The 72,089-nt window shown below is 45.9% G+C and overlaps 6 non-coding genes across 6 annotated transcripts; 5 read left to right on the forward strand and 1 right to left on the reverse strand.

Annotated features, from left to right (window-relative positions):
* Window positions 1-10,389: 10,389 nt before the first annotated feature.
* trnaf-gaa (transfer RNA phenylalanine (anticodon GAA)) lies at window positions 10,390-10,462 on the forward strand. The gene has a single exon. It is a non-coding gene; the product is annotated as a tRNA-Phe (tRNA).
* An 11,175-nt stretch (window positions 10,463-21,637) lies between these two features.
* trnaf-gaa (transfer RNA phenylalanine (anticodon GAA)) lies at window positions 21,638-21,710 on the reverse strand. The gene has a single exon. It is a non-coding gene; the product is annotated as a tRNA-Phe (tRNA).
* Window positions 21,711-28,052: 6,342 nt separating this feature from the next.
* On the forward strand, window positions 28,053-28,143 carry trnar-ucu (transfer RNA arginine (anticodon UCU)). The gene is given in 2 exon segments: window positions 28,053-28,089; window positions 28,109-28,143. It is a non-coding gene; the product is annotated as a tRNA-Arg (tRNA).
* Window positions 28,144-37,279: 9,136 nt separating this feature from the next.
* trnaw-cca (transfer RNA tryptophan (anticodon CCA)) lies at window positions 37,280-37,351 on the forward strand. Its single transcript has one exon. It is a non-coding gene; the product is annotated as a tRNA-Trp (tRNA).
* A 16,562-nt stretch (window positions 37,352-53,913) lies between these two features.
* Window positions 53,914-53,996, forward strand: trnal-uaa (transfer RNA leucine (anticodon UAA)). Its single transcript has one exon. It is a non-coding gene; the product is annotated as a tRNA-Leu (tRNA).
* Window positions 53,997-58,098: 4,102 nt separating this feature from the next.
* On the forward strand, window positions 58,099-58,181 carry trnal-cag (transfer RNA leucine (anticodon CAG)). The gene has a single exon. It is a non-coding gene; the product is annotated as a tRNA-Leu (tRNA).
* The last annotated feature ends 13,908 nt before the right edge of the window (window positions 58,182-72,089 follow it).

Raw genomic sequence — 72,089 nt, forward strand, 5'->3', positions numbered from 1 at the left:
AACTTAGACTATCTTTCTAACAGGTACTGCAACAGCTTAAGACCTACTTTTCTGCAAAAGCTGGTGAATTACCTTCCGGGAGCGAAGAGGAGCGGAGCGGAGCGGAGCAGACCTATATGGACCGATATGAGGAGAACGTTGAGAGCGGAGCCTATAAATCCAATCCGAGGATCGAGGCCCAGTCTCTTACCTTCCAGGAGTGGAGTGGAGATCTTCCAGTGTGCTGGAGTTTTGAAAAAAAAGAAGCCAACTGTGATGTCAGAGGAGAGCTGCAAGGTGATTGGTTGGTGAGTCACTGCTGTTAGTGTATTTAAATATCTTAAAGAAAAGGGCAAAGTTTTTTACCTGAAAAAAAAACCTCTGCTGATAAGATGAGTACTACTAAAGTGTTTTTTTTATTCAGTGTAGCTTATGAAGGACTTTAGATTGTAGTGGGTAGAACAAGGCCCCTAGTGTCATTAGTATTTTTTAAATAAGGGAGTAACTAATTAATCTAAGGGTAAGTCATGGCAGGAGAGCTCAGCCCCGTGATATGCTCCTCCTGCGCTATGTGGGGATTCAGGAACCCTCCCAGTCTCCATGACGACCATGTGTGCAGGAAGTGTATCCAGCTGCAGCTACTGGCTACTCGCATTATGGAGCTGGACCTGCGGGTGGTTTCACTGTGGAGCGTCCACGAAGCTGAGGGCGTCATGGATAGCATGTTTAGTGAGGTGGTCGCACCGCAGGTAATGGATGCACAGGCAGAAAAGGGATGGGTGACCACCAGATGGAATAGTAGGAGCAGGCAGGTAGTGCAGGAGTCCCCTGTGGCCATCCCCCTCTCAAACAGATACACCGCTTTGGTTCCTGTTGGGGGGAAGACCTCCCAGGGGAAAAGAGCAACAGCGCGGTCCGTGGCACCACGGAGGGCTCTGCTGCACAGCAGGGGAGGAAAAGGGGTGGAAGAGCTATTGTGATAGGGGATTCTATCATAAGGGGTGCAGATAGGCGTTTCTGTGGCCGCAAACGAGACTCCAGGATGGTATGTTGCCTCCCTAATACTAGGGTCAAGGATGTTTCGGAGCAGCTGCCGGAAATTCTGAAAGGGGAGGGTGTGCAGCCAGAGATCATGGTCCATATTGGTACGAACGACATAGGCAGGAAGAGAGATGAGGTTCTGCAAAGTGAATATAGGGAGTTAGGCAGAAGGTTAAAGAGCAGGACCTCTAGGGTTGTAATCTCAGGATTACTCCCTGTGACACGTGCTAGTGCGGGTAGGAATAGGAGGATTAGGCAAATGAATGCGTTGCTGAAGACTGGAGAAGGCAGGAGGGCTTCAGGTACTTGGATCATTGGGATCTCTTCTGGTGCAGAGGTGACCTGTACAAGAGGGACGGGTTGCATCTGAACTGGAAGGGGACCAATATCCTTGTCGGGAGATTTTATAGTAATACACGGGGGGGTTTAAACTAGTCTTGCAGCGGGGGTGGGACCCAAAGTAGTAGTCTCTCCGATGAGATAGTTGAGGCAAATGGAGAGGTTAAAGCAAGCAAGTCCAGTAGGCAGGCCAGGCAGGGGCAGGACAGGGAGCGTGGAAGGTCTGGTGGGCTAAACTGCATTTACTTTAATGCAAGTATCCTTACAGGTAAGGCAGATGAACTCAGAGCATGGATCGGTACATGGGATTGTGATATTGTAGCTATTACGGAAATGTGGTTGAGGGATGGGCAGGACTGGCAGCTCAATGTTCCGCGGTACCGATCCTTCCGGCGTGACAGAGGTGGAGGTAAGAGAGGAGGGGGAGTTGCACTATTGATGAGGGAGGACATCACGGCAGTACTTAGAGAGGATATCCCGGGGTGAATGTCCAGTGAGGCCATACTGGTAGAACTTAGAAATAATAAAAGGGTGATCCCTTTGATGGGATTATACTATAGGCCCCCCAATAGTCAGAGGAAAGTGGAGGAGCATATATGTAGGGAAATCACAGATAGGTATAGGAATTGTAGGGTTGTAATAGTAGGTGATTTTAACTTCCCTAATATTGACTGGGACTGCCTTAGTGCTAAGGGATCAGATGGGGAATAATTTGTTAAGTGAATCCAGGATAGTTTTCTGAAGCAGTACGTGGATGGCCCGACTAGAGAAGGGGCTACACTCGATCTCCTCTTCGGAAATGAGGATGGGCAGGTGGTTGGTGTGTCAGTGGGGGAGCACTTTGGGACCAGTGACCATAACTCTATTAGCTTCAAGATAGTTATGAAAAAGAATAGGACTGGTCCTCAGGTTGAAGTCCTAAATTGGGGGAAGGCTAATTTCCATGGCATCAGACAGGAACTCTCAAAAGTTGAATGGGAGAGGCTGTTTACAGGTAAAGGGACGTCTGGCAAGTGGGAGGCTTTTAAAAGTGAGATAGGAAGAGTTCAGGGCCAGCATGTTCCTGTTAGATGGAAGGGCAAGGCTGGCAAGTTTAGGGAACCTTGGTTGACGAGGGATATTGAGTGTCTGGTCAGGACAAAGAAGGAGGCATACGTCAGGTATAGGCAGCTGGGATCGAGCGAGTCCCTCGAGAAGTATAGGGGATGTAGGAGTACACTTAAGAAGGAAATTAGGAGGGCGAAAAGGGGCCATGAGATTTCCCTGGCAGATAAGATAAAGGAGAATCCTAAAAGATTCTATAAGTATATTAAGAGTAAAAGGGTAGCTCGGGAGAGAGTAGGTCCCCTTAAGGATCAGTGTGGCAATCTATGTGTGAGGCCACGCGAAATGGGCGAGGTCTTAAATGAATATTTCTCGTCTGTATTTACCGTGGAGAAGGTCATGGAAGCTAGTGAGTTCAAGGGAGGGAACAGCGATATCCTGCAGCATATCAACATTACAAAGGAGGAGGTGTTGGAGGTTTTGAAGCGCATTAAGGTGGATAAATCCCCAGGGCCTGATCAGATGTATCCTAGGATGCTATGGGAAGCAAGGGAGGAGATTGCTGGGGCGCTGGCAGAGATTTTTGTATCATCGTTAGCCACGGGTGAGGTACCGGAAGACTGGAGGATAGCTAATTTGTTAATTAATAAATTAAATAACAAATCATGTTGCCTCTTTCTCTTCTAAACTCTGGCGGAGACAAGCCTAGCTTGTCCAACCTTTCCTCGTAAGACAGCCCACCCATTCCATGTATTAGTCTCGTAAACTTTCTCTGTACTACCTCCAATGCATTTACATCCTTCCGCAAATAAGGAGACCAGTACTGTACTCAGTACTGCAGAAGAGGTCTCACCAATGTCCTGTATAGCTGAAGCATAACCTCCCTACTATTGTATTCAATTCCCATGGTGATAAATGATAACATTCGATTAGCTTTCCTAATTACGTGCTGGACCTGCATACTAACCTTTTGCAATTCATGCCCTCGGACACCCAGATCCCTCTGCATCTCAGAGCTCTGCAATCTCTCACCATTTAGATAATATGCTTTTTTATTCTTCCTGCCATAGTGGACAATTTCCGACTTTCCCACATTATACTCCATTTGACAGGTCTTTGCCCAATCACTTAACCTATCTATATCCCTTTGTAGCCCCCTTAAGTCCTCTTCACAACCTACTTTCCTACCTATCTTTGTGATCAGCAAATTTAGCAACAATACCTTCGGTCCCTTCATCTAAGTCATTTATATAAATTGTAAAAAGTTGAGGCCCCAGCACAGATCCCTGTGGCACACCACTCGTTACTTCTTGCCAACCAGAAAATGACCCATTTATGCTGACTCTGTTTCCTGTCAGCTAGCCAATCTTCTATCCATGCCAATATGTTACCCCCGACACCATGAGCTTTTATTTTCTGCAATAACCTTTGATATGGCACCTTATCCTTCTGGAAATCGAAATACAATACATCCACTTGTTCCCCTTTATCCACAGCACATGTAACTCCCTCAAAGAACTCCAATAAATTGGTTAAACATGATTTCCCTTTCAAAAAACCATGTTGACTCTGCCTGATTACCTTAATTTTTTCTAAATGCCCTGCTATAACATCCTCTGTAATAGCTCCAAACACTTTCCCTAAGACAAATGTTAAGCTAACTGGCCTGTCGTTTCCTGCTTTCTGTCTCCCTCCCTTTTTGAATAAATGAGTTACATTCACTCTTTTCCAATCTAACGGAACCTTCCCGAATCTAGGGAATTTTGGAATATTAAAACCAGCGCATCAACTATCTCACTAGCCAATTCAGGACCTGGCGACTTGTCAACCCGCAGCTCCAACAATTTGTTTAGTACCACTTCCCCGGTGATTGTAATTTTCTTGAGTTCCTCCATCCCTTCAATTTCCTGATATACGGCTAATACTGGGATGTTATTTGTATACTCAATAGTGAAGACCGATGCAAAGTATCTGTTCAGTTCATCTGCCATCTCTTAATTATCCATTATTAATTCCCCAGACACACTTTCTATAGGACCAACAGTCGCTTTGTTAACTCTTTTCTTTTTAAAATATCTATCGAAACTCTTACTAGTTGTCTTGAAATTTCTTGCGAGCTTTCTCTCATACTCTAACTTTACCTTCCTTATCAATCTTTTAGTAATTCTTTGCTGTTTTTTTTATATTCTGTCCAATCTTCTGACCTGCCTCCCATCTTTGCACAATTATAGGCTTTTTCTTTAAGTTTGATAGTATCTTTAACTGTTTTCGTGAACCATGGATGGTGAGTCCCACCTTTGGAACTTTTCTTTCTCGTTGAAATGTATCTATTCTGTGTAGTCTGAAATATCCCCTTAAATGTCTGCCACTGCATCTCTATTGACTTATCCCTTAACCTAATTTGCCAGTTCACTTTAGCTAGCTCTGCTTTCATGACCTTATAATTGCCCTTATTTAAATTTAAAATACTAGTCTGGGACCCACTCTCCTCACCCTCAAACTAAATGTAAAATTCAATCATATTATAATCGCTACTACCTAGGGGCACCTTAACTATGAGGTCATTAATTAATCCTATCTCGTTGCACAATGCCAGGTCTAGTATAGCCTGCTCTCTGGTTGGCTCCAGAATGTATTGTTCCAAGAAATTATCCCCAAAACATTCTATGTACTCCTCATCTAGGCTACCTCTGCCCATCTGAATTTTCCAGTCTATATGTAGATTAAAATCCCCCATAATTATCACAGTACCTTTCTGACAAGCTGCCATTATTTCTTCCTTTATATCCCATCCGACAGTGTGGTTAATGTTAGGTGTCCTGTACACCACTCCCACAAGTGACTCCTTGCCTTCATGATTTCTCATTTGTACCCAAACTGCTTCTGCATCCTGATCTCCAGAACTCAGGTCATCCCTCTCTATTACGCTAATACCATCATTAATTAACAGAGCTACCCCGCCACCTTTTCCAAGCTTCCTGTCCTTCCAAAATGCCATGTCACCTCCAATATTCACATCCCAATCTATGTCGCCCTGCAGCCATGTCTCTGTAAAGACTATCAGATCGTACTTATTTATTCTATTTGTGCTCTCAGTTCATCTGTTTTGTTTTGAATGCATCATGCAGTCAGATACAGAGCATTTAGTTTTGTCCTTTTATTTATTTTTGTCACCTCTATGCCAATTTGTCCTATGCCAATTTGCACATGGCTCAGGTAATAATCCAGAGATGATTAACTTTGAGGTTCTGCTTCTTAATTTGGTGCCTAGTTCCTCATACTGACTTTGCAGAACCTCTATCCTTGTCCTGCCTATGCCGTTGGTACCGACATGAACCACGCGACTGGATCCTCCCCCTCCCATTGTATGTTTCGCTCCAGCCCTGAGCAGACGTCCTGAATCCTGGCACCGGCAGGCAACACAGCCGTCTGGACTCTTGCTCTTTGCTGCAGAGAACAGAGTCAATCCACCTTCCTATACTGTCCCCTACTACCACTACATTCCTTTTTTCTCCCTCTTTGAGCCGCAAACACTTACTGCAGACGTGTTTGCCCTGGATCACACTGGCATCCAGGAGCTCCCACATGCTGCAGCTGTGACACATCACCTGTCCTGTCATCCTTAACGTGTTTCAATTAACTACTTAATTATTTTATTCAATTGTTTATTTTATTGTATATTTTATTAAGCTTACCACTAGTTTGTTTACTATTTTAAACGTTAGGACTAAAATGGACCTTAATCACTTACCAGATAGTCATCAAACATGCAGCTTCTTCCAAATCAATGAACTACCAGCTTGCCTGTGATGTCACAGCTTACCAGATCCTCACCAAACAGCTCCTTCCACTGCACCGAAGAAAGAACCAAATCCTGTGCGCTCACCCCAGCGGCTCTCTGTTTCCCTGCTCTCACTTCTCCATTGTGACGTCACTCCTCGATTTTATTCCCCTGCTCTGCTCCTCTCTCTCTCGCTCTGTCTCCGAGTCTGTGCTTTTGGCGCATTTCTTCATTTGTTGTTCCGTTGTGCTCCTCTGTTTCTGGTCCAAAATCTGACTCCGGTGGGACTTGAACCCACAACCTTTGAATAGCTTCTTAGTCATCATTTTGAAGCCCAACACGCTATCCATTGCGCCACAGAGCCTCACACAATTTTATCAACATCACTAAGGCCTTTGATCTTGTCAGCAGAGACGGCCTCTTCAAACTGCGATGGAACATAGGCTGCCCTCCTGACCTCTTGGGCATCATCTCTTCTTTCCACGAGAACATGCACAGTTCCATCAGTTACAATGGAGCAACATCAGACGCTTTCAAGATCAGCAGTGGGGTAAAGCAGGGCTGCACGCTGGCGCCATCTCTCTTAGGAACAGAGGAACATCGGAGTAAGCCATTCAGCCCATCGAGCCTGCTCTGCCATTCAATTCGATCATGGCTGATCATCTACCTCAAAGCCCCTTTCCTGTGCTATCCCCATATCCCTTGATGTCATGAGTATCAAGATTTCTATCAATTTCTGTCTTGAACATGCTCAATGATTGAGCTGCCACAGCCCTCTGGGGCACAGTATTCCAATGATTCACCACCGTCTGAGTGAAGAAATTCCACCCATCTCAGTTTTAAATGGCCTACTCCTTATTCTGAGACGATGTCCTTTGGTTTTAGACTCACCAACCAGGGCAAACATCCTGTCTGCATCCACACTGTCACGCCCTGTAAGAATTTTGTCAGTTTCAATCAGATCACCTCTCATTCTTCGAAACTTTAAGGAATACAGGCCCAGTTTCCTCATAAGACAATCCCACCATCCTAGGGATTAGTCTGGTGACACAAAAACAAGAAATGCTGGAACCACTCAGCAGGTCTGGCAGCATCTGTGAAAAGAGAAGCAGAGTTAACGTTTCAGGTCAGTGACCCTTCTTCGGAACTGACATATATTAGAAAAGTCACAGGTTATAAGCAAGTGAGGTGGGGGTGGGGCAAGAGATAACAAAGGAGAAGGTGTAGATTGGACAAGGCCACATAGCTGACCAAAAGGTCATGCAGCAAAGGCAAACAATATGTTTATGGTGTGTTGAAAGACAAAGCATTAGTACAGATTAGGTAATAACGGACTGAATATTGAACAGCAGCAAGTACAAACCTGAAAAAAAACAGTAGGTAAGCAAACTGAACAAACTGAGATGAAATGAAATAAATGCAAAAAAAAGATTAGTCTGTTGACCCTCTGTTTCACCCCCTCTATGGCAAGTGTATCCTTCATAAGATGAGGAGACTAAACTGTACACAATACTCCAGTGCAGATTCACCAAGGCTCTATACAATTGCAGCAAGACATCTTTACTCCTGTACTCATGACCCCTCATGTGGGTACAACATACCATTTGCCTTCCTAATTGATTGCTGCACCTGCACAAGAGCTTTTAGTGTCTCAGGAACAAGGACACCCAGGTCCCTTTGGACATCGACACTTCCCAACCTCTCACCATTTAAGAAATACTCTGTCTTTCTGTTTATTCCACCAAAGTGAATAACTTCACACTTATTCACATTATATTCCATGTTCTTGCCCATTCACTGAGCCGCTCCAGGTCCCCTGGAAGCCTCTCTGCATCCTCCTCACAACTCACACTTCACCGAGCTTTGTGTCATCTGCAAACTTGGAAATATTACATTTAATCCCCACATCCAAATCATTTATATTGGTTGTTAACAGTTGTGGCTCCAACACTGATCCTTGCAGTACCCCAATAGTAACAGCCTGCCATCCTGAGAAGGACCCGTTATTCCTGCTCTCTGTTTTCGGTCTGTTAACCAATTCTCAATCCATATCAGTATATTATCCCCAAGCCTATGTGCTCTGATATTGTTTACTCACCTCCTGTGTGGGACCTTACCAAAGGAAAATACAAATACCACACATCCACTGGTTCTCCTTTATCTGTTCTATAGGTAACATCCTCAAAAAACTCAACAGGTTTTTCAAACCTGTTTTCCTTTTCATAAATCTATGTTGACTCTGCCCAATCATATCATTATTTTCTCACTGTCTAGTTATCACATCCTTTACAATTGGTGTATTCTTCTCCATGCTGCTATTGTACGCTTTCAGTGACTCAGATGGGGGTGTTCACCTGCACATCAGAGCTGACGATAAGCTGTTCAACTTGGCAAGACTGTGCGCCAAGACCAAAGTGGGGAAATTCCTAGTCTGTGAGTTGCTGTTTGCTGATGATGCTGTGCTGACATCCCATAATGAAGTTCACTGACAGCAGCTTGTAGATAGCTTCTCCCTGGCCTGCAAAGAGTTTGGACTGACGATCAGCATCAGGAAGATGAAAGTTACGGGCCAGGACGTAGAGACTCCACTTTCCATCAACATCGACAACCTCACTTTGGAGGTTGTCAACAGCTTCACATACCTTCAATCAACAATCACCAGCAATCTGTCCCTTGATGCTGAAATCAGCACCAGGATTGCCAATGCTGCAGCTGTCATGTCAAAGTTGAGAAGACAAGTGTGAACCAACAGCACAGGGCGGCACAGTGGCGCAGTGGTTAGCACCGCAGCCTCACAGCTCCAGGGACCTGGGTTTGATTCTGGGTACTGCCTGTGTGGAGTTTGCAAGTTCTCCCTGTGTCTGCGTGGGTTTCCTCCCACAAGCCAAAAGACTTGCAGGTTGGTAGGTAAATTGGCCATTATAAATTGTCACTAGTATAGGTAAGTGGTAGGGAAATATAGGGACAGGTGGGGATGTTTGGTAGGAATATGGGATTAGTGTAGGATTAGTGTAAATGGGTGGTTGATGGTCAGCATAGACTCGGTGGGCTGAAGGGCCTGTTTCAGTGCTGTATCTCTAATCAAAGTGACCGAAAATACAAAGCTCCATGTGTACCAGGCTTGTGTTCTCAGCACCCTCCTTTAGAGTAGAGAAGCATCAACAACTTATACAAACCAAAAAAAGAAGCTGAACAGCTTCCACCTCCACTGCCTCAGATGGATACTGGGCATCTCCTGGCAGTACAGAGTGCCGAATGCGGAAGTACACCAGCGTGCAGGGATCCGCAGCATGTTTGCCCTCTTGAGTCAGCGGTGACTCTGTTGACTGGGCCAAATGGATGATGGTCACATTGCCAAATACATGCTCGATGGTGAGCTTGTAATCAGCACGAGATCAACAGGTCAGGGAAAAAAATCAAGTCCTTTGGAGAGGTTTGAGTTAATTCAGGAGAGTGGGCATGGATTTATAAATGGGAGTTCATGCTTGACGAATCTAACTGCATTTGTTGATAAACTATCTGAGAATGCTGATGAAGGGAATGCAGTGGATGTTGTTTATATGGATGTTACGAAAGCATTTTATAAAGTACCACATAAAAGGGTGGTTAACAAAATTGAGGTTCATGGATTAGGAGGGTCAGTGTCCATTTGGATAGTAAATTGTTTTAAAGACTGAAAACAGCGAGTCTTATGAAATGGTTCTCGGTCAGACTAGAGGATAGTCGATAGTGGTGTTCCCCAAGGGTCAGTGCGAGAACCACTGCTTTTTTTGCTGAAGGTAAGTGACTTGGATCTTGGAATACAGAGTAGAATCTCAAAATATGCCGATGACACCAAACTTGGAGGAGTGACAAACAGTGAGGATGATATGAACTGCCTGCAACAGGACAGTGATAGGCTAGCAGAACGGGCAGACAGGTGGCAGATGGAATTTAATAGTGACAAGTGTGAGGTGATGTAAAGGAATAGGGAATACCTCTCAGCAGCATCTCACTATGAAAGATTGAATTTGATCTCATTTCATTCTCAGCTCGGGGTCTGTGCGGCTCAGTGGCACTTCTGGCTGTCTCCCGCTTCACAATCCATCAGTACTGAGAAAGCAATGGGAAATATTACTCACATGTTGTGTTCTTTAATTTTTTGGAAAACTTGAATGTATGTATTTTCTTCCAAAACACGGACACCAAGACACTGTTAATGTAGGGCTGAAATAGCTCAGTCGGGAGAGCGTTAGACTGAAAATCTAAAGGTCCCTGGTTCAATCCCGGGTTTCAGCACTTCTGCTTCCTTATGTGTCCCTTGCCTTGGTTCTGATTTTCCAGTTGCACAATTTACTTTGAAATTATTTACCAAGCACCAGTGGATTGAATTTGAGAAACAACACAGAGTCATTTGCAGCACAGAAGGTGGTCGTTTGGCCTATCACGTCCATGCTGGCTCTCCCCGGAGCAATCTAGTCAGTTCCACTCACCAGCTCGATCCCTTTCCTCCTGCAATTTTCTTTCCTTCAAGTATCCATCCAATTTCCTTTTCAAATCATTGATTGTCTCTGCTTCCACCACACTCGTGGGCCAAGTCATTACCACCCACAACATAAAAAAGTTCCACCTCATCAAGGATGGGAAATACTTACATCTTCTATATTTGCTTATTCTCTATTTCTATGAGAATAGACTGGCAATCAACATGAAAGGAAACCCAAAAATCTTCGAGCAGCATGTAAATGATAAGTGGGTAGTAAGAAGTTGAGTCGGGCCTATTAGGGACAAAGAGGATAATATATGCTTAGAGGTGCAGGGCAATGTTAATCTGCTTAATGAGTACTTTGTATCAGTGATCACTCAGGAAGTGGAATTGGACAAAATATCAGTCGAAGTGAAGAGAGTAGAGACAATGGAGAGAGTACAAATTGAGAGAGGGAGGTACTAAAAAGGCTGGCTGTGCTTAGGGAAGATAAATCACCTGGTCCGGATGGCTCACATCCCAGGTTGCGAAAGGAAATGCGGATGCAGATAATGGAAGAGTTGGCTATAATCTTCCAATCTTCCCTGGATACGGGGGAGGCGCCAGGAGTAAACAGTGGCAAATGCGATGCCCTTATTCAAGAAAGGGTGCAAGGACAGTCCGGCTAACTACAGGCCAGTTAGATTAACAGCAGTGGTGGGTAAGGTTTTAGAAAGAATAATCAGGGTAAAAAATCAACAGTCACTTGGAGAGGTTTGAGTTAATTAAGGAGAGTGAGCATGGATTTATAAATGGGAGTTCATGCTTGACTAATCTAACTGCATTTTTTGATGAACTAACAGAGCAGCTTGATGAAGCGAATGCAGTGGATGTTGTTTATATGGATTTTAAGGAAGCGTTTGACAAGGTACCACATAAAAGGGTGGTTTACAAAATTGAGGTTCGTGGTATAGGAGGGTCAGTGTCCAATTGGATAGAAAATTGGTTTAAGGACAGAAAACAGCGAGTCTTATGAAATGATTCTTTGTCAGACTGGAGGATAGTCGACAGTGGTGTTCCCCATGGGTCAGTGCTAGAACCACTGCTTTTTTTGCTAAAGATAAATGACTTGGATCTTGGAATATTGAGTAGAATCTCAAAATATCCCGATGACAACAAACTTGGAGGAGCGGCAAACAGTGAGGATGATATGAACTGCCTGCAACAGGACAATGATAGGCTAGCAGAATGGGCAGACAGGTGGCAGATGGAATTTAATAGTGACTAGTGTGAGGTGATGTATTTTGGCATAAGGAATAGGGAGAGGCAATATTTACTTAATGGCACAGTTCTAAAGAGTGTGTTGGAATAGAGGAACTTGGGGTTCATGTGCATCAATCTTTGAAGGTGGCAAGACATATTGCGAGAGTGGTTCGCAAAGCATATGGGATCTTGGGCTTTATAAATAGAGGCATTGAGTACAAAGCAGGGAAGTTATGCTGAACCATTATAAAGCTCTGGTTAGGCCCCAGTTGGAGTGTTGCTTCCAGTTTTGCTTACCACACTTAAGAAAGCATGTGAGGGTCCTTGAGAGGATGCAGAGGAAATTCACCAGAATGGATCCAGGGATGGAGGATTTTAGTCACAAGTGTAGGTTGGAAAAGCTAGGGCTGTTCTGCCTGTATCAAAGGAGAGTGAGGGGAGAATTGATGGATGTGTTTTAGGCTCTGACAGTTTTAAATAAGTTGGCAAGGAAACATTGTTCCCGTTAACTATTGGTACAAGGACTAGGGGACACAGATTGAAGGTTTAGGACTGGAGATACAGGGGGAATGTGCGCAATAACTTTCTTACACTGATTGGTGATGATCTGTAACTCGCTGCCCACGAGGGCGGTGGAAATGGAGACAATCGAGGATTACAAAAGGAATTTGAATGGGCACTTGAAGGAAATAATTTTACAGGGCAATGGGGATTGAGCAGACAAGTAATAACTCGTCTCCACTCCTAGTATTTCTAAATCCCACACATTCACTATAATGTGAACAATTCTTTCCTGTTGTGTCTCTCTCAGATTTGTAAACTTCACTGTATTGGAGTGAAGTGACATCTACTGGCAAGAAACAAGAACTGCCGTGATGAGATCAGCCATGATTGTATTGAATGGCAGAGCAGGCTCGAGGGGCTGACTTGCCGACTCCGGCTCCTCGTTCTTATGTTCATAGAATCATACAGCACAGAAGAAGACCATTCGGCCCCATTGTGCCTCTGCTGACTCTCTGACAAAAAGATGCAATTAGTCCAACCCCCTGCCTATTTCCCCATAATCCTGGAGAATTTCACTTTGAAATATTTGTCCAATTCCTTTATGAAAGTTATAATTGAATCTGTTTCCACCACCCTGTCAGACAATTCATTCCAAATCCGAATCAGTTACTGGGTTAAAAGATCTCTCCTCACCTCCCCTTGACATTTTTGGCCAATTATTTTAAATCTGTGTCCTCTGGTTACTGACCCCCAGGACAGTGGAAACAGTTTCTCCCTCTCTACCCTATGAAAATCCTTCATGATTCTGAACACCTCTATTAAATCTTCCCTTAACCTTCTCTACTCTGAAGAGAACAATCCCAGCTTCACCAGCCTGTCCAGAGAACTAAAACCCCTCATCTCTGGTATCATTCTAGTAAATCTCCTCCGAACTGTCTCAGAAGCTTTGATGTCCTTTCTAAAGCCTGGTGCCCAGAACTGGACACATTACTCGAGCTGAGATCGAGCCAGCGACGCCCTCATCCCACAAACGAATAAAAAAACGCTCCCTAACCAGTCCCCAATTCTTATTCATTTAGAAACGCTCCCTGCCCAGTCCCCAATTCCTATTCATTTATAGACACTCCCTGCCCAGTCCCCAATTCTTATTCATTTAGAGAAGCTCCCTGACCAGTACCCAAATTTTATTCATTTAGAGACGCTCCCTGCCCAGTCCCCAATTCTTATCCACTTATAGACGCCGTTTCGGGAAGCCTCACCAGGAAAAGCTTCACCACCGCCATCCGCAGGGATACAGATGGGATTGTTCCATGTTATTGTGGCCCTGAGGCCCTGCTCCAGCTGTGTGAGCCCGCAAAGTCTTCTCGCACTTTGTGTATATCCCGCTCCAACTCCGAACCCGCAGCTCCAGCTGCTGACAGAGCTGTCTCTACTGCGCCTGCGCGCCCCATCCTGTCACAGAGAGGGCAGATTCTAGGCCGCTGAGCATTCTGGGTACCACACCTGTCATTCATGCTATTCTTTCAGCTGAAAGGTTTTATTACGTACATTTCATGACCTGGAATCGTCGTGAGTGTTTTCTTTTGCACCTGTCAATGCCTGGGAGGATAGAGTCAGCTTCACTTTGCAGCCATGAGTTTCTGGTGTGAGAAAGTGGTGTTTAACTCAGTATATTTCAGTTTTTGGTCTGTGACTGTGGGTATTATTCAGTACCTGTTTGTTTCTGCTATTGCTCTGTGAGTTTCACCACATATCTTTCAACAACTTGTATGTGAGCATCAGCTTTTGTCGAGATCTATCAGTTTCTGAGAAGTGAGAAAGGGTTTGATTCTATCCCTATCAGTTTCTGTTACATGCATGTGTCTTTAATCTGCACCTCCTCTGAGTGTGTCTTCTCTGTACTTGGAGGTGAATATGTGTTTTGCTTTGTATCTCTCAGTCTTTGAAGTGTGAGCCTGGGTTTGTACCTAATTTCCTTTGTACCTTGTAGTTGGGATATGAAAGAAAGATTTTTACACGTTACCTGCCAACTGCTGCTTAGTGACTGTGGGTTTCACACAGAATCTGTCAATTTCTTGTCTGGTAATGCGAAGTTTACAAAGTACCTGTCAGTTTCTAGTCTAGGACTGAGTTGGTTTTACTCTGTCCCTAGCATTCGCTGGTATGTTAGTGTGGGGTTTACATTGGACTTGTCAGTTTCTTGTATGTGAGTGTTGATTTCACTCTGAAAAGAATCATAGATCATAGAATAGTTACAGAACAAAAGGAAGCCATTCAGCTCATTGTGCTTGTGCTACTTCTCTGCACGAGCAACTCAGCTCATGCCACAGACTCATGTATTCCATGAAAACATGCAATTTTTTTCACTTCAGATAATTATCTTATACCATTTTGAAAGCCATGGTTGAATCAGCCTCCATCACACTCTCAAGCAGTGCATATCAGATCTTAACCACTCGCTGTGCAAAAGAAGTTTTTCCTCATGTTGCCTTTGGTTCTTTTGCCATTCACCTTAAATCGGTGTCCTCTGGTTACAGAGCCGTGAATAATATTCCCCATTGCTTTCTCAGCACTGATGGATTGTGAAGCAGGAGACAGCCAGAAGTCCCACTGAGCCGCACTGACCCCGAGCTGGGAATGAAATGAGATGAAGTTCAATCTTTCACAGCGAGATGCTGCAGAGAGATAAGAGTCCCGAATCAAAGTGAGACTTTCTCATACTTTTGCTGAATTTCATTTCAAACACTCCTTGTACTCTCTGCTAATGAAGCCTTAAAAAAGGGAAAAACAAAATGGCACTCAAACTCACCACCCTGAAATTAAAAGTTTAATGTTTGACCGACTGAACTGTCACTTCTACTCGGTCTCTTATTGGATGGATGCAACTGTATTCTTCAACGCAGGGGTGGCATTCAAATCCTCCCATGGGTCCACATGTCAGACTGAGTTCCATGTTGTAGACTCAAGCAAAGGAAATCTGCTCACTTCCAAAACTATCAGTGAGCTGAAGCTCATTACGATCATCATCATCAGAGGTCAGAACTACCTGGTGAAAGAAGACACTCTGAAGAAGGATCCACAATTATTCAAAGGCATCGACAAAGTGAAAAACAAGAAAATCGATGAGTCAATGCAAGCCAAACAACAGAAACACTGAAGAATTCCATTCCATTCCATTCCAGTCCAGAACCCAGTCCTGTTGTTTTTGGAGTCAGGTCACAATTACTGCAACAACTTTATATTCCCACTTGGCTATCTGTACATTTAGTTAATCAAGCTCTTTGAATCCAGCTCTCTGGTCCTCAAGCAGGCTCCATATGGAAATCAATTCCGCCTTCTGCAAGGCTGAAACCAATCAATGACCTTAAACTAAAAATACCAAAGAAGAAGGGCTTGTCCTGGATTTGAACCCAGGATCTCTCACACATTAATTAATCACTCACCCTAAGCAAGAATCATACCCCTAGATCAACATGCCACTGATATCAGAACTTCCTTTTAGCTCCTGTGGAATTTCACTGGCAGCCAAAGCCGATCATCCATTTTTTTTCAGAGCAAAGCAACATCCTGCAAATTCTGAAATAAAAACAGAAAGTGTTGGAAATGTTCAGAAACTCTGGCAGCATCTGTGGAGAGAGAAACAGAGTTAACCTTTCAGGGCGTTTACCTTTTGTTTGAGCCATCCTTTCACACTGCTTCTGTCCACCCAATCTCACTTTCTATTCTATCCAGATTCCACCCACTCACGACCTAAATACATTTATCATGAATTCCTCATATCTTTTAATAATGACAATTTTATATTTCTGGCCTTTGCTTTGGACTCCACCACAAGTGGAATCATGTCTCTATCAACCCAATCAAACCCATTCACTATTTCCTCACATTGCAATGTTTCTTTCACCCTGACAGACTATGGAGTTTCTGCTGCTTGATTGCAGTTCTTGCTTCCTGCCAGTAGATCTCACCTCACTCCAGTACAGTGAAGGTTACAAATCTGAGAGCACACAACAAGAAGTAATTGTTCACGTGACAGTGAACAGGTCCCTCTATTCCTGCACACTCTTTAGAACTGTGCCATTAAGTATATATTGCCTCTCCCTATTCCTTCTGCTAAAATGCATCACCTCACACTCGTCACTATTAAAATCCATCTGCACCTGTCTGCCCATTCTGCTAGCCTATCACTGTCTTGTTGCAGGTGGTTCATTTCATCCTCACTGTTTGCCACTTCTCCAAGTTTGGTGTTATCGGCATATTTTGAGATTCTACTCTATATTCCAAGATCCAAGTCATTTATCTGTAGCAAATAAAAAGCAGTGGTTCCAGCAGTGACCCTTGGGGAACAGCACTGTCGACAACCTTCCAGTCTGAGAATGAACCATTTATTACGACTTGCTGTTTTCTGTCCTTAAGCCAATTTTCTATCCAATTGGACACTGACCCTCCTATTCCATGAACCTCAATCACCCTTTTATGTGTCGTTTCTTAAAATCCACATAAACAACATCCACTGCATTCCCTTCATAAACCTTCTCTGTTAGTTCATCAAAACATGCAGTTAGATTAGTCAAGCATGAACTCCCATGTATAAATCCATGCTCACTCTCCTCAATTAACTCAAACCTCTCCAAGTGACTGTTCATTTTTTCCCTGATTGTTCTTTCTAAAACCTTAGCCACCACTGCTGTTAATCTAACTGGCCTGTAGTTAGCCGGACTGTCCTTACACCCTTTCTTGAATAAGGGTGTCACATTTGCCACTGTTTAATCCTCTGACACCTCCCCCATATCCAGGGAAGATTGGAAGATTATAGCAAGCCTTTCTGTTCTCTGCATCCACATTTCCTTTCGCAATCTGGGATGAAAGCCATCCGGACCAGGTAATTTATCTTCCTGAAGCATAACCAGCCTTTTCAGTACCTCCCTCTCTCAATTTGTACCCTCTCCATTGCCTCTACACTCTCCACTTCTACTGATATTTTGTCAAATTCCACTTCCTTAGTGATCATTGATACAAGGTACTCATTGACTAGATTAACATTGCCCTGCAGTTCTAAGTATATATTACCCTCTTTGTCCCTAATGGGGCCCACTTCACCGCTTACTACCTGCTTATTATTTATATACTGCTCGAAGATTTTTGGGTTCCCTTTCATGTTGACTGCCATTCTATTCTCGTAGAGATAGAGAATAAGCTAAATAGAGAAGATATAAATATTTCCCATCCTTGGGTGTGGTGGAATATTTTTATGCCGTGAGTGGTAATGACCTGACCCACGAGTGTGGTGGAAGTAGAGACAATCAATGATTTGAAAAGGAAATTGGATGGATACCTGAAGCAAAGGAACTTGCAGGAGGAAAGGGATCGAGCAGGTGAGTGGAACTGAGTAGCTGGCTCCGATAATTGCTGCAGTAACTGCGATCCCCCTTAATTTTGTACAAGGTGACAATGTTTGCTTCACGCATGTTTTGAGCCCTTGTTGAGCTGGACTATGGAGGGCTCACTGTCCAGTTCCTCCATGACAGGGAAGTCTTGAATGGCACTGAGAGCTACTTCAGTGACAATGTTCTCCGTTATGTAGAGTTCAAGGTAATGCTCCACTCACCTTTCCATCTGCTTGTTCGGTTCAGTGATGATCACCCATGTCTTTGTCTTCAAAAGGTGCTGATTTAGTTACTACTGGGTCCATTGCTTTCTTAATTCCTTCATACATCCCTCTAGCAAACCCGGATTCAGCAGCAGAGTTTTAACCAGTATTGATTGGTGCAGTGCTGAGCAGTCTGCAGAGACTTGTTTCTGGCTGCTCTGAGAGCATCTAGATGTTGTTTGCTGGGGACTTGTTTGTAGTTCATGAGAGCGCTCCTCTTAGTTGCAGTAACTGACTCCATTTCAGTCCAATAAGCCTCAAACCAGTCAGCATTCCTCCCATCTCTTTTCCCATACACAGTGAGTGCAGAGTTATAGATGGTGGTGTGCAGATGATTCCACTTTGACACCGCACTGAGACCTTGAGCATTGTTGTCTGAAAGAGCCTGATCGAGGATGTTGATGAACTCCTGGGTCCTTTCTGGATCAGTGGTTCGGCAAGTGTTGATCAGAAGACGACCTTTCTTCATGGATGGATGAAGCTTCCTTGTCTGAAGCTTAACCTTGTTACACACCGGGGAGTGATCAGTGTCACAGTCAGCACTGTGATAGCTGCGAGTGATGAGGACACTGCTGAGGGTGGTATGTCTGGTGATGATAAGGTCTAGCTGGTGCCAATGGCATGATCTCGGATGTCTCCAGGACACCTTCTAGCACAGCTTGACCTGGAAGTAGCTGTTCATCACACAGAATCCATGGTGACAGCATAGCTCCTGCAACCTCTGTCCATTTTCGTTCATCTTGCCAATCCCCTGGTGCTCTATGCACATTGGCAAAGCTGTGTAGTCAGTATCCAAGCTTGTGTTGAAGTCTCCTAGAAGGTACAGTCCCTCAGTGCTGGGAATTCTTCTGATGGCAGTGTCAAGTGTCACATAGAATTGATCCTTGACATCTGGGGTGGAGGTGAGTGTCGGGACATAGATGCACATGAGATTAACTGGGCCCACGCTTATTGACAAGTGAAGAGTAAGAAGTCTCTCTGAGCCTACTGTGGGTGGTTCACTCATCTCAAGTGGCGTGTATTTTACTGTGAAACCCACTCCATGCTCACGAGTTGCCTCTTGGGCTTTCCCCTGCCAGAAGAAGGTGTAGTGTTTCTCTTTGAGGGATCCACTTTGAACGAGTCTAGTTTCTTGCAGCACAGCAATGTCCACATTGAGCCTTGTGAGTTCCTTGTCGATCACAGCTGTCTTGTGTGTGTCATCAACCTGCAGAAGGTTGTGGGTAAGGCCAGGACACATGGTCCTTACATTCCAGCTTGTGATGCGAAGGACTGGTGTCTTCTTTGTTGAGTTTGTTTTTCTTGGTGCATATATTATCAATGCGCCTGTTGAGAGATGACTCTCTAAGCTCCAAGCACCCATTGAAGCAAGCAGGTCGTGGCTTCACAGCACCTAACTGACTGGGGGCTGCCCAGCTTGGAGTGAATGGTAGCTATCCAATGAGACACTAAGAGCTCTCCCACTGTCCGAAGTAACCCCTGGCGCTCATACTCTACACCAATTGAATGAGAGCTTATAATCAGTAACTGTTTATTCCCGGGTTGTGCCAATGTTTAACCACGAAGCTGGAGTGTCCTCTCTAGGGCACAGGCCTGGGCAAATAGTATGGAGACCCTGAGCATCAGGACCCCCTCTCAGCATTGCTCGTATTGTCCAAAGGAAAGGAAAAACCAGTACTGTTTGGTACCAGCTCTGCTGTAGGAGTCGCTGGAAAACTGCCTGATAAGTAACAGGTAACCGCCTCCAGGACTCCACTCCGGATTTACTGTCCAGGTTTACTGCCTCAGCCTTCTTATTTATTTATTTAGAGATATAGTACTGAAACAGGTCCTTCCAGCCCACCGAGTCTGTACCGACCATCAACCACCCATTTATACTAATCCTACATTAATCCCATATTCCTACCACATCCCCTCAATTCCCCTACCACTTCCCTGCTTTTGTACTCAATGCCTCTATTTATAAAGCCCAAGATCCCATTTGCTTTGCGAACCACTCTCGCAATATGTCTTGCCACCTTCAAAGATTGATGCACATGAACCCCAAGTTCCTCTATTCCAACACACTCTTTAGAACTGTGCCATTAAGTAAATATTGCCTCTCCCTATTCCTTATGCCAAAATACATCACCTCACACTTGTCACTATTAAATTCCATCTGCCACCTGTCTGCCCATTCTGCTAGCCAATCACTGTCCTGTTGCAGGCAGTTCACATCATCTTCACTGTTTGCCGCTCCTCCAGGTTTGGTGTCATCGGCATATTTTGAGATTCTACTCTGTATTCCAAGATCCAAGTCACTTACCTCGAGCAAAAAAAGCAGTGGTTCTAGCACTGACCCTTGGGGAACACCACTGTCGACTATCCTCCAGTCTGACAAAGAACCATTTAATAAGACTCGCTGTTTTCTGTCCTTAAACAAATTTTCTATCCAATTGGACACTGACCCTCCTATACCACGAACCTCAATTTTGTTAACCGCCCTTTTATGTGGTACCTTGTCAAACGCTTCCTTAAAATCCATATAAACAACATCCACTGCATTCCCTTCATCAAGATGCTCTGTTAGTTCATCAAAAAATGCAGTTAGATTAGTCAAGCATGAACTCCCATTTATAAATCCATGCTCACTCTCCTTAATTAACTCGAACCTCTCCAAGTGACTGTTGATTTTTTACCCTGATAATTCTTTCTAAAACCTTACCCACCGCTGCTGTTAATCTAACTAGCCTGTAGTTACCCGGACTGTCCTTACACCCTTTCTTGAATAAGGGTGTCGCATTTGCCACTGTTTAATCCTCTGGCACCTCCCCCGTATCCAGGGAAGATTGGAAGATTATAGCAAGCCCTTCTGTTATCTGCATCCGCATTTCCTTTCGCAACCTGGGATGTGAGCCATCCGGACCAGGTGATTTATCTTCCCTAAGCACAGCCAGCCTTTTTAGTACCTCCCTCTCCTAATTTGTACTCTCTCCATTGCCTCTACTTTCTTCACTTCATGTGATATTTTGTCAAATTCCACTTCCTCAGTGATCACTGATGCAAAGTACTCATTAAGTAGATTAACATTGCCCTGCACCTCTAAGCTTATATTATCCTTTTTGTCCCTAATAGGCCCGACTCAACCTCTTACTACCCACTTATCATTTTCATGCTGCTCGAAGATTTTTGGGTTTCCTTTCATGTTGACTGCCAGTCTATTCTCATAGAAATAGAGAATAAGCAAATATAGAAGATGTAAGTATTTCCCATCCTTGATGAGGTGGAATTTTTTATGTTGTGGGTGGTAATGTCTTGGCCCACGAGTGTGGTGGAAGCAGAGACAATCAATGATTTGAAAAGGAAATTGGATGGATACTTGAAGGAAAGAAACTTGCAGGAGGAAAGGGATCGAGCTGGTGAGTGGAACTGACTAGATTGCTCCGGGGAGAGCCAGCATGGACGTGATAGGCCAAATGACCACCTTCTATATTGGAAATGACTCTGTGTTGTTTCTCAAATTCAATCCACTGGTGCTTGGTAAATAATTTCAAAGTAAATTGTGCAACTGGAAAATCAGAACCAAGGCAAGGGACGCATAAGGAAGCGAAATTGCTGAAACCCGGAATTGAACCAGGGACCTTTAGATCTTCAGTCTAACGCTCTCCCAACTGAGCTATTTCAGCCCTACATTAACAGTGGCTTGGTGTCCTTGTTTTGGAAGAAAATACATACATTCAAGTTTTCCAAAAAATTAAAGAACACAACATGTGAGTAATATTCCCCATTGCTTTCTCAGTACTGATGGATTGTGAAGCGGGAGACAGCCAGAAGTGCCACTGAGCCGCACAGACCCCGAGCTGAGAATGAAATGAGATCAAATTCAATCTTTCATAGTGAGATGCTGCTGAGAGGTAAGAGTCCTGAATCAAAGCGAGACTTGCTCATTTCAAACACTCCCTGTACTCTCTGCTCATGAAGCCTTAAAAAAGGGAAAAACAGAATGGCACTCAAACTCACAACCCTGCCATTAAAAGTCTCATATTCGACTGACAGAACTATCACTTCTACTCGGTCTCTTATTGGATGGATGCAACTCCAACGCAGGGATGGCATTCAAATCCTCCCATGGGTCCACATGTCAGACTGAGTTCCATGTTGTAGACTCAAGCAAAGGAAATCTGCTCAGTTCCAGAACTATCAGCGAATTGAAGCTGATTACGATCAACATCATCAGAGGTCAGAACTACCTGGTGAAAGAAGACACCCTGAAGAAGGATCCACAATTATTCAAAGACATCGACAAAGTGAAAAACAAGAAAATCGATGAGTCAATGCAAGCCAAACAACAGAAACACTGAAGAATTCCATTCCATTCCAGAACCCAGTCCTGTTGTTTTTGGAGTCAGGTCTCAATTACTGCAACAACTTTATATTCCCACTTGGCTATCTGTACATTTAGTTAATTACAATTTTGTCGACAAGCTCTTTGAATCCAGTTGTCTGGTCCTCAAGCCAGCTCCGAATGGAAGTCAATTCCACCTTCTGCAAGGCTGAAACCAATAGATAACCTTAATCTACAAATGCCAGCAGGCCAGGGCTCATCTGGGATTAGAAACTTGGATTTCTTACATGTTAATCAACCACATTCCCTAAGCGAGAATCATACCCCTAGACCAACGAGCCACTGACAGGTCAGGTTTCTTTCGCTGCTGTGGAATTTCACTGGAACCCCCCAGCCAATCATCCATTTTTTTTTCAGATCAAAGCAACATCCTGCAAATGCTGAAATAAAAACAGAAAGTGCTGGAAATGTTCAGCAGCTCTGGCAGCATCTGTGCTGAGAGAAACACAGTTAACGTTTCAGGGCACTCACCTTTTGTTTCAGCCATCCTTTCAGACTGCTTCTGTCCATCCAATCTCACTTTCTATTCTATTCACATTCTAACCATTCACTACGTTACTACATTTTTCATGAATTCCTCATTTCTTTTATTAATGACAATTTTGTATTTCTGGCCTTTGCTTCAGACACCACCACAAGTGGAATCATGTCTCCATCTACCCAATCAAACCACTTCGCTGTATCCTCACATTGCAATGTTTCTTTAACCCTGACAGACTGTGGAGTTTCTGCTGCTTGATTGCAGTTCTTGCTTCCCGCCAGTAGATGTCACCTCACTCCAATACAGTGAAGTTTACAAATCTGAGAGAGACACAACAGGAAATAATTGTTCACATTATAGTGAATGTGTGGGATTTAGAAATACTCGGAGTGGAGACGAGTTATTATTGCACTCTGCTATTACATCTTTTATAATGGACTCCAGCATTTTCCCCACGACTGATGTCAGGCTAACCGGTATATAATTCGCTGTTTTCCTTCTGCCTCTTTTTTTAAATAGTGGAGTTACATTAACTACCGTCCAATCCATTGGAACTGTTCCAGAGTCTACAGAATTTTGAAAAAAGACCAGAAATGCATCTGCTATTTCAAGGGCCACCTCCTTAAGTACTCTGGGATGTAGATTATCAGTCCTTGGGGATTTATCGGCCTTCAATCCCATCAATTTCCCAAACATTCCCTACTAATACAGATTTCATACACTTCCTCCTTCTCATTAGACCCTATGTTCCCCAACATTTCTGGGAGGTAATTTGTATCGTCCTTTGTGAAGACAGAACCAAAGTATGTATTTAATTGGTCTGCCATTTCTTTGTTCCCCATTATAAATTCCCCCGTTTCTGACTGTAAGGGACCCACATTTGTCTTCACTAATCTTTTTCTCTACACATATCTATAGAAGCTTTTACAGTCAGTTTTTATGTTCTCTGCTAGCTTACTCTCATACTCTATTTCCCCCTTCTTAATCAATCCTTTTGTCCTCCTCTGCTAAATTCCAAACTGCTCACAATCTTCAGGTTTGCTGCTTGTTCTGACCATTTTATATTTCTCCTCCTTGGATCTAATACTTTCCTTAATTTCTTTTGTAAGCCACAGTTGAGCCACCCTTCCTGTTTTACTTTTGCACAGACAGGAATGAACAGTTGTTGTAATTCATCCATGAGCTCTTTAAATGCTAGCCATTGCCTATCCACTGTCAACCCTTTAAGTAACGTTCCCCAATCTATCATCGCCAACTCCCGCCTCATACCTTCATAGTTTCCTTTGTTTAGATTCAGGACCCGAGTCTCGGAATCAACTCTCTCACTCTCCATCTTAATGAAGAATTTTATCATATTATGGGCGCACTTCCCCAAGGGACCCCACACAACAAGATTGTTAACTAATCCTTTCTCATTACACAATACCCAGTCTCGGATGGCCTGTTCTCTAGAGGTGTTATACACCTCTATCAATTCTCCACTCAATCTCCTTTGATATAGGCAGAATAATCCTAGCTTTTCCAACCTAACCTTGTAGCTAAAATCTCCCATCCCTGGATCCATTCTGGTAAATCGCCTCTGCATCCTCTCAAGGACCCTCACATTCTTTCTAAAGTCTGCTGAGCAGAACTGGAAGCAACACTCCAATTGGGGCCTAACCAGAGTTTTATAATGGTTCAGCATAACTTCCCTGCTTTTGTACTCAATGCCTCTATTTATAAAGCCCAAGATCCCATATGCTTTGCGAACCACTCTCGCAATATGTCTTGCCACCTTCAAAGATCGATGCACATGAACCCCAAGTCCCTCTATTCCAGCGCACTCTTTAGAACTGTGCCATTAAGTATATATTGCCTCTCCCTATTCCTTATGCCAAAATACATCACCTCACACTTGTCACTATTAAATTCCATCTGCCACCTGTCTGCCCATTCTGCTAGCCTATCACTGTCCTGTTGCAGGCAGTTCATATCATCCTCACTGTTTGCCACTCCTCCAAGTTTGGTGTCATCGGCATATTTTGAGATTCTACTATGTATTCCAAGATCCAAGTCACTTACCTTGAGCAAAAAAAGCAGTGGTTCTGGCACTGACCCTTGGGGAACACCACTGTCGACTATCCTCCGGTCTGACCAAGAACCATTTAATATGACTCGCTGTTTTCAGTCTTTAAAACAATTTACTATCCAAATGGACACTGACCCTCCTAATCCATGAACCCCAATTTTGTTAACCACCCTTTTATGTGGTACTTTATAAAATGCTTTCGTAACATCCATATAAACAACATCCACTGCATTCCCTTCATCAGCATTCTCAGATAGTTTATCAACAAATGCAGTTAGATTCGTCAAGCATGAACTCCCATTGATAAATCCATGCCCACTCTCCTGAATTAACTCAAACCTCTCCAAAGGACTTGATTTTTTCCCTGACCTGTTGGTCTTGTGCTTATAGCAAGCTCACCATAGAGCATGTATTTGGCAATGTGACCGTCATCCATTTGGCCCAGTCAACAGAGTCACCGCTGACTCAAGAGGGCAAACATGCTGCGGATCCCTGCACGCTGGTGTACTTCCGCATTCGGCACTCTGTCCTGCCAGGAGATGCCCAGTATCCATCTGAGGCAGTGGAGGTGGAAGCTGTTCAGCCGCTTTTTTTGGCTTGTATAAGTTGTTGATGCTTCTCTACTCTAAAGGAGGGTGCTGAGAACACAAGCCTGGTACACGTGGAGCTTTGTATTTTCGGTCAGTTTGCTGTCGGTTCACACTTGTCTTCTCAACTTTGACATGACAGCTGCAGCATTGGCAATCCTGGTGCTGATTTCAGTATCAAGGGACAGATTGCTGGTGATTGTTGATTGAAGGTATGTGAAGCTGTTGACAACCTCCAAAGTGAGGTTGTCGATGTTGATGGAAAGTTGTGTCTCTACGTCCTGGCCCATAACTTTCATCTTCCTGATGCTGATCGTCAGTCCAAACTCTTTGCAGGCCAGGGAGAACCGATCTACAAGCTGCTGTGACTGAACTTCATTATGGGATGTCAGCACAGCATCATCAGCAAACAGCAACTCACAGACTAGGAATTTCCCCACTTTGGTCTTGGCGCACAGTCTTGCCAAGTTGAACAGCTTGTCGTCAGCTCTGATGTGCAGGTGAACACCCCCATCTGAGTCATTGAAAGTGTACAATAGCAGCATGGAGAAGAATATGCCAATTATAAAGGATGTGATAACTAGACAGTGAGAAAATAATGACATGATTGGGCAGAGTCAACATAGATTTATGAAAAGGAAAACAGGTTTGAAAAACCTCTTGAGTTTTTGAGGATGTTACCTATAGAACAGATAAAGGAGAACCAGTGGATGTGTGGTATTTGCATTTTCCTTTGGTAAGGTCCCACACAGGAGGTGAATAAACAAAATTAGAGCACATAGGCTTGGGGATAATATACTGATATGGATTGAGAATTGGTTAACAGACCGAAAACAGAGAGCAGGAATAACGGGTCCTCCTCAGGATGGCAGGCTGTTACTATTGGGGTACTGCAAGGATCAGTGTTGGAGCCACAGCTGTTAACAACCTATATAAATGATTTGGATGTGGGGATTAAATGTAATATTTCCAAGTTTGCAGATGACACAAAGCTCGGTGAAGTGTGAGTTGTGAGGAGGATGCAGAGAGGCTTCCAGGGGACCTGGAGCGGCTCAGTGAATGGGCAAGAACATGGAATATAATGTGAATAAGTGTGAAGTTATCCACTTTGGTGGAATAAACAGAAAGACAGAGTATTTCTTAAATGGTGAGAGGTTGGGAAGTGTCGATGTCCAAAGGGACCTGGGTGTCCTTGTTCCTGAGACACTAAAAGCTCTTGTGCAGGTGCAGCAATCAATTAGGAAGGCAAATGGTATGTTGTACCCACACGAGGGGTCATGAGTACAGGAGTAAAGATGTCTTGTTGCAATTGTATAGAGCCTTGGTGAATCCGCACTGGAGTATTGTGTACAGTTTAGTCTCCTCATCTTATGAAGGAAATACTTGCCAAAGAGGGAGTGAAACAGAGGGTCAACAGACTAATTTTTTTTGCATTTATTTCATTTCATCTCAGTTTGTTCAGTTTGCTTACCTACTGTTTTTTTTCAGGTTTGTACTTGCTGCTGTTCAATATTCAGTCCGTTAACACCTAATCTGTACTAATGCTTTGTCTTTCAACACACCATTAACATATTGTTTGCCTTTGCTGCATGACCTTTTGGTCAGCTATGTGGCCTGGTCCAATCTACACCTTCCCCTTTGTTATCTCTTGCCCCACCCCCACCTCACTTGCTTATAACCTGTGACTTTTCTAATATATGTCAGTTCCGAAGAAGGGTCACTGACCTGAAACGTTAACTCTGCTTCTCTATTCACAGATGCTGCCAGACCTGCTGAGTGGTTCCAGCATTTCTTGTTTTTATGTCACCAGACTAATCCCTGGGATGGTGGGATTGTCTTATGAGGAAACTGGGCCTGTATTCCTTAAAGTTTCGAAGAATGAGAGGTGATCTGATTGAAACTGACAAAATTCTTACAGGGCGTGACAGTGTGGATGTAGACAGGATGTTTGCCCTGGTTGGTGAGTCTAAAACCAAAGGACATCGTCTCAGAATAAGGAGTAGGCCATTTAAAACTGAGATGGGTGGAATTTCTTCACTCAGACGGTGGTGAATCATTGGAATACTGTGCCCCAGAGGGCTGTGGCAGCTCAATCATTGAGCATGTTCAAGACAGAAATTGATAGAAATCTTGATACTCATGACATCAAGGGATATGGGGATAGCATGGGAAAGGGGCTTTGAGGTAGGTGATCAGCGATGATCGAACTGAATGGCAGAGCAGGCTCGATGGGCTGAATGGCCTACTCCTATGTTCCTCTGTTCCTAAGAGAGCTGGCGCCAGCGTGCAGCCCTGCTTTACCCCACTGCTGATCTTGAAAGCGTCTGATGTTGCTCCATTGTAACTGATGGAACTGTGCATGTTCTCGTGGAAAGAAGAGATGATGCCCAAGAGGTCAGGAGGGCAGCCTATGTTCCATCGCAGTTTGAAGAGGCCGTCTCTGCTGACAAGATCAAAGGCCTTAGTGATGTTAATAAAAATGTGTGAGGCTCTGTGGCGCAATGGATAGCGTGTTGGACTTCTAAATGATGACTAAGAAGATGTTCAAAAGTTGTGGGTTCAAGTCCCACCAGAGTCAGATTTTGGACCAGAAACAGAGGAGCACAACGGAACAACAAATGAAGAAATGCGCCAAAAGCACAGACTCGGAGACAGAGCGAGAGAGAGAAGAGCAGAGCAGGGGAAAAAAAATCGAGGAGTGACGTCACTATGGAGAGTGAGAGCAGGGAAACAGAGAGCCGCTGGGGTGAGTTTACAGGATTTGGTTCTTTCTTCGGTGCAGTGGAAGGAGCTGTTTGGTGAGGATCTGGTAAGCTGTGACATCACAGGCAAGCAGGTAGTTGATTGGTTTGGAAGAACCGACCTGCTTGATGCGCATCTGGTAAGTGATTAAGGTCCATTTTAGTCCTCACGTTTAAAATAGTAAACAAACTAGTGGTAAGTTTAATAAAATATGCAATAAAATGAATAATTGAATAAAATATTTAAGTAGTTAATTGAAACACGTTAAGGATGACCGGACAGGTGATGTGTCACAGCTGCAGCATGTGGGAGCTCCTGGATGCCAGTGTGATCCAGGGCAAACACGTCTGCAGTAAGTGTTTGCGGCTCAAAGAGGGAGAAAAAAGGAATGTAGTGGTAGTAGGGGACAGTATAGTAAGGTGGATTGACTCTGTTCTCTGCAGCAAAGAGCAAGAGTCCAGACGGCTGTGTTGCCTGCCGGTGCCAGGATTCAGGACATCTGCTCAGGGCTGGAGCGAAACATACAATGGGAGGGGGAGGATCCAGTCGTCATGGTCCATGTCGGTACCAACGACATAGGCAGGACAAGGATAGAGGTTCTGCATCGTCAGTATGAGGAACTCGGCACCAAATTAAGAAGCAGAACCTCAAAGTTAATCATCTCTGGATTATTATCTGAGCCACGTGCAAATTGGCATAGGACAAATAAGATTAGAGAAAGTAATATTCGGCTGAAAGACTGGTGTGGTAGTAGTGGGTTCTGGTTCGTGGGATATTGGCACCAGTACTGGGGAAAGAGGTGGCTGTACCGTTGGGACGGTCTACACCTGAACCGTGCCGGTGCCGGTGTTCTAGCGAGCCACATAACGAGGGAAGTAGAGACGGTTTTAAACTGAATAGTGGGGGCAAGGGATCAAATTTGGGAAGATATGGTGAATCAAGGAGGAGAGACAAGGCAAGAGAGAAAGGTATAAATATGGGAAATGATAAACAGACTGTGACAGGAAGGGACAGAATGTACAAATCTAAGAGTAAATCGACAGATAAGGCTAGAGGTGACAAAAATAATAAAAGGACAAAACTAAATGCTCTGTATCTGAATGCATGGAGCATTCGAAACAAAACAGATGAACTGAGAGCACAAATAGAATAAATAAGTACGATCTGATAGTCATTACAGAGACATGGCTGCAGGGCGACATAGATTGGGATGTGAATATTGGAGGTGACATGGCATTTTGGAAGGACAGGAAGCTAGGAAAAGGTGGCGGGGTAGCTCTGTTAATTAATGATGGTATTAGCGTAATAGAGAGGGATGACCTGAGTTCTGGAGATCAGGATGCAGAAGCAGTTTGGGTACAAATGAGAAATCATAAAGGCAAGAAGTCACTTGTGGGAGTGGTGTACAGGCCACCTAACATTAACCACACTGTCGGATGGGATATAAAGGAAGAAATAATGGCAGCTTGTCAGAAAGGTACTGTGATAATTATGGGGGATTTTAATCTACAGATAGACTGGAAAATTCAGATGGGCAGAGGTAGCCTAGATGAGGAGTACATAGAATGTTTTGGGGATAATTTCTTGGAACAATACGTTCTGGAGCCAACCAGAGAGCAGGCTATACTAGACCTGGCATTGTGCAACGAGATAGGATTAATTAATGACCTCATAGTTAAGGTGCCCCTAGGTAGTAGCGATTATAATATGATTGAATTTTACATTCAGTTTGAGGGAGAGGAGAGTGGGTCCCAGACTAGTATTTTAAATTTAAATAAGGGCAATTATAAGGTCATGAAAGCAGAGCTAGCTAAAGTGAACTGGCAAATTAGGTTAAGGGATAAGTCAATAGAGATGCAGTGGCAGACATTTAAGGGGATATTTCAGAATACACAGAATAGTTACATTTCAACGAGAAAGAAAAGTTCCAAAGGTGGGACTCACCATCCATGGTTCACGAAAACAGTTAAAGATACTATCAAACTTAAAGAAAAAGCCTATAATTGTGCAAAGGTGGGAGGCAGGTCAGAAGATTGGACAGAATATAAAAAAAACAGCAAAGAAAGACTAATAGATTGATAAGGAAGGTAAAATTAGAGTATGAGAGAAAGCTCGCAAGGAATTTCAAGACAACTAGTAAGAGTTTCGATAGATATTTTAAAAAGAAAAGAGTTAACAAAGCGACTGTTGGTCCAATAGAAAGTGTGTCTGGGGAATTAATAATGGATAATTAAGAGATGGCAGATGAATTGAACAGATACTTTGCATCGGTCTTCACTATTGAGTATACAAATAACATCCCAGTATCAGCCGTATATCAGGAAATTGAAGGGATGGAGGAACTCAAGAAAATTACAATCACCAGGGAAGTGGTACTAAACAAATTGTTGGAGCAGCGGGTTGTCAAGTCGCCAGGTCCTGAATTGGCTAGTGAGATAGTTGATGCGCTGGTTTTAATATTCCAAAATTCCCTAGATTCGGGAAGGTTCCGTTAGATTGGAAAAGAGTGAATGTAACTCATTTATTCAAAAAGGGAGGGAGACAGAAAGCAGGAAACGACAGGCCAGTTAACTTAACATTTGTCTTAGGGAAAATGTTTGGAGCTATTACAGAGGATGTTATAGCAGGGCATTTAGAAAAAATTAAGGTAATCAGGCAGAGTCAACATGGTTTTTTGAAAGGGAAATCATGTTTAACCAATTTATTGGAGTTCTTTGAGGGAGTTACATGTGCTGTGGATAAAGGGGAACCAGTGGATGTATTGTATTTCGATTTCCAGAAGGATAAGGTGCCATATCAAAGGTTATTGCAGAAAATAAAAGCTCATGGTGTCGGGGGTAACATATTGGCATGGATCGAAGATTGGCTAGCTGACAGGAAACAGAGAGTCAGCATAAATGGGTCATTTTCTGGTTGGCAAGAAGTAACGAGTGGTGTGCCACAGGGATCTGTGCTGGGGCCTCAACTTTTTACAATTTATATAAATGACTTAGATGAAGGGACTGAAGGTATTGTTGCTAAATTTGCTGATCACAATGATAGGTAGGAAAGTAGGTTGTGAAGAGGACATAAAGGGGCTACAAAGGGATATAGATAGGTTAAGTGATTGGGCAAAGACCTGGCAAATGGAGTATAATGTGGGAAAGTCGGAAATTGTCCACTATGGCAGGAAGAATAAAAAAGCACATTATCTAAATGGTGAGAGATTGCAGAGCTCTGAGATGCAGAGGGATCTGGGTGTCCGAGGGCATGAATTGCAAAAGGTTAGTATGCAGGTCCAGCACGTAATTAGGAAAGCTAATAGAATGTTATCATTTATCACCATGGGAATTGAATACAATCGTAGGGAGGTTATGCTTCAGCTATACAGGACATTGGTGAGACCTCTTCTGCAGTACTGAGTACAGTACTGGTCTCCTTATTTGCGGAAGGATGTAAATACATTGGAGGTAGTACAGAGAAAGTTTACGAGACTAATACATGGAATGGCTGGGCTGTCTTACGAGGAAAGATTGGACAAGCTAGGCTTGTCTCCGCCAGAGTTTAGAAGAGAAAGAGGCGACATGATTTGTTATTTAATTTATTAATTAACAAATTAGCTATCCTCCAGTCTTCCGGTACCTCACCCGTGGCTAACGATGATACAAAAATCTCTGCCAGCGCCCCAGAAATCTCCTCCCTTGCTTCCCATAGCATCCTAGGATACATCTGATCAGGCGCTGGGGATTTATCCACCTTAATGCGCTTCAAAACCTCCAACACCTCCTCCTTTGTAATGTTGATATGCTGCAGGATATCGCTGTTCCCTCCCTTGAACTCACTAGCTTCCATGACCTTCTCCACGGTAAATACAGACGAGAAATATTCATTTAAGACCTCGCCCATTTCGCGTGGCTTCACACATAGATTGCCACACTGATCCTTAAGGGGACCTACTCTCTCCCTAGCTACCCTTTTACTCTTAATATACTTATAGAATCTTTTAGGATTCTCCTTTATCTTATCTGCCAGGGAAATCTCATGGCCCCTTTTCGCCCTCCTAATTTCCTTCTTAAGTATACTCCTACATCCCCTATACTTCTCGAGGGACTCGCTCGATCCCAGCTGCCTATACCTGACGTATGCCTCCTTCTTTGTCCTGACCAGACCCTCAATATCCCTCGTCAACCGAGGTTCCCTAAACTTGCCAGCCTTGCCCTTCCATCTAACAGGAACATGCTGGCCCTGAACTCTTCCTATCTCACTTTTAAAAGCCTCCCACTTGCCAGACGTCCCTTTACCTGTAAACAGCCTGTCCCATTTCAACTTTTGAGAGTTCCTGTCTGATGCCATGGAAATTAGCCTTCCCCCAATTTAGGACTTCAACCTGAGGACCAGTCCTATTCTTTTTCATAACTATCTTGAAGCTAATAGAGCTATGGTCACTGGTCCCAAAGTGCTCCCCCACTGACACATCAACCACCTGCCCATCCTCATTTCCTCAGAGGAGGTCGAGTGTAGCCCCTTCTCTAGTCGGGCCATCCACGTACTGCTTCAGAAAACTATCCTGGATTCACTTAACAAATTCTTCCTCATCTGATCCCTTAGCACTAAGGCAGTCCCAGTCAATATTAGGGAAGTTAAAATCACCTACGATTACAACCCGATAATTCCTATACTTATATGTGATTTCCCTACATATATGCCCCTCCACTTCCCTCTGACTATTGGGGGGCCTATAGTATAATCCCATCAAAGGGATCACCCTTTTATTATTTCTAAGTTCTACCAGTATGGCCTCACTGGACATTCACCCCGGGATATCCTCTCTAAGTACTGCCGTGATGTCCTCCCTAATCAATAGTGCAACTCCCCCTCCTCTCTTACCTCCACCTCTGTCACGCCGGAAGGATCGGTACCGTGGAACATTGAGCTGCCAGTCCTGCCCATCCCTCAACCACGTTTCCGTAATAGCTACAATATCACAATCCCATGTACCGATCCATGCTCTGAGTTCATCTGCCTTACCTGTAAGGATACTTGCATTAAAGTAAATGCAGTTTAGCCTACCAGACCTTCCACGCTCCCTGTCCTGCCCCTGCCTGGCCTGCCTACTGGACTTGCTTGCTTTAACCTCTCCATTTGCCTCAACTATCTCATTGGAGAGACTACTACTTTGGGTCCCACCCCCGCTGCAAGACTAGTTTAAACCCCCCCGTGTATTACTATAAAATCTCCCGACAAGGATATTGGTCCCCTTCCAGTTCAGATGCAACCCGTCCCTCTTGTACAGGTCACCTCTGCACCAGAAGAGATCCCAATGATCCAAGTACCTGAAGCCCTCCCGCCTTCGCCAGTCTTCAGCAACGCATTCATTTGCCTAATCCTCCTATTCCTACCCGCACTAGCACGTGTCACAGGGAGTAATCCTGAGATTACAACCCTAGAGGTCCTGCTCTTTAACCTTCTGCCTAACTCCTTATATTCACTTTGCAGAACCTCATCTCTCTTCCTGCCTATGTCGTTCGTACCAATATGGACCACGATCTCTGGCTGCACACCCTCCCCTTTCAGAATTTCCTGCAGCTGCTCCGAAACATCCTTGACCCTAGTATTAGGGAGGCAACATACCATCCTGGAGTCTTGTTTGCGGCCACAGAAACGCCTATCTGCACCCCTTCTGATAGAATCCCCTATCACAATAGCTCTTCCACCCCTTTTCCTCCCCTGCGGTGCAGCAGAGCCCTCCGTGGTGCCACGGACCGCGCTGTTGCTCTTTTCCCCTGGGAGGTCTTCCCCCCAACAGTAACCAAAGCGGTGTATCTGTTTGAGAGGGGGATGGCCACAGGGGACTCCTGCACTACCTGCCTGCTCCTACTATTCCATCTGGTGGTCACCCATCCCTTTTCTGCCTGTGCATCCATTACCTGCGGTGCGACCACCTCACTAAACATGCTATCCATGACGTCCTCAGCTTCGTGGACGCTCCACAGTGAAACCACCCGCAGGTCCAGCTCCATAATGCGAGTAGCCAGTAGCTGCAGCTGGATACACTTCCTGCACACATGGTCGTCATGGAGACTGGGAGGGTTCCTGAATCCCCACATAGCGCAGGAGGAGCATATCACGGGGCTGAGCTCTCCTGCCATGACTTACCCTTAGATTAATTAGTTACTCCCTTAATTAAAAAATACTAATGACACTAGGGGCCTTGTTCTACCCACTACAATCTAAAGTCCTTCATAAGCTACACTGAATTAAAAAAACACTTTAGTAGTACTCAACTTATCAGCAGAGGTTTTTTTTTCAACTAAAAAATTTTGCCCTTTTCTTTATGATATTTAAATACACTAACAGCAGTGACTCACCAACCAATCACCTTGCAGCTCTCCTCTGACATCACAGTTGGCTTCTTTTTTTTCAAAACTCCAGCACACTGGAAGATCTCCACTCCACTCCCGGAAGGTAAGAGACTGGGCCTCGATCCTCGGATTGGATTTATAGGCTCCGCTCTCGGCGTTCTCCTCATATCGGTCCATATAGGTCTGCTCCGCTCCGCTCCTCTCCGCTCCCGGAAGGTAATTCACCAGCTTTTGCAGAAAAGTAGGTCTTAAGCTGTTGCAGTACCTGTTAGAAAGATAGTCTAAGCTATTCTGAAGCCATCTTCCAATGTCATCTACATGGAAGCAGGATTTTAAAGGATAAGATGTAGTTTTTAAAAGTCACTTCAATCTTGCTCGAGTCTTTACAAAGAAGCCAAGTAAATCTTGATAAAAAGTCATATACATTTAGAGATCTTTTAAAAGCACTTCAATCTTGTTAATAAAAAGTCAGATGTAAATTTAAGAACTCTGATAAGGCCATGCTAAAAACTTACATACAATTAAGAAATAAAATACAACATTTAAAATGTCTGTACTCCCTCTGAAAGTTGACCACTGCTGCTGCCGGTGTCTTCCTGGAATAGTGGAGCTGTTGTGTCAACAGAAAAGTCCTTCCCGAGCAGCCCTGAGCCTGTTGGTACCGGCTTTAATCCAACCCAGGTAAAAATCAGGGTACATTGTGGGCAATGAGCCCAAATTGCTGAACTACAGGTCCCTGTCACTTTAAAGAGTGGGCTGGTGCGATTATGATCAGAGGCTCCTTCTAAGCACATTTCTCACCACCACAACTTCCAGATGCTGGTGTTAGTGTGTGCATGTACCAGCAGTTGCAGTGCTGTTCAGACCCTCAATAGCAGTGAAAGTCTCAGAGTTCACCGCTATTGGGGCTGTAAAATCCAGGCCAATATCTCACAGTCCTGTTAGATTTGCTCTCCCTCTGTACAAAATCAAACTCCACACATTGTCTTTCACTCACTCCTGTTTCCAGCCCTGATGGTGCAGAAATCCCCTCTCAAAGGTACACAATCCAGTTGATTTCTGATCAAATACCTCCTTCCTCATTCAATAGAGGAAACAGAGACATGAACAGGAGTCAGGTGCAAGAAAGTTTCATCAACAGAGCAAAGAAAGGCACCAACAAAAGTCACACCTACTTTCCAAATCATTTCACTGGAATATTCTTTCACTTCTTTTGTAAGATGACTGCAATAAATCTGAAAATGAGCACCACGAGGTTTGTGTTCACTAGTCACTTGTTCTCCTGTGTTTGTCTGTCAGGTTTGTAATTCAGTTTGTATTGGATATTGAAGAGAATCTCTTTTCAAGATGATTGCACATTGTACTGTGTTTAAAGCAACCAACTTGTAAAATGGCAGAAAATGAATGTTTCAATACCTGTGTGACCAGATTCTTCCAATGCTTTTCAACAGCTAGATTGATGATGCTTGTAATCTGTATCCTGTGGAGAATGGGAGAGGAGAATAAAAACATGGTGCATGAACAGGACAGACTGTGTAAAATGGGAGCACAGAAATACTGCCACCTCATTGAAAGTTAATGAGATTTATTCGAAGTCAGACACCTGTCCACAATGAACAAGTGAATACATTAATTGTCCACTTTCAATCTAAATGGGACTGAGGTTCCAACAGAGAAGTTTTCTGGAAAATACCTGCTGCAGTTTTAAAATTGATGAACTGGAACATCTTATACTAACTTTCAAATAACTGGAGTGATTGTATAGTTCTCATAGTGGAGAGAAGGAGTTGTTTATAAATATAAGCAGAAAAACACATTTGTGGATTGGTGAATGAGCTTTAACTTTCTGAAATGTATTTGTCCATTGGTTGCAGGTCACTGGAAATTCTTTTTTACATTTCAATTGTAGCAGCAGCAGTTAACAGCAAAATGTCTGATTAATCAGAGTAGTGGGTCTGAGAAACACTTAAACAGCCGAGACCCTGTAAAACAGAACTCCAAGTAATATTTTAAATAAGGCACTGAACTGACAGAGCAGTAAAGGCCTGCTCAGGTCAGGAAAAAATACCCAACCCGAACCCGACAGAACCACATTGGACCCGAGCCCGACCCGGCCCGAGTATCTCCATTTATTCCCACGCCCAAACTAACCCGAACCTTACCCGACCACCGAAATGTTCACTTTATCTACCTCCCGATTCCGAATCTACAGGAAGCTGCAGCATGAGCGCAATGACGTCATAGAGATGCTCACTTGCTCACTGAGCAGACTCAGAGTTTCCCTCCTTGATGACCCGGACTCCCAGCTTAGGTTGGCTTTTCAACTTTTGACACTTATTAAACTCAACTTCCCAGCAGAGTTAAATGTAATACTTACTGTGTGTGTCCGACACGGACTCAGCCCGACCTGGACCCAGCCCGTCCCGAACCTGGCCCGCCCTGACCCGAGCCCGAAAGCCAGACCCGGAAGAGCGACCCGACACGACCTGAACCCGACACGGGTCCCGTCGGGTTCAGGTCGGGTGGCAGGCCTTTACAGAGCGGAGGTCAGATGAGGATTGAATTAATTTCAATCACTGAATCTGAACAAGAAGTAAATCTGCCAGGAATGGAAGCTTTTGCTTTATCTGTGAGCTTGTGGCGCAACGGTAGCGCGTCTGACTCCAGATCAGAAGGTTGTGTGTTCAAATCACGTCAGGCTCAGTTATGTTTTGCAGCAGCTCAAGTTCCTGGATTTTATATCAGAAGAGAGCTCGACCTATTGGAATGTTCAGTGAATGGTTGAATTTCAAGATCAACTTCAATAGATTAAAGTCCTGATTTCTGGTTCCGTTCCATTTCCATGCTCAGTTCTTATTTCACACTGTTTTATATCAGAACAATGTTTCAGGGATGTGATGTGTCCATTGTTTGTACAATCGCTCTGTCACCCAGTGTGAGAAATAAAACACAAACCGCCCAGCGTGCGGCTCAAACCCATACCTGGCTCTGTCTATAGGCCGCTTAGTTCAGTTGGTTAGGACGCAGTGTTGATAACAACAAGGCTGTGGATTTGATCCCCATGTGCGCTGTCACATGGTCAGTCATTAATTTGACACATTTTTGTAACACTTAAAATCCAACTTTTAGATGCAAACAAGTTTACATAAAATGTCAAAGGGAATTTATTTTGAATAACATCCATTGCATCTTTGTCACTGGTCTGGAGTAACACAGAATTCTTTCCAATTATCTTCCGTTTGCTGATAAACATTGAACTCATGGCCTGTTCTCGTTAATAGTCACGAGCAGCAAAAACAGACAGAGCAAGTCTGACCGCCCAGAGATGTGGAAAAGGCTTCAGTTTGGGACATATGCAGCAAATCAAATGTTCTCCCGGCCCCGAAAGATTCAAAAACTGGGGAAAAGGACACAAGGAGATAGAGAATAAGCTAAAGCTGACAATGTAAATATTTCCCATCCTTGATATCTCTCTATTCCAATCCAACCTTCAGAGTTGGGTAAATAATTTCAGTGTAAATTGTGCAGCTCAAGAGTCAAAACCAAAGGGCGATGCAGAATAAAGGAAAACTGCCAAAACCCCAGATTGAACCAGGGATCTTCAGTCTAACACACTCCCAACTGAGCTATTTCAGTCTCACAGGCTTGGGATGATAAGTGGCAAGTAACATTCGCACCACACAAGTGCCAGGCAATGACCATCTCCAACAAGAGAGAATCTAACCATCTCCCCTTGACATTCAATAGCATTACAATCACTGAATCCCCCACCATCAACATCATGGAGGTTACCATGGGTAGCCATACAAATAACGTGACTAGAAGAGCAGGTCAGAGGCTTGGAATCCTGAGGCGAGTAATTACAGTGCAGCTGTTGGCTCCACCCCAGGGGTTGAATTTGTTCTGTAAACCATGAAGCAGCTTCCTCTCAAATCCCAGGTTTATCAATAAATCCTCTTACAAAAGCCCCAAAGTGTGATATATTCCTCTCACTCATCCATGACTCCTGACTCCCCAAAGCCTGTCCACCATCTGCAATTCACAAGTCAAGAGTGTGAAGGAATACTCTCCACTTGCCTGGATGGGTGCAATTCCAACTCAAGAATCTCAACACCGTCCAGGACAAAGCAGCCCACATGATTGGCACCCCATCTACAAACATTCACTCCCTCCACCATCGGCACACAGTGGCAGCAGTGTGTACCGTCTACAAGATGCACTGCAGCAATGCACCAAGACTCCTTAGACAGCACCTTCCAAACCCAGCGACCTTTACCACCGAGAAGGGCAAGGGCAGCAAATGCAGGGGATACCACCACCTGCAAGTTCCCCTCCAAGCCACACACCATCCTGACTTGGAACTATATCGCCGTTCCTTCACTGTCGCTGGGTCAAAATCCTGGAACTCCCTTCCTCACAGCACTGTGTGTGTACCTACCCCACATGGACTGCAGCGGTTCAAGAAGGCAGTTCACCACCACCTTCTCATGGGCAACTAGGGATGGGCAATAAATGCTGGCCTCGCCAGCGATGCCCACATCGCATGAATGAATGAATAAAAAAGTGAAGTATCCCTTGTGTCATTGTTTTGGTAGAAAATATAACCCTGGTGGAATTGCCCCTCCCAATCACACCTCACTTCATAGAACATAGAAAATGGAGAAAATTTATGGCACAGAATGAGACCATTTAGCAATCGTGTCTGTGCCAGCTGAAAAAGAGCGATCCAGCCCAATCCCACTTTCCAGGTCTTGGGAATGGGATCTGAACAGATGTCAGAGCTCACATTATGTGAATGTTCTGTTGAAGTGTTGGTGAGCTGATATACCAGGGGAGATTCACACTGTTGGACACAGTGTGAAATACATTCAAGTATTTATAAAACATTACAACATGTGAGTAATATTCCCCATTGATTTCTCAGCACTGATGAATTGTGAAGTGGGAGACAGCCAGAAGTCCCAGTGATCCACACTGACCCTGAGCTGAGAATGAAATGAGAAAAAGTTCAATCTTCAGCAGCGAGATGCTGCAGAGAGGTAAGAGTCCTGAATCAAGGAGAGACTTTCTCATACTGCTGTTGAATCTCATTTCAAACACTCCTTGAACTCCCTGCCGAGGAATTCAGAGCTGGATAACGCCTGTAAAATCAGCCTAAAAAGGAAATAAAAAACACCCACCGTGGGCTCAAACTCAAAAACTTGAGATTCAGAGTTTCATGCTTTCATCGACTGAGCTCACTAGGCCTGAGACAGTGTCCCCGGCCTGTCTGTTATTGGACGGTGCAGCTGTTGGCTCCACCCCAGGGGCTGAATTTGTTCTGTAAACCATGAACCAGCTTCCTCTCAAATCCCAGGTTTATCAGTAAATCCTCTTACAAAATCCCCAAAGTGTGATATATTCCGCTCATTCATCCAGAATAAAAGTTACATCTTTTGCTCTTTTTACCTTTCAAACATTGACTTCTATTTTACTCAGCATTTATTTCTCTCTCCTTTTTATGTTGTGCATTTCCTAATAAACATTTCATTTCAATTATTTATGAGGGATGAAATGAACAGAAAAGATTTTCTGCAATGGTACCAGGGGTGTGGGACAGAGTGAGTGGTTCGGATCTGGAATACACTGCCTGAGAGTGTGCTGGAGGCAGATTCAATCGTGGCTTTCAAAAGGGAATTGGATAAACACCTGAATAGAGAAAATTTGCAGGGCTACAATGAAAGGGCAGAGGAGTGGAATTCGCTGATCTGCTCTTGCAAAGAGCTGTCATGGACATGATGGACTGAATGGTCTCCTTCTGTACTGTTACCATTTGATTCCTTGATTCTAACTCTGTCAAAGTTGTTCTGAACTTGCTCTGCTCCAAGGAGAACAACCCCAGCTTTTCCAGTGTCTGCACATAACTGAAGTTATGAGGAACCATGGGGAACCCACTGTAAACCTTCCTCCAGACAGAAATACAACTGTTCACCACCACACTGTGACCCAGCTGTTCACATGATTTGGATGCGGGGACCAAATGTAGTATTTCAAAGTTTGCAGATGACACAAAACTAGGTGGGAATGTGTGTTGTGAGGAAAATGCAAAGCGGCTTCAAGGGAATTTGGACAGACTTAGTGAGTGGACAAGAAAGTGGCACATGAAATATAATGTGTAAAAATGTGAGGTTATCCACTTTGGCAGGAGAAACAGATGTGCAGATTATTTGTTAAATGGTAAGAGTGTGAATGTACAAAGGGGCCTGGGTGTCCTTGTCAATAAGTAACTGAAAGCTAACATGCAGGTGCAGCAAGCAATTCAGAAGACGAATGATATGTTAGCCTCTATCACAAGAGGATTTGAGTATAGGAGTAGTGAAGTCCTGCTTCAATTGTATATAACCTTGGTTGGACTGCACTTTGGAATACTGTGTGAAGTTTTGTTCCCCTTACCTTAGGAAGGATATCATTGCCATCGAGGGAGTGCAACGAAGGTTCACCAGACTTGTTCCCGGGATGGCGGGACTGTCAAATGAAGAGAGATTGGGGAAACTGGGACTGTATTCTCTAGAGTTTTGAAGAATGAGAGGTGATCTCATTGAAACTTACAAAATATTTAAAGGGATAGACAGGTAGATGAAGCTAAGATGTTTCCCCCGGTTGAGGAGTCTAGAACCAGGGGACACAATTTCAACGTAAGGGGAAAGCCACTTAGGACAGCGATGAGGAGAAATTTCTTTACTCAGTGGGTTGTGAATCTTTGGAATTCTCTACCTCAGAGGGCTGTGGAAGCTCAGTCATTGAGTATGTTTAAAGCAGAGATTGACAGATTTCTAAATACAAATGACATAGGGGATATGGAGATAGTGTGGGAAAAAGGCATTGAAGTGGACGATCAGTCATCATCATATTGAATGGCAGGGTGGGCTCGATGGGCTGAATGGCCTACTCCTGCTCCTATGTTCCTATCAGTCTGCAAACTTCATATGCATGCTGTCATTGTCCCTTTTCTTCCATGGGCTTCAGTTTTACTGGCAGTCTAGTATGTGACATCTTCAAGAAGGTTTTCAATAAGTTAAATAAGGAGAAATTGTTTCCAGTGGCAAAAGGGTCAGTAACCAGAGGATGTATTTATCAGGTGATTGAGAAAAGACCAGAGGCGAAATGAGGAATGATTTTTTATACAGTGATGTGTTGTGATCTGGAATGCACTGTCTGATCAGGACTTGAAAGCAGATTCAGTAGTAACTTTGAAAAGCGATAGGGATAAATACTGGAAGGAAAATGTACAGATTACAGGAAAAAGCTGAACACCAGGACTAATTGGATAGCACAACCAAAGAGACAGCACTGACACAATGGACCAAATGGTCTCCTTCTTTGGGTATCATTCTATGGTTTTATGAACATAATGTTGGTACAATTCGCTGAGTTGGAAGGGAAGTGAACCCAGATTCTGGGTATTCTAAACACCAGACCCAAACCAAATGAACAAGCCTGTTGTTTAATCTCTGTTTTTCACACCAGCTTCTCCTCGCTCTTTCTGTGTTTCCTGCCTGGTCTGTTCCTCTGACCTTCATTCCTGACACTCTATTGAGAATGGCCAACTCACTGCGCCTCTCACTCACACCGTCACTCCACCCCTTCACCCACTTCCAAACCTCTCTGTTCAACAGTACCTCACATCTGCTCCTCTGCTCCATTAATATAACAGGAAAACATTTTCAAACAGACATTTCCAGACAGTGAACGTTCCAGTAAGACAAGGTAAAGAGCAGATTCATTCACTTTAAACACAGAGAGAGCAGCTCTCCCTGTTCAGTCGAAGGAGCAGATCTGGTTTCACTCTCATTAGTCTTAGAGACATGCGCCAGAATTTTAAGGGACCGTTGGAGACGGGAATGGAGGCCGGGAAGGGGGAGGGGGGTGTATAAAATAGGGATGGAAGACGTTGGACCGGATTTTTCTGTCGGCGGCTGACATGGAGGGCAGACTTCGCACATCCACACGGCAAGAAGGCATTTCAAGTATTTATGAGTCCAATTGTCAGCAATTTTATTCACTGGATCCAATTGAACTGATAGCACACGGGAACCACGGGGCTTCAGAGCCTCGCCTGGTTAAAGGAGGTGACTGGGAGGTGGGAGCTGAGTGTTGTCTTCACTGGGAAGCTATCGGGTGAGGCAGCAAAACTTGGCAGCAAGGGTGGAGGGGGAAAGGGCATCGGGAAACACTGTCAGGAGTGGGGGCCAATGTGCCAGCTCTGCAGAGGGAACAACACCAGGGTGCCATTGGGGCAGTGCCACTTCATTGAGGGTGACAAGTGAGGTAAATGTGGCTGGGTGTTGTTTACTGTGAAGGCCTTGCACTCAGGGAGGGGCAACCTGTCATGGGCCTCATTCGAGGCTCTCATTGGATTCGAGGCTCCCATTGAGGAGGAGGAGGAGGAGTAGAGAGGAAGGGAGGGAGGCGCAGGCACCAGCAGGGGCACCACAGCAGCTTGGGGGCCCACAGGAAGGCCAGCCTCGAACAGGAGGCTGGAGAAGGAGGCAGAGGAACACGTCAGCCGAGGTTCAACTACCTGCAGATGTCCGAGTGACAGTGTCTCCGCAGACTGCACCTCTCCACGGAGGTTGTCACTGATCTCTCTGCCATGATGCAGCTGTGCCCCATGCGACTTGGTGGGCACCTGATGCCAGTGTCACTGAAGGTCACCGTGCCACTGAACTTCTTCACCACCAGATCATTGCGGGGATCCACTGGAGATATGTGTGGAATCTCACAGTCTGTAGTGAATCAGTACATCAAGGAGGTCACCAATGTCCTGTTCAGGAGGGCCGGTGACTATGTGCACATTGATTCAAACAGTCAAGCTGAGAGAGCTATAGGATTCGGGGCCATCGCTGGATTCCACCAGGTGTAGGGTGTCATTGACTGCACCCATGTGACCATCAAAGCTCCTGCAGACCAGCCAGCAGCCTTCAACAGGAAGGGCTTCCACTTGCTCAGTGTGCAATTGGTCTGCGACCACTGCAAATGGATCCCATAGGTGTGTGCACAAATCCCGGGAAGCAGCCACAACGCCTGCATACCAAGGCACTCCCAGGTGCCAGAACCTTTCCGCGGCCCCATCCGCTTTCAGAGATGGATCCTTGGAGACAAGGACTACCCACTGAGGACATGACTACTGACGTCTGTGAGGAACCCACGCACGGATGCAGAGGAGAGGTACAACATCTGCTGCGGGTCAACCCGAGCGACCGTCAAGGAGGCCATTGGTCTCCTGAAGATGAGATTCAGGTGCCTAGATCGATCCAGTGGAGCCCTTCAGTATGTCCCGGCGAGGGTCTCGCATATCGTGGTGGTTTGCTGTGCACAGCACAATCTGGCATTACAGAGGGGTGAGGTGTTGACTGGTGAGGATATCGTGGAGTGTGGTGTCTCCTCTGATGATGAGGATGTGGAGGAGGATGCTGCCCAAGCAGTGCCAGATGAAGAACCTCAGGCACAGCAGGAAAGGGGCCATGAGATACACACAAGGGAGACATGAGACACCCTTATACATTCAAGTTTCCTTTGAGCCTTACCACCTTCTGGAACCACAGCAATAAAGTCTTAGCTTTAAGCAGCCCTGTTGTCACCTCCTTCCTTCTGTTCTGCAGCGTCCAGGTACACATCGCACAGTGACAAGGCCGAAGCTTTGTAAACTCAGGGCTTGCTCCCTCACTTCCAGCCCCTTGGGAGGAAGGGTTTAAATGAAGTCCCAAAGGGTATCAACAATAAGAAGGAGACATAGTGAGAGAACATCATTTCTTTATTCCGTGTGACACCAAACACAACCCTATCCATCTGGAATGTACATTCACCCGTGAACCCCTCAGTGAATCTAGGTGCTCTTCTTAAATCTTTTCCGGGTGCTCCTACGTGGTGCTCCCCCTGCTCTGTCAGCTGAGATGGAGACAGGCTGCTGACCTTGCTGCCCCATGGCTTGGGATGACATTGGTGGCCGTCCTCTTGCTGCCTGAGGCCTGGAGGGCCCCGGCACACTGAGGGCCTCCTGCACAGGTACAGGGACCCCCCTCTGTCATCGAGGATGATGGAGGCAGGCACTGGCATCACTTGTGTCACTGGCAGAGGGGCTTTGGAGCTACTGTCCACACCAGGAACACCCTGAGAGGAGACCCCAGATGTAGCAGCCAGCTGCTCCTCCCCCTTATAAGACACACTTGTACCTCCCTGCTGACCTGAGAGGGATGTGGACCTGGTGAAGAGTTCAGGTGCCTCGTCCCCCCTCTCACCTTGTCACCGCTGGATGGATCTCATGGACAAAGCGATGGAGTGCAAGTCTGCGCGCATCTCCGGCAGCCACTGATTCGTCGGCTGGATCTGGCTCTCCATCAGAGTCACCAATCTCTCAAGGAAGGAAGCCAGACACACCCCCATCAGAGACAGTGCAGCATGCAAGGCCTGGATGGACTCCTCCATCATCCGAACTTGGGTACACATAACCTCTGGCAACTCTGCCAGATGTTGCCTGACCTCTTGCTGCAGCTGCAGTATTTCCCATGTTGCTGGTGACACCAGAGGCATGTCATCAGCCTGGGACTCAGCATGGGCCTGGCCTCCCACAGACTCCCAACTGCCAGTGGCCTCGGCTGTCACTGCCTCCGTCAGCTGCCCGGGCCTGTCTGTGACGTGCTCACCAGCTTGTGTGCCCAAATCTAACAGCAAGTGGATACCCACCGAGTGAGGGTTTCTGTGCTGGTGGAGGGTGCAGGGGAATGAGGTGATGGTGCACCATCTGAGGCTCCCTCCTCCTCCTCAGAGGTGTCTGGCTGTCCCACAGTCTCTCCAGCTCTTCGCTCTTGTCGTTCATCCTAGCCTGCATGTGAAAACAGGGACATTGAAGGGTTAGGGTCTGCCCATCGTGACATTCCAACCACCCCTACTGTGCAGCTCCATTGATGCAGTGGTGAACAGATGAGCAGTATGGCTCCTTTGCAGCGGATGCTCCCTTGTGCCCCAGGAGATGTTCACTCACTCTCTTAGGTAGGTGTCCCTGTCTCTCCATCAGCTATGGAGCAGCTGCTTTGCTGCCCTGCCTGTTCCATGGCCTCCTCCTCCATCGGGATGAGGACATGGAGATAAGGCATCCACTGCCAGTCTTGACATGCTCTTTCCGATTGTGGGCTGTCTTCTCCTGCAGCCACTATGATCAACAAAGTTAGTCTCCCAGTGGGGACAAACCCAATATCTCTGATGGTGATAGTCCAGCAGTCCATGATGTGGACACACATATTCCTCCTGCATGTGGCCCCTCTCGAGGGACTGTGTGAGTTTATACAATGACTGACGTGTGCCTCTCACCGAGATGCAGCCAAGCCTCAGGCAGCATGTCCTGCTGCCCTTCCCCAATACACATGACTGGGTGGTCACTCCCTTTCCACCAAACACTCCCTCTCACTCTGCCATGCGCAATGTCCAAAGGGTCCAAAGTGTTTTGAGTTTGTGCCTGAGCAGCCCGGATCCGGTCATTGACCCACTTCGTGCACTGGATCCATGTCTTGGGGGTGACCCCACGGCTGCTGACTTCACCTACTATCTCAAAGCAGCTTTTCTTGGTCAGGTGGACAGGTCTCCACCTCCCATCGCTGGGGAAGAGGATCTTCCAACTATCTGTTGTCACCTGGAGGCGAACCTGCAGGAAGGCATCGCCAAACCATTGGACCATGGTCCCTGCAGGCTCGCATTCAGCTCCTTACCTATCAGGCAGCAGAGACAGCAGAACGGGTCCTGGGGCATCAGTGACAGCAGAACGGGTCCTGGGGCATCAGTGACAGCAGAACGGGTCCTGGGCAGCAGAGGCAGCAGAACAGGTCCTGGGGCAGCAGATGCAGCAGAACAGGTCCTGGGGCAGCAGATGCAGCAGAACAGGTCCTGGGGCAGCGGATGCAGCAGAACTGGTCCTGGGGCAGCAGAGGCAGCAGAACAGGTCCTGGAGCAGCAGATGCAGCAGAACAGGTCCTGGGGCAGCAGATGCAGCAGAACAGGTCCTGGGGCAGCAGATGCAGCAGAACTGGTCCTGGGGCAGCGGAGGCAGCAGAACTGGTCCTGGGGCAGCAGAGGCAGCAGAACAGGTCCTGGGGCAGCAGATGCAGCAGAACAGGTCCTGGGGCAGCGGAGGCAGCAGAACAGGTCCTGGGGCAGCAGATGCAGCAGAACGGGTCCTGGAGCAGCAGAGGCAGCAGAACGGGTCCTGGGGCAGCAGAGGCAGCAGAACGGGTCCTGGGGCAGCAGAACGGGTCCTGGAGCAGCAGAGGCAGCAGAACGGGTCCTGGGGCAGCAGAACGGGTCCTGGGGCATCAGAGGCAGCAGAACGAGTCCTGGGGCAGCAGAACGGGTCCTGGAGCAGCAGAGGCAGCAGAACGGGTCCTGGGGCAGCAGAACGGGTCTTGGGGCATCAGAGGCAGCAGAACGGGTCTTGGGGCAGCAGAACGGATCCTGGGGCAGCAGATGCAGCAGAACGCGTCCTGGGGCATCAGTGACAGCAGAACAGGTCCTGGGCAGCAGAGGCAGCAGAACAGGTCCTGGGGCAGCGGAGGCAGCAGAACAGGTCCTGGGGCAGCAGATGCAGCAGAACGGGTCCTGGGGCAGCAGATGCAGCAGAACAGGTCCTGGGGCAGCGGATGCAGCAGAACTGGTCCTGGGGCAGCAGAGGCAGCAGAACGGGTCCTGGGGCAGCAGATGCAGCAGAACTGGTCCTGGGGCAGCAGATGCAGCAGAACAGGTCCTGGGGCAGCAGATGCAGCAGAACTGGTCCTGGGGCAGCAGATGCAGCAGAACTGGTCCTGGGGCAGCGGAGGCAGCAGAACTGGTCCTGGGGCAGCAGATGCAGCAGAACTGGTCCTGGGGCAGCAGAGGCAGCAGAACAGGTCCTGGGGCAGCAGATGCAGCAGAACTGGTCCTGGGGCAGCGGAGGCAGCAGAACAGGTCCTGGGGCAGCAGATGCAGCAGAACAGGTCCTGGGGCAGCGGAGGCAGCAGAACAGGTCCTGGGGCAGCAGATGCAGCAGAACGGGTCCTGGAGCAGCAGAGGCAGCAGAACGGGTCCTGGGGCAGCAGAGGCAGCAGAACGGGTCCTGGGGCAGCAGAACGGGTCCTGGAGCAGCAGAGGCAGCAGAACGGGTCCTGGGGCAGCAGAACGGGTCCTGGGGCATCAGAGGCAGCAGAACGGGTCCTGGAGCAGCAGAACGGGTCCTGGGGCAGCAGAGGCAGCAGAACGGGTCCTGGGGCAGCAGAACGGGTCCTGGAGCAGCAGAGGCAGCAGAACGGGTCCTGGGGCAGCAGAACTGGTCCTGGGGCAGCAGAGGCAGCAGAACGGATCCTGGGGCAGCAGAGGCAGCAGAACGGGTCCTGGGGCAGCAGAACGGGTCCTGGAGCAGCAGAACGGGTCCTGGGGCATCAGAGGCAGCAGAACGGGTCCTGGGGCAGCAGAACGGGTCCTGGAGCAGCAGAGGCAGCAGAACGGGTCCTGGGGCAGCAGAACGGGTCTTGGGGCATCAGAGGCAGCAGAACGGGTCCTGGGGCAGCAGAACGGATTCTGGGGCAGCATATGCAGCAGAACGGGTCCTGGAGCAGCAGAGGCAGCAGAACGGGTCCTGGGGCATCAGAGGCAGCAGAACGGGTCTTGGGGCAGCAGAACGGGTCCTGGGACAGCAGAATGGGACCTGGGGCAGCAGAGGCAGCAGAACGGGTTCTGGGACAGCAGAGGCAGCAGAACGGGTTCTGGGACAGCAGAGGCAGCAGAATGGGTCCTGGGGCAGCAGAGGCAGCAGAACGGGACCTGGGGCAGCAGAGGGCTCTCAGGAAGACACTCCTTTAAACCAGGCAGCAGTGAATGCAGGGCTGGCAGCCCTTTCAATATGGTGCCAGCACCTGCCGTTGTGTCAGATGTCGGTGCCATCGGTGCCTCGTTCCCTACCTCTGGTCCTTGTTTACATGGGCCCCACGCCTCCCCTTCATTAATTGGTCGGCTGCTCCGTGATCGGGGTCGGTCGGCCACATTTCACTCGTGTGGTGACGACACCCACTTCCGGTGCCTCTGCCGAGAGCCGCACCGTTAGTTTAAAATTCAGCCCATGGGGTCAAGAGTGGAAAATCTCCCCTCTGATTCTCTCTACTTAAAATGAAGGAGACACCAAATTAAAACTGATGAAACCAGGGATTGTATCCTGGTTCTTCAATCTAGTGTTCTCCCAACTGAGCTATTCCATCCTCACTGTGAACTCATCTTCATTGGAGACAAATATAACTCCAGGTGGAATTTCCCCACCCGTTCATTCCTCACTTCAGGGGAATGGGACCCGACCAGATCGCGGAACTCAGATTATGTTAATGTTCTGCTCTTGATATCTTAATATTATCTTGCGTTTGAGCCACTTTTAATCAGGTTCACGGACAAATTCTTCCATCATCCCTTCTCCCACATTCTCTCTCTCTCATTCATTCTTTATTCCTCACAATCCAGAAAGGGTTAGGAATCAGAGCTCACCCCCAAACCCTCTGCACACAGACCTCTGTCTGTTACCCTGTTTGATCCAAGAGACCAGTCAATAAATTACACTCTTTATAAACACAGAAAGCTGCCTCACAGTGTTGGACAGAGATAAATACACTGAAGTCTTTTGAAAAAAGTTCATCTTACGGGTTGTTACTGAGCCCACAGAGCAGGGCGGGCCCAGGCTCCAGCCCCAGCCCCAGCCTGTGCTGTGTTAGCTGATGCCACCTGGTGTGATACTGAGCCACACGGAGCAGGAAAGGGCCTGGTTGTATTCATGGCCTGTGTTGTGTTAACTGATCCCACTCAGTGTGGTAGGAGCCACACAGAACAGAATGGGCCCAGGCTCCTTCCTCAGCCTGAGGGATGATAGTTCTTCTCACACGTTGTTGTACAGAGCCCCACACAGAACAGGGAAATCTCAGGCTCCATACCCGGCCTGTGGTATTTTACTTCATCGCACCTGGTATGGTACGGAGTCCCCAGAGCAGGAAAGATCCAGCCTCCATCTCCGGCCTGTGCTGAATTAGCTGATCTGACCTGGTTGGCACTGAACCGCAATCAGGGAAGGATGGGCCGAGGCTCCATGGCCTGTGGTGTGTTAGTTATTCTCATTTGGTGAGGTACTGAGCACCATATAGAGCAGGATGGGCCTGTGCTCAGTGAGCTGATCTCACCTTGTGTGGTCCTGAGACCCACACACAAAGCAGGACAGGCCTAGGCCTCATCCCCGGCCTGTGTTCAATTAGCAGATCTCAGCCAAAAGATTTTGATAAGGTTCCACACAAGAGGCTTCTCTATAAGATTAAAGTCCCTGGTATCAGTGGTAATATATTGATCTGGATTGGGAACTGACTGGCAGACGTAGACAGAAAGTAGTTACAGATGGATCTGGATCTGTTTGGAGACCAGTTACCAGTGGTGTCCCACAGGGATCAGTGTTGGGTCTGTTGCTCTTTACTATTTTTATTTATGATCTGGATGTAGGTGTAGGGGGCACCATCTGTAAATTTACAGATGATTTGAAGATCTGTGCGAGTGTTTAGACTGTAGACGATACTCGACTGTTTCAGGCTGATCTTAATGTGTTGGGAGATTGGGTTCATGACTGGTAAATGATGTTTAATTTGGGTAAGTGCAGTGTTATTCATGTGGACAGGGCGAATGCTCAACATTCATACACCCTTCAGGGAAAAACATTAAAGTAGGTGGAAAAAAGAAAATAATTTTGAGCAGAGATCTGGATGTTCTAGTGCACAGATCTCTAAAGGTACAGCAGAAATGCTGTGAAGTGATAGTTGGAGCAAATAGAGGGTTGGGCTGCATTCAGAGGATAATTGAGGATAAAATGAGGCATATTCTTTCATGGGATGTGAGCGACACTGGCAAGTCCAGAATTTGTTACCCATCCCTAATTGTCCTTGACAAGGTGGCGGTGAGCTCCCTTCTCGAATTGCTGCACTCCATGTGGTGTAGGTACACCCACAGTGCTGTTAGGAAGGGAGATCCAGGATTTTGACCCAGCATCAGTGAATGAACAGCGATATATTTGCAGATCAGATGGTGTGTGACTTGGAGGGGAGCTTGCACATGGTGGTGTTTCCATGCATCTGCAGCCCTTGTCCTTCAAGGTGGTGGAGGTCTTCGGTTTGGAAGGTGCTGTCTGCGGAGCCTTGGTGAGTTGCAGCAGTGCATCTGGTAGATGGTACACACTACTGCCACTGTGCGTCAGTGGTGAGGGGAGTGAATGTTGAAGGTGGTGAATGGGGTGACAATCAAGGCGGCTGCTTTGTCCTGAACAGTGTCGTGTTTCTCGAGTGCTGCACTCATCCTGGTTTGTGCCTTGTAGATGGTTGACAAGTTTTGGAGAGTCAAAAATCACAAAATTATTACAGTGCAGAAGGAGGCCATTCGGCCCATTGTGTCTGCATAGAATCATAGAACATAGAAAGTTTACAGCACAGGCAGGCCAAAAAACGAGCCACCCAGCTGAATCCCATTGCCCAGCATTTGGACCGTAGCCCTGCACGTTCAGGTACTTGAGGTGCACATCCAGACACCTTTTAAATGAGTTGAGGGTTTCTGCCTCAGCAACCCTTACAGGCAGTGAGTTCCAGACTCCCACAGCCCTCTGGGTGAAAAAACCTTTCCTCATCTCCCCTCTAATTGTTTAACACATCACTTTAAATCTATGCCCCCTAGTCACTGACCTCCCTACTAAGGTAAATAGACCCTTCCCATCCATTCTATCCAGACCCCTCACAATTTTGTACATTTCAATCAAATCTCCCCTCAGCCTCTTCTATTCCAAGGAGAACAACCCCAGTCTATCCAATCTTTCCTCATAGCTGCATTTTTCCAGTCCTGGCAACATCCTCGTAAATCTCCTCTGTAACCTCTCTAGTGCAATTACATCCTTTCTGGAATGAGGTGACCAGAACTGCACACAGAACTCAAGTTGTGGCCGAACTAATGATTTATACAGTTCCAGCATTTCTTGTTTTTGTTTCATCTGCTCTGATGATGCTACCTTCCATGACAGTGCTTCTGATATGACCTCCTTTTTCCTCAACCGAGGATTTCCCCCCACTGTGGTTGACAGGGCCCTCAACCGTGTCCGACCCATTCCCCGCACCTCTACCCTCACCCCTTCCCCTCCCTCCCAGAACCGTGACAGGGTTCCCCTTGTCCTCACTTTTCATCCCACCAGCCTCCATATCCAAAGGATCATCCTCCGCCATTTTCGCCACCTCCAGCGTGATGCCACTACCAGTCGCATCTTCCCCTCCCTTCCCCTGTCAGCATTCCGAAGGGATCGTTCCCTCCGCGACACCCTGGTCCACTCCTCCATTACCCCCACCACTTCGTCCCCGTCCCAGGGCATCTTCCCTTGCAATCGCAGGAGGTGTAATACCTGCCCATTTACCTCCTCTCTCCTCACTATCCCAGGCCCCAAACACTCCTTTCAGGTGAAGCAGCGATTTACTTGTACTTCTTTCAATGTAGTATACTGTATTCGCTGCTCACAGTGTGGTCTCCTCTGCATTGGGGAGACCAAGCGCAGACTGGGTGACCGCTTTGCGGAACATCTCCACTCAGTCCGCAAGCAGGACCCTGAGCTTCCGGTTGCTTGCCATTTCAACACTCCCCCCTGCTCTCATGCTCACATCTCTGTCCTGGGATTGCTGCAGTGTTCCAGTGAACATCAACGCAAGCTCGAGGAACTGCATCTCATCTACCGATTAGGCACACTACAGCCTGCCGGACTGAACATTGAGTTCAATAATTTCAGAGCATGACAGCCCCCCACTTTACTTTCATTTTTAGTCATTTTTAGTTATTTTTTCTTCCTTTTTTTTGCATTCCTTTTTACATTTTTTTCAATTTTTTTTGCATTTATTTCATTTCATCTTAGTTTGTTCAGTTTGCTTACCCACTGTTTTTTTCAGGTTGTTTTTCTTCAGGTTTGCACTTGCTGATGTTCAATATTCAGTATATTCACACCTAATCTGTACTAATGCTTTGTCTTTCAACACACCATTAACATATTGTTTGCCTTTGCTCCGTGACCTTTTGGTCAGCTATGTGGCCTGGTCCAATCTGCACCTTCTCCTTTGTTATCTCTTGCCCAACCCCCACCTCACTTGTTTAGAATCTGTGACTTTTCTAATATTTGTCAGTTCCGAAGAAGGGTCACTGACCCGAAACGTTAACTCTGCTTCTCTTTCCACAGATGCTGCCAGACCTGCTGAGTGAATCCAGCATTTCTTGTTTTTGTTCCAGCATAACCTCCCTGCTCTTATATTCTATACATCGGCTAATAAAGGAAAGGATTCCATAAGCCTTCTCAACCAACTTATCAACCTGTCCTGCTACTTTCAGGGATTTGTGGACATTCACTTCAAGGTCCCTCACTTCCTCTACACCTCTCAGCATTCACCCATTAATTGTGTATTCCTTTGCTGTGTTTGACCTCACCAAAGGCATCACCTCACACTTCTCCAAGTTGAGTTCCATTTGCCACTTTTCTGCCCACCTGACCAGTCCATTTCTCCAGCTCTCCTAATGAGCATTTCACCACGTGCCTTGAGCTGAGTTACTCATCACAGAATTCCCACTATCTGATTTACTCTTGTAGCCAGAGTATGTATATGAATGGTCCAGTTAAGCTTTTGTCAATGGTAACCCCCAGGATGTTGATGGTGGGGGGATTCAGCGATGGTAATGCTGTTGAACATCAAAGGGAGATGGTTACATTCTCTCTTGTTGGAGATGGTCATTGCCTGGTACTTATGTGGTGTGAATGTTACTTGCCACTTAGCAGCCCAAGTCTGAATGTTGTCCAGGTCTTGCTGCTTCTGGACACGGACTCCTTCAGTATCTGAGATGTCCCGAATTTGTCCTTTTATGAAACCTTGGTCAGGATTCACTTGGAATATTGTATCCAGTCTTGGTCTCCTCACATGATGGGTGATATTGAGGCTTTGGAAAGGGTACAGAGGAGAGACATTCGACGAATTCCCAGTATAAGACATCTTGGTTATCAAGTTAGACTAAAAGAGTTGGGACCCTACACCTTAGAGAAACCTAGACTGAGGGGTGATCCGATTGAGGTTCATAAATAATGAAGGGTCCAATTCAGCATGGGAGAGGAGTCATAACTTGATATTGTAAAAGGCCAGATGGCACCCAGATCACATTAAATTTCATTTTCAGTGGTGGGTTAATGTACTAGGATGGCTGAGTGGTTAAGGCGTTGGACTTAAAATCCAATAGATATGTGTCTGCGTGGGTTCAAACCCCACTCCTGGTATCTGTGCTTACCAAATGTTACTTATTCTTTCCCTGACTTTTGCCTTGCACCATCATCTCTTCTGTCATTTAATCACTCTTGCCTTCCAACTGATCACAGCTTCCTATTATTTGATCTGCCCCAGCACCGTTCCTTGGCTCTGCGCTTGCTTATAAACTGGTAAATCTTTAACTTAATCTCCTCTGTACCCTGTCAATGACCTTCTCATCCTTCCTGGATTGTGGTTCCTCACAGGATCCGCTGCCTCTCCGACTCCCCTCCAGGTAACTGAAGGACCTGAGCCTTGGTCTCGCTTTATACGCTAGCTGGTAGTTGATTCCTTGCAGGTCTGCCACCACTCAGGAGAAGCTCAAGACACAGATCAAGCAAAGTATCAAGAGGAATGTGAACAAAGGCTCCCTGGTGCAGAGCAAGGGACAGGGAGCCTCCGGCTCCTTCAAAATCAGCAAGAAGGAAAACCCAGGGAAAAGTGGGAAAGAAGGTGAAGAAACCAGCAGACAAGAAATCTTCAGTGAACAAACCAGCAGACAAGAAATCCTTTGTTAGAAACCTGCAGACAAGAAATCATTAGTGAAGAAACCAGCAACCAAGAAAGTGACAACAAAGAAAGTAACAGCCAAGAAAACGAGCAGCAAGAAGATGGCAACGCCAAATAAGGCGGTGAAGAAAGCAGCGCTTCAGAAAAAGTCTCCTGCGAAGAAGGTCAAAAAAGGCAAGAGTGCGGCGGGCGGAAAGGCGCTGAAGAAAGTGCAGACATGGAAGAGCAAGGTCAAGCCGAAAGCAGCGAAGGCTCAGAAAGCAGGGTCTGGAAAGAAGTGAAAGAGCGCGGGAAACTTGTAAACAGCTGAACACAAAGGCTCTTCTCAGAGCCACCCACATCTCTCAGGAAAGAGCTGATCCCCTGATCAAATGATCCCTCTCCCGGCCCCGCCTGCAGATTCCACATGGAAATGATTTGGAGTAAATCCAGGATCCCTGGTGACTCCCCTCCACCCAGCCCTTTCCCCACTCTCTGTAATAAAACAGAGGGATATCCGGCCCTCACTCTAACTGGAGATGTGTTCTGTGCAGTCTCAGTTCACAAATTCAGGGGGAGAGTCTGTAAGACAGTAACACTGGCGGAGAAACCCCACCTCACAACTCAAACCCCAACACATGAGTTTCTCCAATTCAGCTGGAGTCGGGTGACAACAGGAGCTGGGATAGGCTGTGATCGGGAATGTTAGGAATGGATTTGTTCAGGGAGGAACGTACCTGGAATCTCCGAATATAATAGTTCCTTATTTCCCCAGATGACACATTCTGCAGAGAGTGAAAAGTCTCTTCACTGCTTCACATTTACTAATTGCTTGGTTCTAGATGAATAATGAGTCAGAGAGTAATGACAGGATCTGAAGCTTCTCTTACACCAGCCCTTGAATGACTCAGTGTGAAGTGTCCAATGTGTGAAGCTACTGCCAGGGTTTGTCAATCTGAACAGTTTCAGCTCAGTTACTGGGGGCCTGAAATTCCAACAGTTTGACCCTGTCTCTGATTGGTCACCCGCTTCTCAATCCAATTCTTAACCAATAGGAGAATCACATATAAGTAAATCGAAGTTCTCATTGGCTTAGATTTTCCAATTGGAAAAAGCCTGGCAATTCCAGAGCAGGAAGGAATTGAAGTGATGGAAAATTTCAATTTTCAGGCAACAATTTTAAAACCTCTCATTTTATGTTCTGTTTTACTGTATTTACCGTCACAAAATCCTGACGCGATTTTAGGAATCGTTTTCATTTGTCAATCTGTTAACTGTAAGCGGCGGGAGGAAGGTCCGGTTCAGCAATTTAAAACGGGACAAACATCAGCTTCCTCTCTGTAAAAGGAACAAATTAGCGACTAACCGCTTCTCACAGGCTTCTCGGGGACTGACAGAAACGAGCGGTTTCTGATCTTTTCTCCTGAAAGAGGCGGATAATGCTGCAGGGAGCAATGAACTGCCCTTCACTTTCTGGCTGCTAATACACCCCTGACTTTAAACAGTTCAAACAGCGACTGATGCTTCTGCCGGAAAATGAGCAGATTCACCAGAATGATCCCGGTCCATCATGGCCAAAGACATCCAGCTGGCCCGCCGCATCCGCGGGGAACGCACCTAAAACCCAGCTTCAGTAACAAGTGTAACAAGGGCTCTTTTCAGAGCCACCAAATCAGCAAAGGAAAGAGCTGCCATCTCTGTTCATCATCAAACCCATTAGATTGGAGGGGAGGCCACATGGTTTCTGTTTTGTCACATCACTTTCCCGAAAGGCCTGTTGGACTGAGAGCTAATCTGGAATTTAGAAAGCAGCATTACCGGAGACAAATTGCTGCTCAGCACAATCTCAACCCCCACTCCTGGGATCCTTTAGCTGGCATTTGGGGAAAAGAAATGGATCCCAGTTTTATTTGGAAGGCATTAATGGAGCCGGGTCCGTTCACATGAGGGTTATTTACAAACATTACCCAATGAGTTCACTAATATTTGAATCCATTGAAGATCAGTACACAGGATATGTTTAGTTTAATTTAGAGATACAGCACTGAAACAGGCCCTTCGGCCCACTGAGTCTGTGCCGACCATCAACCAACAATTTATACTAATCCTACACGAATCCCATATTCCAATAACATCCCCACCGGTCCCTATATATTTCCCGACCACCTACCTATACTAGGGGCAATTTATAATGGCCAATTAACCTACCAACCGGCAAGTCTTTGGCATGTGGGAGGAAACCGGAGCACCCGGAGGAAACCCACGCAGACACAGGGAGAACTTGCAAACTCCGCACAGGCAGTACCCAGAATTGAACCCCGGTCACTGGAGCTGTGAGGCTGCAGTGCTAACCACTGCGCCACTGTGCCGCCATATGTAAGGCAGCTCGGTCACTCTGACTGAAACCGCCAGTTCCCCGGGGCTGCAGACCCTGACACTGCGGGGAGAGAATCCCCGACTCTATCCCGCCGCCGGGGGGAACAGACAGCTCTGTGTCCAGAGAATAGGGAGGGCCGGGGGGAAGGCACATCTGAAAGCGCTGCAATGGACTCAGCTCCTGTGTGTGCACAACTCTCACTGATTCCGTCCTCTGGGAACAGTGCGGTCTAAACAGATCAGGTTAGGAGAGAAACACACAGCCCGAGAATGGCCTCTTTCTTCCTGCATTTACTCTGTTCCGGGAGCAGATTCTCATTGAGAAGCGGCGCTCAGATGACCAGAGAGAAAAAAAAACCCAATTCAAACTGTCCAAATGAAAAACAGAGAATTAAACCGGACACTTCCATTATTAAATTAATTCATCAGCTCCGAACCAGTTCCCGTTAATGTACCGGGATAATCTTGGGATTTATAAAATCGAAGACAGCGGGATTTATTAAATTGTTGATTCTGACACCCTGTAGTTCACTTCTTCACTTAACTAGAGGGGGAGATGTGTGAGCAGAGAAACAGAGCGAAATCCAGAGAGGGAACTGAAAACACACCTGGACAGATGTGAAACAGGTCAATCCACTGTTACAATAACTGCATCACTGACTCCCTCCTGACAGTAACCAGCCCTTTCACAGAGACTGTGGGTGGCTCTGAAAAGAGCCTTTGGTTTATTAGATGACATTTTGGCCACTTTACTTTTTCTGGGAGCTCTGAACGCTGGTTTTCTTGGGCAGCAGCACGGCCTGGATATTAGGCAGCACCCCACCCTGAGCGATGGTCACCCCTCCCAGCGGCTTGTTGAGCTCCTCGTCGTTGCGGACGGCCAGCTGCAGGTGTCTGGGGATGATGCGGGTCTTCTTGTTGTCCCGGGCCGCGTTACCGGCTAGCTCGAGGATTTCAGCGGTCAGATACTCGAGCACAGCAGCCAGATAGACCAGGGCTCCGGCATCCACACTCTCAGCATAGTTACCCTTTCTCAGGAGCCTGTGAACACGGCCCACCGGGAACTGCAGTCCAGCCCGGGAGGAGTGAGACTTGGCCTTGGACCGAGCTTTCCCGCCGGTCTTTCCTCTTCCAGACATTTCCACAATCTCACAAATACTTTCACAAAGAATGAATAATTTCCTTAGCATTGATAGCACATCACTGGCAGTCAGGATGGCCGAGCGGTTTGAGGCGTTGCGTTCAGGTCGCAGTCTCCATTGGAGGCATGGGTTCGAATCCCACTTCTGACAAGTTGTGTTTTGACTGAACTGGAGGCGTTTGGGAGCAGCGGTGAAGAGCAAAGAGAAAGCAGGAAAGAACATGGACAAACAAAATAACAATGGACCCAAAGATGTTGCATTAAAACATTAAAGTTAGAGGCAACTGAGCAAACAGCAGGGCACAGAAGAGATCAAAAACGGAACCTTTGTATCGGGGTGGAAGATGTTGCCAATATCCTTAATGAATACTTTACTGTCTTCCCGAATGAGAGGGTGATGCAGATATTGTTATTAAGGAGGAGGAGTGTGAAGTATTGGACGTGATAACTTAAGGAGAGAGGAAGTTTTAATGGGATGAGCATCCTTGAATGTGGATAAATCATCAGGACCAGATGAAATGTACCCCAGGCTGTTGAAAGAAGCCAGGGAAGAAATAATGGAAGGTCTGACCATCATTTTCCAATCCCTCACTGGATACAGGTGTGGTGCCAGAGGATTGGAGGTCTTGTAACGTTGCAATAAAAGCAAAATACGAGGCAGATCAAGCATGGCTGATCCTTTCGAGTAGAGAAACAGGGCTGAATTCCCTGAACCAGTGCTACAGCTTTCAGAATAGAAGGAGCCTATACACACCTGATGGGTTCCACTTAAACAAAAGAGCTGGAGGTGTTGACGGTCAGAACAGATAAAATGTGGAGGAGTGTTTGAAGCAGATTCTGTGTGGTTACTGTAGTTGTACTATGGAGTTATTTCAAGGAGGTGATTCTGAATGTAATGGATCAACGTGGACCCGTCCAAGGCAAAGGTTCTCAGCTTCCCTGTGGTCCAGCCTGGTTGAATGGAACTGAAGCAAACAAATCATCCAGAAGAGGAAAAGATATGTAAGGCCATGAAAGCACAGAATTCAGATGGATGCAATACCAGATGGTATGGCAAGAGTGTAAAACAGCAACAGACTGGTAAATAAAACTTTCCCATTGAATAAGACAAGAGAAGAGAAGGGTAATAATAGTGTCAGAGGTGAGTTGTGACACTATTCACATTCCACCTTGATCTGAATAGGACTGTTGAAGGGAGTGATTGAGAAGAATAGAGGAGAAATGAAAAGAAAGGAGAAATAAACAAAAGGTCTTTTGATTTTAGAATGCTTGTTTTTGGAAATGACAGACTGTAAAGTGTGTGTGTCAGAAGATATAGAGCGAAGTTGGGTATGACAAGATCACAGGAAAGTTGTGCCCTGAGACAAGGTGTGTGTTGACAGGAAAGCTGCTTTCTTTTGCACAATATGTATTTTATTCATATAATTTGTGCAATTATATTGCAAAGCAGTTCAAATTTAATATTACATAATGTACAATACAGATCAGTTTCCTTCAATAATGTACATGATGTATCTCACTATCCCTGCCTGCACAGGTTATATTTACAGTATTTACATTACACATCAAACATTCTCTGGTGCAAACAGTCCGAGGGGTTTTACACGGGTTCCAGCCCCTCACTGTACTATGGCCTACTAGGGCCTTAGACTGCAGCCTTTCCCCATTGAGTCTCCATGGTGGCTTCCCCAAGCTTTAATGCCGTCCCACAGCACATAGTCTTGGACGTTGCAATGTGCCAGTCTGCAACACTCGGTCATGGACAGCTCTTTGCACTGGAATACCTGTCCCACGGCCGGGCTTGTTCTCAATAGAGATCATTTCAAATGAACATTTCCTAAATCCGTGCTGTCTCTCTCGCAATAAAGAGAACAGGATGTCTGGCAGATTCAGTGTGAGACAATAACACTGCCGGGTAAAGGCCGCTTTCCAACTCCAATCTTAACACAGGAGATTCCCCAAACAGCTGCAGTAAGGTGCTGTAAACTGCTGGAAGCGGATGTGTGTGGAAATGGTGATGTTACTGAGGAGGTTTCTTGTTATAGAATGGACTGTGTTTTGGTGGGAATATTACTGAGTGTTAATTGCATCGGGACTATATTTAAAAACTCTGGCTTTCTGGAAAGCCTTGACTATGAAGGCCGAGTCTGGAAGGGTTTGTGTGGAGAGCTGGGTTTCGGTTCTACTGTTAATAAAGGGTTTGAAATTGGCAGCCCAGAGGAAACTGGAGGTGGAGCTGAAAGATGAGGGGCCGTTCTCTCTCTGTCTGTCACTCTGGGTGTCTCCTCCATCTAGCTCTCTGTTTAATCTTCACACTTGTCTCCTCCCCTCCCTGCTCTCACTCTGCCTTTCTCAGCCAGGTCCAGGTGGCCTGTATAAAAAGGAGCCTGACAGAATCAGTTTCTTTTATTGTGCACTGATTTGAGGCAAGAATCAACATGTCTGCCAGTAAACAAGAGTATGCTCCAGGCTGGCAGCATGTTAGAATCCATGAGGAAAGGCATCATCACCCTCATTGACAAGCGGAAGGGGGAGAGGACAGAAATCAGAAATTGGTGGCCCAATTTCTGCTTAATGCTGGCTACAAGATTCTGTCAAAAGACATAGCCAGTCGATTCAAGTCTGCTCTGGAGTTGGTGATTCACCCTGTTCAGACCTATACTGTACCAGGCAGGACAATCTCTGATAGCTTTGCGCTACTCAGGGAGATGATCACCTATGTACGGGACAGGAGGGTGGACACCTGCCTCATCAGCCTGGACCAGGAGAAGGCTTTTGACAGGATATCGCACACTTACATGATGGATGTGCATTCCAAAATGGGTTTTGGGGAGGGAATCTGCAATTGGATCAAACTACTCTACACAAACATCAGTAGTGCAGTCTCAATCAATGGATGGGAATCATAAAGTTTCCCGATCAAATCTGGAGTCAGACAGGGCTGTCCTCTCTCCCCTGTCTTGTTTGTTTGCAGTATTGAACCCTTTGCTGAGTCTATTAGGAAGAATGCGAGCATCAGAGGGGTGACAATCCCAGGCAGCGGAGGCACTCAGGTTAAAACCTCCCTGTACATGGATGACGTCGCCGTTTTATGCTCGGATCCACTGTCTGTGCGCAGACTGATGAGCATCTGCGACCAGCTCGAACTGGCCTTGGGAGCCAATGTTAAACACGGCAAGAGCGAGGCCATGTTCTTTGGGAACTGGGCTGACCGATCCTTTGTCCCCTTCACCGTTAGGTCAGACTACCTGAAGGTGCTGGGGATATGGTTTGGAAGGGCTGGGACGTGCACCAAAACCTGGAAGGAGCGAGTAGCCAGGGTACAACATAAACTGAGCATGTGGGAGCAGCGATCTCTCTCCATTATGGGTAAGAACCTGGTCATCAAGAGCGAGGTGCTCACATTGCTGTACGTGGTGCTGGTCTGGCCCATACCGCATTCCTGCGCTGTGGCGATCACCTGAGCCATTTTCCGCTTCATCTGGGGATCCAAAATGGTCCGAGTCCGGAGGTACACGATGTTCAAACCTCTGGATAAGGGCGGGAAAAATGTACCCAACGTCGCCCTCATCCTTATGGCTACCTTTGTGTGCGGCTGCATCAAGCTGTGTGTAGATCCCCAGTTTGCAAACTTCAAGTGTCACTACGTGCTGAGGTTCTATCTGTCCCCGGTGTTGCATAGGATGGGCCTGGTCATATTGCTGCGGAATGCTCCATCCAGTTGGACTGTGCCGTACTGCCTATCCTTCATGGAAAAGTTTCTGTGGAAAAACACCTTTGACCACCAATCCATCAGGCAGTGGTCTGCACGGAATATCCTCAAGGCCCTACGGGAAAAGGAGATGGTGGATCCTGTCGGATGGTCCCCTGAGCAGAAGTCCAAAGTCATTTGGCAGAATGCCTCATCACCAGAACTTTCAAACAAGCACCAAGATGTAGCCTGGCTGATGGTGAGAAGAGCCCTCCCCGTCAGATCCTTCCTGCACACCCGAAGTCTCACCCCATCCACACGCGGCCCTCGAGGTGGCTGTGGTGGAAAAGAGACGTTGCCCACCTCTTTCTGGAATGTGTCTTTGAAAAGCAGGTGTGGAAGAGATGCAGTGGTTTTTGTCGAGGTTCATCCCAAGCAGCTCTGTAGCACAGGATTCTGTGCTCTTTGGGCTGTTCCCAGGGACGCACACCGAGATAAACATCAACTGTTGCTGGAGGACTATCAATTCGTTGAAAGACGCTCTTTGGTCTGCCCGAAACTTGCTGGTCTTCCAGTGCAAAGTGTTGTCCATGACCGAATGTTGCAGACTGACACATTCCAAGGTCCAGGACTCCGTGCTGAGGGACGCACTAAAACTTGGGGCAGCCGCAGCAAAGGCTCAATGTGGAAAGACCACAGTGTAAGGTCCCCTCACCAAGCTGAACTGAGGGGCTGGATCCATGGGAAACCACTCGAACTGTAGCCAGAAAATATTTGTTTGCTGTAAAATGTACATGGCATGACAATGAAATGGAAGGGTTGTGAGGCAACTCACTCCTGTATTGAAGGAAACTGATCTCCTTTGCACTCTCTGTATTGTTTGCCTTGATGCTTTTTGGAACTGTTTTGTAATGTATTTTTTTTTACAGATTTTTATGAATAAAGTATATTTTGGAAATTAATAAAAGAAAGTCTGGCAGAGGTAAAGGAGGGAAAGGACTGGGCAAAGGCGGAGCAAAGCGGCACCACAAAGTGCTTCGTGATAATATCCAGGGCATCACCAAACCAGCAATCCGCCGCCTGGCTCACCGTGGCGGGGTCAAGCGGATCTCGGGTTTGATCTATGAGGAGACTCGCGGGGTGTTGAAGGTTTTCCTGGAGAATGTGATCAGGGATGCGGTCACCTACACTGAACACGCCAAGCGCAAGACGGTCACTGCCATGGATGTGGTGTACGCTCTGAAACGGCAGGGCCGCACTCTCTACGAATTCAGCGGCTGAACAACTCGACCCTTTCCAGCAAACACAACAAAGGCTCTTCTAAGAGCCACCCACCGCCTCACAGAGAGAGCAGTGACCTGGAAACGGGAGCTGGGATAGTCTGTTTAGAACTGTCTGGAATAAATCTGTGCTGTGTTCGAGATACAAAACTAGAATCCCCAAATTTGACATTTCATTTGCAGCAAGGATGTGCAGTGGATTTGATTTTCTCAACGGGCTGTGTAAACAGTGCCCGAGACTCTACACTTAGTTATTTCCCCAGTCGACACATGCCCTCAGTGAAAAGCCACATCACTCCTCCAGAATCACTCATTGTTTTCATAGAATTTCATAATGATTTCGCTGCAATGAGGGAATCCGGGAGTTTTGCAGCAGCCGTTAAATCGGTCACTGGAACCAGACCCACATGTGATGTTATTTCTCCCGAGACGGTGTTTCCTGCACTGAAACTGACAGGGTTTGTGAAACTGATCAGTTTCAGCTCAGTCATTCAGGGACCTGGCATTCCCACAGTTTGAGCCCGCGCTATCCAGAGCCCACTTCTGATTGGTCACCCTCTTCCCATTCGCATGTCTTAACCAATTGCCGAGCCTCGAATTAGAAAATACAGCAAATCATTGGCTTAAATTGTCGTCCTGGCAGAAAGGTTGAATTCAAAAAAGCCGCCAATTTCAGTGTTGGGCAGAATCGAATTACTCAACGAATCTCAATAACGAATTGGCAGCACATTTTATACTTTCCCCGATTTTCCTTTCCATCGATTGGGGTGCTAATTCACTCGGGTGCGTTTGCTAATACTAACTGTAATCCTCAGATCCATTTAACATTTCAGTAATCCTATTAAATACAAAAGGAATTTTATGATTGAATTTCCATTGGAAGATAGTGAATTAGCACCCCGATCGATGGAAAGGAAAATCGGGCAGAGGATAAAATGTACTGCCAATTCGTTATTGTGATTTGTTTATATAACTGACCAGGACTGACTTCACCCGAACGCAGCTACTAGCTCCCACCTCACTGACCGCTCTCCCCCCTCTGCAACTCGCTTTCTCCCCCTCCTCCCTACTGGCGAAATTCCGCACTCTGGCTGTTCGCTCTCCGCACCCCCACCCCCCACCCTGTCCCAGCCCAGCCCACAGCTGCTAGCTCTGGCCGTGACACTCGCTCCCACATTTCTTCACCAGGCGCCACCTGTAGAAGCAGGAGGGCCGTAAGGGGTGACGGGGCGATGTAGGAGTGAGTGGCTGAGAGGAGGGAAGCGGCACGGCCTGGAGCGAGTGGCCAGAGAGTGGGGTGGTGCGAAGCGAGGAACAACTGGCCAGGGGAGTGGGGGGGGGGGGTGGGTGAGCAGCGAGGCCTGGAGCGAGCGGCTGAGGGGGGGAATCGTCGAGGCCTGGAGTGAGTTGCCGAGGGGGGCGAGCTACAGCTTCAAAATCTCCCATTCAGCCACTTCCTCCAGCCAAGTGGTGGGGGGATGGGGTGGCTAGATACCCAATGACGCTTTATCACGCATGCACGAAGATGGATTTGTTGCGGAAATGTGATGATGTTGGCGCTGCAAAATGACATCATCCCGTGCACGCGCCACTCAATCCTGGCAAGCTGTCAAAAATCACTGTGATTTTTTGGTCTTTTCAGTGCACTCCTCTTTCTTCAGTTGCCTCTTACTCGAATGTATTGAAGAAACATTTTCCTACATTACATTTCCTGGTATGTTAGTGCGTCTTTTCTTTTGTACCTGTCAGTGCCTGGGAGGAGAGAGTCAGCTTCACTTTGTAGCCGTGAATTTCTGGTGTGAGAATGTGGGTTTTTACTCTGTATGTTTCAGTTTTTGGTTTGTGACTGTTTCTGCTATTGCTATGTGAGTTAACTTTGTGGAAAGAGATGCAGTGGTTTTTATCGCGGTTCATCTCAAGCAGCTCGGTAACACAGGAGTCTGTGCTCTCCGGGCTGTTCCCAGGGACGCACACCGAGACAAACATCAACTGCTGCTGGAGGACTATCAATTCGGTGAAAGACGCCCTTTGGTCTGCCCGAAACTTGCTGGTCTTCCAGCGAAAAGAGTTGTCCACCACCGAATGTTGCAGACTGGCACATTCCAAGGTCCAGGACTACGTGCTGAGGGACGCACTAAAGCTTGGGGCAGCCGCAGCAAAGGCTCAATGGGGAAAGACCACAGTGTAAGGTTCCCCCACCAAGCTGGACTGAGGGGCTGGATCCATGGGAAACCCCTCGAACTGTATCGGAGAAATTTTGTGTGCTGTAAATGTAAAAATGCATATGGCATGACAATGAAATGGAAGGGTTGTGAGGCAACTCATGATTGTATAGAAGGTAACTGATCACCTTTGCACTGTTTGTATTTTTTGACTTGATGCTGTTTTAAACTGTTTGGGAATGTAATTTTTACAGATTTTTATGAATAAAGTATATTTTGGAAATAAAAAAAAAATGTGAGTTTCACCACATATCTTTCAACAACTTGTATGTGAACATCAGCTTTTGTCCAGATCTATCAGTTTCTGATATAGAGTCATCGAGTTATACAGCACAGAAACAGGCCCTTCAGCCCATTGAGTCTCTGCTGGCCATCAAGCACCTAACTATTCTAATCCCATTTTCCAGTATTTGGCCCGTAGCCTTGTATGCTATAGCATTTCAAGTGCTCATCTAAATACTTCTTAAATGTTGTGATGGTTCCGGCCTCTACCACCTCTTCAGGGAGTGCGTTCCAGATTCCAACCACCCTCTGGGTAAAATTTATTTCCTCAAATCCCATCTAAACCTCCTGCCCCTTACCTTAAATCTATGCCACCTGGTTATTGACCCCTCCGCTAAGGTAAAATGTTTCTTCCTATCTAACCCATCAATGCCCCTCATAATTTTGTAAACCTCAATCTTATCTCCCCTCAGCCTTCTCTGCTCTAAGGAAAACAACGCTAGCCTTTTCAGTCTCTCTTCATAGCTGAAATGCTCCAGCCCAGGCAACATCCTGGTGACTCTCTTCTGTACCCTCTCCAGTGCAATCACATCCTTCCTATAGTGTGGTGCCCAGAACAGTACACAGTACTCCAGCTGTGGCCTAACTAGCATTTTATACAGCTCCGTCATAACCTCCCTGCTCTTATATTCTCTGCCTCGGACGATCTATATTGGCCTGTAATCTAAGGCTTTCCTCCTCACTATTTACGACACCACCAATTTTCGTGTCATGTGTGAGAAAGGGTTTGATTCTATCCCTATCAGTATCCGTTACATGCATGTGTTTTTAATCTGCACCCCCTCTGTTTTATTCTCTGTACTTGTCAGCCTCTTGTAGGTGAGTCTGTGTTTTGCTCTTTATCTCTCAGTCTTCGAAGTATGAGCCTGGGTTTGTACCTAATTTTCTTTGTACCTTGCAGGATGGATATTGAAGAGAGGTTTTTACACATTAACTGCCAAATCCTGATAAGTGATTTTTGGGTTTCACACAGTATCTGTCAGTTTCCTGTCTAGGACTGTTGGTTTTACTCTGTCCCTGGCATTTGCTGGTTTGTTAGTGTGGGGTTTACACTTTACCTGTCAGTTTCTCATATGTGAGTGTTGGTTTCACTTTGTATAGAATCATAGATCACAGAATACTCACAGCACAAAAGGAGGGATTCAGCTCAGCGTGCTTGTGCTGCCTCTCTGCACAAGCAACTCAGCTCATGCCACATCCTCATGTATTCCATGAAAAGCTGATTTTTTTTTCCCTTCAGATAATTATCATATATCCTTTTGAAAGCTATGGTTGAATCTTCCTCCGTCACACTCTCAGGCAGTACATATCAGATCTTAACCATTTGCTGCATAAAAAAGGTTTTTCCTCATGTTGCCTTTGGTTCTTTTCCCATTCACCTTAAATCGGTGTCCTCTGCTTACTCAGCCATGAGTAATATTTCCCATTGCTTTCTCAGTACTGATGAATTGTGAGGTGGGAGACAGCCAGAAGTCCCACTGAGCTGCACTGACCCCCAGCTGAAAAAGAAATGAGATAAAGTTCAATCTTTCACAGCGAGATGCTGCAGAGAGTTAAGAGTCCCGAATGAAAGAGAGCGTTTCTCATACTGTTGTTGAATTTCATTTCAAACACTCCTTGTACTCTCTGCTAATGAAGCCTAAAAAATGGAAAAACTAAATGGCGCTCAAACTCACAACCCTGAGATTAAAAGTCCCATGATCGACAGACTGAACTGAATATGTCACTTCTACTCTACCTCTGTTTGGATGGATGCAACTGTATGCTCCAATGCAAGGGCAGCTTTCAAATCCTCCCATGGGTCCACACGTCAGACTAAGTTCCATGTTGTGAACTCAAGCAAAGGAAATCTGCTCACTTCCAAAACTATCAGCAAATTGAAGCTGATTACGATCAACATCATCAGAGGTCAGAACTACCTGGTGAAAGAAGACACCCTGAAGAAGGATCCACAATTATTCAAAGGCATCGACAAAGTGAAAAACAAGAAAATTGATGAGTCAATCCAAGCTAAACAGAAACACTGAAGAATTCCATTCCAGACCAGAACACAATTAGAGGCATTTTTTGTATTCAAAGCTGGGCATTAGTATTTAATAGTTGATATATAATTTTGAATATATTTGAATTTCTTTATTCATTTGGCACTGCTGAACATGAAGCAGTCTTAAATCATTTAATTTTTTTTTGTAAAATCTGACTTACCAGATTAAAATGTTAGATCAAGGGAGAAATTTCAAAGATTACTGGACCAGTAATCCAGAGGCCTGGACTCAAGATCCAGTGACAGCCAGGACGTCAAGGCGGGAAACACTCCGCACTAGTCTGCAGTGAGCGATTCCATCGAAGGTAGAGCACAATCTCTTTAATATAAGAATGTATATTTTATAATAATTAATCACTCAAGACCTTCCTGGTCTCTGCATCTCAGCTGCTCTCTGGATAAACTTGCAGAAAGTATTTCAACCTGTAAAGCAGGAGTCCAGGGAATGTATAATGATATTTTCTCGCCTTCGGGCAATATTTTAATATATACAGTGTGGGACAACCTGTCTGGGCACAACTCCATGAGTTTCTCTTTAACTAGTGACCTAACAATCACTAACTTCTATGGTAACAATCTTCAGCTCATCACCTCCGGTACGTAGCTCTAATCTTAATGTACATTTAAACAACCTTTCAAGTCCAGTTACAGTTTTTATTGCCTTACCTGCACAAGCTTAAAAAGTGAAAAACGGAAGCAAGTTCAACTGAACATTCTGGTGGTCAGTTCGGGCACGGGAAAAAATGAAAGGACTCGGACCAGGCCGGATGTGGTGCTGTCAGGCTGGGGTCGGGTTTCATTTGCTGACCCGTGCAGGCCTTTAGTTACTGTTGCAACCTTATATTCCCACTTGACAATCTGTATATTTTGTTCATTTCAATTTTGTCGACAAGCTCTTTGAATCCAGTTCCCCGGTCCTCAAGCAGGCTCAGTTTGGAAATCAATTCCGCTTTCTGGAAGGCTGAAAGCAATTGATGACCTTAAACTAAAAATGGCAACAGAGAAGGTCTCGTCTGGGATTTGAACCCAGGACCTCTCACATATTAATCACTTATATACCCAAAGCAAGAATCATACCCCTGGACCAACGAGCCACCGTTGGCATGGTTTTTATTCGCTCCTGTGGAATTTCACTGGCACCCACAGCCGATCATGCATTTTTTTCAGATCAAAACAATATCCTGCAAAGCTGAAATAAAAACAGAAAGTGCTGGAAATACTCAGCACCTCTGACAGCATCTGTGGAGAGAGAAACAGAGTTAACATTTCAGGGTTTTCACCTTTTGTTTGAGCCATCTTTTCAGACTGCTTCTGTCCATCCAATCTCACTTTTGACTCTATCCACATTCTAAGGGTGGTGCAGTGGTGAGCACTGTAGCTTCACAACTTCAATGACCCCGATTCAGTTCTGTATACTGCCTGTGTGGAGTTTGCAAGTTGTTTATGTGGGCTTCCACAAGGTACTCTGGTTTCCTCCCACAACGAAAGACTTGTGGGTTGATAGATAAATTGACTGTTGTAAATTGGCCCCAGGGTAGGTGATAGGAGAAATGTGGGGATGTGGTAGGGAATTCTGGGTTAACATAGGATTAGTATAAATGGGTGGTTGATGGTCAGTGCAGACTCAGTGGGCCAAAGGGCCTATATCAGTGCTGTATATCTCTATAACCATTCTCTAAGCAAATGCATTTTTCATGAACTCCTCATTTCTTTTATTAACGACAATTTTATATTTCCGGCCCTTGCTTCATATGATACCACAAGTGGAATCATGTTTCCATCAACCCGATCAAACCCCTTCACTATTTCCTCATATTGCAATGTTTCTTTAACCCTGACAGACTGTGGAGTTTCTGCTGCTTGATTGCAGTTCTTGCTTCCCGCCAGTAGATGTCACCTCACTCCAATATAGTGAAGTTTACAAATGTGAGAGAGACACAACAGGAAATAATTGTTCACATTATAGTGAATGTGTGGGATTTAGAAATACTAGGAGTGGAGACGAGTTGTTATTGAATTTGTCAAACCAAACATATGTTATAATGTTGTGTTAAATCTGTCACTCTGTTGTCTTGATTCTGAGAGTGACATAGACTCATCGAGTCATTGGGTCATTTGTGGTATAGAAGGAGGCCATTCGCCCCATCGAGTACAGGCCAGCTCTCCATGGAGCGATCCAGTCAGTCCCACTCGTCTGCTCGATCCCCCTAGCCCTGTAAATTTATTTCCTTCAAATGCCCATCGAAATTCCTTTTGTAACCAACGATTGTCTCCACTTCCTCCACCCTCGGGGGCAGCGAGTTACAGATCATTACCAATCACTGTGTAAAAAAGCTCTTCCGCACATTCCCCCTGCGTCTCTTGTCCAAAACCTTCAATCTGAATCCCCTAGTCCTTGTACCAATAGTTAATGGGAACAATTTTTCCTTGCCAACTTATCTAAAACTGTCATAGCCTTCGACACCTCTATCAATTCTCCCCTCAATCTCCTTTGATACAGGCAGAAAAAACCCTGTTTTTCTAACCTAACCTTGAAACTAAAACCCTCCATCCCTGGAACTATTCTGGTAAATCTCCTCTGCATCCTCTCAAGAATCCGCACATCCTTTCTAAAGATTGGTGAGCAGATCTGGATGCAACACTCCAATTGGGGCCTAACCAGAGTTCAGCATAACAACCCTGCTTTTGTACTCAATGTCTCTATTTATAAAGCCCAAGATCCCACATGCTTTGCTAACCACTCTCGCAATATGTCTTGCCAACTTCAAAGAATGATGGACATGTACTCCAGGCCCCTCGATTCCAGCACACTCTTCAGAACTGTAACATTGAGTATATATTGCCTCTCCCTATTCCTTCTGCTAAAATGCATCACCTCACACTTGTCACTATTAAATTCCATCTGCCACCTGTCTGCCCATCCTACTAGCCGATAACTATCCTGTTTCAGGCAGTTCATATCATCCTCACTGTTTGCCACTCCTCCAAGTTTGGTGTCATCGGCATATTTTGAGATTCTACTCGATATTCCAATATCCAAGTCATTAATCTGTAGCAAAAAAAAGCAATGGTTCTAGCACTGACCCTTGGGGAACACCACTGTCGACTATCCTCCGGTCTGACCAAGAACCATTTCATATGACTCGCTGTTTTCTGTCCTTAAACCAATTTCCTATCCAAATGGACACTGACCCTCCTAATCCATGAACCTCAATTTTGTTAACCACCCTTTTATGTGGTACTTTATAAAATGCTTTTGTAAAATCCATATAAACAACATCCACTGCATTCCCTTCATCAACTTTCTCAGATAGTTTATCAAAAAATGCAGTTAGATTCATCAAGCATGAAATTCCATTTATAAATCCATGCCCACTCTCCTTAATTAACTCAAACCTCTCCAAATGACTTGATTTTTTCCCTGACCTGTTGGTCTTGTGCTTATAGCAAGCTAACCACAGAGCATGTATTTGGCAATGTGACTGTCATTCATTTGGCCCAGTCAACAGAGCCGCCTCTGACTCAAGAGGGCAAACATGCTGCGGATCCCTGCATGCTGGTGTACTTCCTCATTCGGCACTCTGTCCTGCCAGGAGATGCCCAATATCTATCTGAGGCAGTGGAGGTGGAAGCTGTTCAGCTGCTTTTCTTGGCTTGTATAAGTTGTTGATGCTTCTCTACTATAAAGGAGGGTGCTGAGAACACAAGCCTGGTACACGTGGAGTTTTGTATTTTCGGTCAGTTTGCTGTCGGTTCACACCCGTCTTCTCAACTTTGACATGACAGCTGCAGCATTGACAATCCTGGTGCTGATTTCAGCATCAAGGGACAGATTGCTGGTGATTGCTGATCCAAGGTATGTGAACTGTTGACAACCTCCAAAGTGAGGTTGTCAATGTTGATGGAAAGTGGAGTCTCTACGTCCAAGTCTCTACGTCCAAGTGGAGTCTTGCCAAGATGAACAGCTTGTCGTCAGCTCTGATATACAGGTGAACACCCCCATCTGAGTCACTGAAAGTGTACAATAGCAGCATGGAGACGAATACACCAATTATAAAGGATGTGATAACTAGACAGTTATAAAATAATGATATGATTGGGCAGAGTCAACATAGATTTATGAAAAGGAAAACAGGCTTGAAAAAACCCGTTGAGTTTTTTGAGGATGTTACCTGTAGAACAGATAAAGGAGAACCAGTGGATGCTTTGGTAATGTCCCACACAGGAGGTGAGTAAACAAAATTAGAGCACATAGGATTGAGGATAATATACTGGTATGGATTGAGAATTGGTTAACAGACCGAAAACAGAGAGCAGGAATAACGGGTCCTCCTCAGGATGGCAGGCTGTTACTATTGGGGTACTGCAAGGATCAGTGTTGGAGCCACAGCTGTTAACAACCGAAATAAATGATTTGGATGTGGGGATTAAATGTAATATTTCCAAGTTTGCAGATGACACAAAGCTAGGTGAAGTGTGAGCTGTGAGAAGGATGCAGAGAGGCTTCCAGGGAACCTGGAGAGGCTAAGTGAATGGGAAA

Source organism: Heterodontus francisci, chromosome 35 (assembly GCF_036365525.1).
Source record: "Heterodontus francisci isolate sHetFra1 chromosome 35, sHetFra1.hap1, whole genome shotgun sequence".
NCBI classification, from domain to species: Eukaryota; Metazoa; Chordata; class Chondrichthyes; order Heterodontiformes; family Heterodontidae; genus Heterodontus; species Heterodontus francisci.